Source organism: Perognathus longimembris, chromosome 19 (assembly GCF_023159225.1).
Source record: "Perognathus longimembris pacificus isolate PPM17 chromosome 19, ASM2315922v1, whole genome shotgun sequence".
Taxonomy (NCBI): domain Eukaryota; kingdom Metazoa; phylum Chordata; class Mammalia; order Rodentia; family Heteromyidae; genus Perognathus; species Perognathus longimembris.
The window spans coordinates 12,436,722-12,508,810 of record NC_063179.1 but is presented as its reverse complement, the minus strand read 5'-3'; positions in this window follow the sequence as shown (position 1 = coordinate 12,508,810).

The following is a 72,089-nucleotide window of genomic DNA, read 5'->3' as shown; positions in this document are numbered from 1 at the left end:
CTTAAAGAAGCAGGTGAGAAATAAAGGATAGTTTATGTACATTTCTTGTCATTAACCTAGAAAAAGTACAATAGCAAGAAATATAATTTAAATGACTGAGTAGATTAGTCAACTTTGCCAGATTACACAACTAAACCAGCTTTGATGTTACTAAGGTTCACAACTACTTCGAGTAGTTTATTCACTTAAAAATAATTTAAATACATATAAAATCCACAAAGCAAACCATAAATGCTGCTTCTTTTTTGACTGCTTTTAATCAAACCATTGCTTGGCTTGGTACTTGATACTTTTTTCAATACGATTCTATTTTCTGGTTTTGTTAGTGTGGGTCATGATTCCATGTTAGACAAAGCTTACAGTTCAAAACAAATTTGAACTTCAAGAATCCTGCCCACCGGGCTGGGGATATAGCCTAGTGGCAAGAGTGCCTGCCTCGGATACACGAGGCCCTAGGTTCGATTCCCCAGCACCACATATACAGAAAACGGCCAGAAGCGGCGCTGTGGCTCAAGTGGCAGAGTGCTAGCCTTGAGCGGGAAGAAGCCAGGGACAGTGCTCAGGCCCTGAGTCCAAGGCCCAGGACTGGCCAAAAAAAAAAAAAGAATCCTGCCCACCCTCAAAGAACGTCTTCTTTAAATATCTTTATATATATTTGTATTTATTTGTTTGGTACTGATGATTCAAATCACGGCTAGGGTGCTGTCCCTGAGTTCTTTTGGGTTCAAAGCCTTTCACTCTGCCACTTGAATCAGAGCTCTACTTCTGGCTTCTATAGTTAATTAAAGATAAAACTCTCATCAATTTTTACTGTCCACATTGTCTTTGAGCCTTGATCCTCAGAGCTCAGCTTCCTGAGTAGCTATGATTGTAGGCATGAGTCTCTTGCACCTGCTATTCATATACTTTTATATTGCCAGGGGGATTAACTGAAAATACTCCTATTTTCTTTCTTGTCATTTTTACTTCATTCATGAGTACTGAGAGTCAAATTCAAGGACTCACACTTGCTGGGCAGGTGCTTTAGCACCTGATCCATATTCCATTTGTTCTCTCTCTCTCTCACTCACTTGCTCGCTCTCTTTGAGATAAAGTTTTACATCTTACATAGACATTTCGGTACCACAATTTTTCCATTTGTTCTTTCTGCATAGCTGAAAACAAAGGTGTTTATCACTGTTGAGCTTTTTATTGGCAGAGATAGAGACGTTTTGCCTTCACTGGCTTTGAACAGTAATTCTCTTGATCATAATAAAACAAAGCATACTTTGTCTGCAAAGCCTTTTTATTTGTTTTAACAAACTCTCAGAGACTGGCAAAGGAGTAAAATAATTATGTAAGGAAGGGGGTACTTGCAAGTTTTTTTCTGGAAAATAAGGATTAAAAAAAAAGAGTGTAGATCTTCAATATTTAATGACTCCCATGGACAGTGAAATGAAAGGATAGGTGAGAAAGAAATGGCAAAAAATGGCTAACCTGAAACAGATTATAGAGGTCGGTACAATACCAGAGTTCAAGGCAGATTTAAAGGACTAATTGACCAATGAGCAATACAATAGAGATAACTAATGTATTGACAAACTTATGTATGAGAAGCAGATTTTTTTTAGGTAATAAGATTAATTAGATAGCTAGAACTTGTATGCACTGAAAGTTTTACCTAGCACGCAGTGAGGGATATAAGAAATGCTGAGGGGTGGCAAAGGATTCCTCAGTTGCAACAGGAAAAGAAAGAAGTTTCACATTGAAGAACATATGGACACCTGAACCTTAAATATAAATTGTGAACATGCATGTGAAAAAGATACTTAAAATTGCATATGTGTAAGCAGAACATAAGAATGTTTACCTTGTTTTTCCTTTTCATTTGTTAGACCTGGTTCTCTCTGCATTGTTAAATTGCATGGGACTAGTATGAGCTCTAAGATTGCATACTTGATAGCTTGACCTTGGTCTCAGGCTACTGCTGGAACTACTTATGTTGTTTTTCTGCAGCCCTTCTACCCCCTACACAGAATTTAAAGGCACATTTGATGGGCCTTGATATGTCTGCCTTTTGAGCAGTTTCATGGTGTGAAAGTCCATTGCTCTTAATAGTTTTTCTTCACAGGGTAGTTCTACTTTTCCCCCCCTTCAAATGCATTTACCCCCTAATCTGTTGAATATAGAGAGCAAACGATAATATACCAGCTATAAATATATCCAGACAAGCCAGGCTGCTTGTTTTCAGAAGAAACATGCTATTATTCTATTTCTGCTACCTCTATTAGGAAAGAAAAATGTGATGTAGGTCACTGTTCATTCACAATTAAATTGGCAGGAATGGAAATACCTCAAAATAAACCTGTAGTGTCTATTTTTAAAATCTAACTTAATACAAAAAAATCGGAACCTTTTAAAATAATTGATTTTATTTATATTAATAAACAGATTGATAAGATTTATTTCATCTTAAACCTATCAAAATATTTATAATTTTATCAAGACACATCCCACTGGCTATGCATCTAATCACTAAGGACAGAGAGGAGAAAATTTACAGCAGTGAATTGCCTTAAGTATTTTATAGAATATAATGTAAAATTTTAAACATACTTTGTAGTGAAATATTTATTGACACATTTTGGAAAGGATTCATTTCACCTGCCTTAGCTTTGGAAGTGCCTAATGTTGCATCTTTTCTGAGATGCTTCCTTCAGAGTGAACCAAATCCCTTGAGCATCAACTTAACCTCCTGTCTTTACTTGGTCCCACAATAGTGCTGTTTCTGCTGCTAAGCTATCAAACAGCAGGGAACATACAGGTTGTTATCAATGGAGACGTGTATATACAACCACATGTTCTCCCAGTTTCTGAGGTCATCTTTCTTTACCTCTCAGAGAAAGACCCTCATCTCATTTGAGATGCAAAGGTAGTCCTGCAAGATGAAACTGGACCCTTGGCTTCCTATCTCCCTTTTCCTCTCACAGTTCCCCCTCCCACCCTGTGAATTACCTGTGCCTCAAAAATCACATTCAGATGACCTGAAGTGATCCAAGTGAATCTACAAAGAGTCCAAAAATAAAGAAAACGAGCAAGAGATTTAGGCTTGTCATCCTCTTCACCCAGCATGTGAGTGTATACAATAATTACCTTGAACATTATTGGAATATGCAGGCCCTACTGTGACATACTTAAATATTGATGGAATAGTGAAGTGTCTGCATAGAAAGGAATAGTATTGCAGAGTTTAAAAACAAGTCCAGAAATTTCAACCATGTAAAAGGGATGCCTACAAAGACAGATGAAGTAGCTGTTTATGGAGACATTATTTTGATGTCTTACAGAGAAAATGCAAGAAGAAAAGCGGTTTACAAAATGTTGGAAGCTAGGTGTGAGAACACGAAATCCACTCTGCTTGCTAACAAAGATGCCTTTATGTCCTGTAGTACAAAAGTAAAGGCAGCTTTATTTTCAGCTCAGTGAGCTAAAAATTGTCCTTTAGAAGCAGGAGACCCAAAGATGAAAGAGTGCTCTGCCATGCAGCTGAGTGACGCACGGTTGTGTTCCCGTTGGAGAGTACCTCAACTGCAAACAGGATGTAGATATTTTGAGATACATCCTTGCATACGTTGGTTCTTGCTGTCACCTAGTAGATATGAAAGCTTCTCCAGTTGGGTTATCCTAAGAGATATCATTTCCACACAATTAAAAATCGTTGAAAAAAACTTTTCACCCAAAGGCCAACAAGAGCCACACTCTGTAGCTGCTCTCATCTGTTGTTCTGCCAGCTCACCCCCACAGAAAGTAAACTGCATCGTAGGCCCCCTACTCACATTTGTCCCTCATAAGTTCAGAAAGCAGAACTATACTGAAAGAGTTATGAACATTAGCTTGTCAGTGCTGCTAGAAGGCACAGGGCTACTTAATAGATTGTATATTTTTAGGTTTTATAATGCAGATTTGACCGTGACATTGCCAAAAATACATACAACGTATCTTCAACAATTTCACACTCTAACCTCCCCTTCTATCTTTTACTGCTTTCTTCCTTTCTTCTTCATAAAACATTTCATCAGTATGTCATGCTGTATTCATACATTTATACATAGTACTTCCATCATATTCACCCTCATTCACCCTCTCTGTTGTCTCTCCTAGGTCTCATGTGTACCCCTCTCCAACAAAGATTTCTACACTTTCCTGCATTTTTTTTTCATTTTTAAAACAATATTAATTGTACAAAAGTTACCTCCAAGGTGCATATCTTATAATTTATCAAATTATATTCCTTTACTTCTCCTACCCCTTCAACAAACCTTGATGAATTTCCTGAAATTGTCCTAATGGATAGACACAATGAAATTAAACATTAATCTCCACCATTCTTTTCCTTCTCTATCCATTCCTCCTCATCTCTCAGATAATACCAGAGTTCTAATCACGGTTCATTTATATGTATATCTTTTAGAACAAGTTTCTATGAAGAAGTTAAAAATGATTTTTTTGTTTTATCATGGTTTATTTCACACAAGTAATTTGAAATTATCTAATTTCATTCTCTTGTTATGACTCAGTAATATTCTGTCCAATAAATGTGTGTATGTATATGCATTCTTTGTATTTACATATAAATTTATTTATATATACATGCATATACATAGAAGGGTTGTAAGAGATTCTTATTTTCAATTTTTTTTTAACTCCCTATTGATTTCCTTTGTGGTTGCACTGGTTTACCTTCCTACCAACAGTGTAAGAGAGTTCCTTTTCACCTGAATTCTCCTCAGCATTCCTTGTTTCTTAATGTCTGCCATTCTGGTTGGGATGAGATAGAATCTTAGCATGTTTTTGCTTTGCTTTTCCTTTATGAATGAAAATCCTGAATATTTGTTCATGTATCTTAGCTATTTGTGATTGTTCTTATGATAACTGTATTGTAAGCCACTTGACTATTTGGATTATTTGCTCTATTGACGTTTTGAATTCCTTATGTATTCTAGTTAATAGTCCCTTATCTGCTCCGTAACTGGTGAGGAGAGTCTGGCATTTTTTGTGTTGTCTCTTGTCTCTGAAGGGAACTCTCTTTTACTGTGAAGAAGCATTCTAGTTTGATACACTCTCAATTGTGAATTCTTTTTCTGGATAATTAAGGAACAATTTAGAAAACAATTACTGCTTCTATATATCACAAAATTATCCATCTAATGTCCTATAATCATTTTGAAGTTTTAACCATTAAATAGAGAACTGTGATCTAAGGGGGGAGGGGGGCGATGTGTGTAGAGAAGACTAGATTGTGTAGATGCAGGACTAGTCTGTGTAGATTCAGCACTAGTTTGTGTAGGTGCAGGACTAGTTTCATTCTGCAGCTTTAGCTCAGCAATTTTCCCAGTAACATAGGTGGATTTAGCTGTGTCATTATACTGTTGTGTCATTTATTTTATTCCATTCATCTTTATGGCATGTTTTGTTTTCATTTTCTGAAATTTTTCTTTGGCGACCAGTATAATTTGAAGTCTAATATTGTCATACCTTTAGCTTTACTCCTTTTGTTCCTTGCTATTAGGGTTCTTTACGATTCCATGTGAATATTTTAGGTTTTTTTAAATTTTTTTGAATAATATGATTTGGGGTATATATTGTAAAAAGGAATACTTAAATATATGTATAGAATGTTTATTTTTAGCTTTTTCCCACAAGACATGGATATAAACACTTGGGAAAGAGCCCAGGACATGGTGGTAGTTCATTTCTAGGTTGTTCAAACTTAGAAATAATACTACATAATGTTCAGGTCTGTGGAAATTACCTTAGTTTTCTCTGGGAGATGATTAAAAGCATGACAAGGAGGCCAACAGAAAGTCACCAAGACTGACAGGATATATTATTCAAACAAAAACTAACTCACTAGAGAGAAATATTCCCTTGGAAACCCATCAGACTCTATGGTGAATGTATGGAGAGCAGCACTTGATTCATAAGGAATTTCAGCCCTGGTTTCCCACCTCAGAACTGAGAGTTACAGAAGCAAAGAACTACAGGCCAGACCCATTAATACCCATGGAAATTATGAGCCCTGAGGAACTATGGGCCAAATGGCACTGTGTAAGGCCAAGAAGCAGAGAAGTTCTAATTTGCATAATGCCTAGTGAGATTCAAAGTGAAGCTGAGGATCATTAATCTTGGCAAAGTTGTATGGATATAAAGTTATACAGAATCCCTAAGTGTAATATTTACAACCAGCAAGGGTACTATTTGACTTAAACAACACCAACATGCAAAATAAAGTAGGCAAGAGACAGAAACTCTTTGTTTCAGAAAAGAATGAGATTCTCTGGCTTATTTCCAAGACCTGAGCCAAATTTTTAATGCAGAAACTTTTCCCTAAAAAAGCTTTTTCTAAGATAGTTTCTTATTATAGTGTGGCAAATGTGTACTGTCATCATTTTATTCAAGATTTTTCCTAAAGGCACCCATCAACCACTTATTGAAAAAAAATTAAAGTTTACATAGTTCCTAATTTGGAATTGATATTTGGTGACTTAAGCATCTCCATGGACCACTTCAGAGAAAGGATTTATGGCCCATGTCATAAGTGTAGCTTAGGTCCAGTCATACATGGTAAGATGTCGGAATGAGAACCTGGGAGTCATTTCTAAAGTCTCTGATTGTATAATCCATGTATTATGCTTGGAAGTTGAAAGAAAGACCCACAGCTAGTCCTTGTTGTGTCCTGTACAGGCTATGATAGTCAAAGCTAAATTGAAACATAATAACGGTTTCCAACTCTAGTGAAGAAAATAACTCAGAAATGATCCTCCAAATAAATAATAAAACTTTTTAACAGTATATATGTCCTACAGTAACCACAGGGGTGGGGGATTCTAATCATGTTGCCTTTTTGTATGCAGATTGGAGTATAAGCACTGAATGGTTTGGGAAAGTGAACATAGATTATTGCAGAAGGTAGAGACCACTTATTTGATTTCTATGCCTGCCTGGTGGGGTCTTGTTGCAGAAGAATGTGAGCATATTCTCAGGTGCATAGCATGCTGCCATGACTACATCATTTTCTATCTTTCAATCAGAAAAGTAGGGCAGAAAGAGTGTGCATTCCCATGAGATGCACAGAATTATCCATTTACAGTTTTGTCTCAGAGCTATATAATATCTCTGCCATCTGTCATAACACCATCCAAAGATATCCACATTTCCTGTGTGTCTCATCACATTGTTCTATTGCATAAATGACATCATGCTATTGGATAGAATGGAAACTGGGATGGCTGTACAATGGAGAACTTAGCAATGCAAGTGGTCTACAGAAGGATAGAGTTTAGCTCTCTTAAATTTTGGGACATTGTAAGCTCAGAGAATCTTCTACTGTTACAATGACCAACTGGTTATTGTAATATCTTTTCAGATAATTTTCCAGTGATTTCTCAGAGGTTTTTACTTCTTGTATTCTGAGTCTCTGATATTATTATTATTTTATTTCTAAGAACATTTGCTTTGGAATACAGAAAAAAAAAAGTCCATTGACAGTGGTGGTGGTGGTTAAGTTTCAGCCTCCAGAGAAATCAGCAAGCTTGTTTACTGTTCTGGATCACAAATATAATGACTACCTGGGACCAAGTCCAGTTGTCCTGTAAAAGGTTTGGGCTCAGAATCTGGAGGTGCTCTACCTGCTGGCAAGCTTACTGACTGTAGAGAGTCTGCCTAGGTGTCTGTATACTGTCTTTGTGGAATGACTGCTTTTTTGTGAGCAATGAATAATAGCATTATTTGTATGTGGTCCCAGAGCCTTGTGATTTCCACCAGCAACTGCTCCATTGTGAAAAACTTGTTTATATAGATTGCAAATAGGATTCAATTTCAGACCTGTCCCAAATTCTCAAATGTTTGACTGATGATAGGATATTGGCAGTGATGTTATACTGGGAAATTATAACAATCTTCTGAAGTCAGAAATTAAATGTTGTACTACTGAATTGATGGAGGTTCCCTTGGGTAGTGTTCTTATTAAGTAATAGGTAAGGGGGGGTGGGGGAATAAAATCTGAGTGGCCAAACCTAAGATTAAAAAGTACTGTCCTCTTAGTGATTTTGCTTCTGTTCTCTTCTGGATAAGGAGAATGAATGTTGTAAGGACAATAAAGACACACATTCTATGGGCCACCTAAAACTAAATGAGATTAGATTTACTGAAATCAATTGGTCTCCATAAGGGAAATAAAGATTTTTCCATCATTACCATGTCATACTTTCTTCTGAAATATTTTCTTGTTAATTCAGCACTCAAATGAAAATTGATTAATTTGACTTTCAGAAGCTTGCACCAACTTCTCTTATACAATATATAAATATTTCAGAGACCAAAGAGTAAGTTAGGCTAGATCTGAAATATTGACTTCAACTATATCTTCTGTTGTTTCTAGACCAAAAGAGGTAATCAATCCTATAATTCATTTAGGTAAGCTTCAGAATAGCTGGTAGTTGTATTCAAGTATGTGTACTGTACTTACCACTCAACTCTGCTCATTAATCCAAATGTAATTAGCTATGTATAGTAATTTTCACATATTCTTCATTAATATGCAACAGAAATTTATACAGCGATTCTCTACCAAAGTACATGTGACTAGGATTGCAACTTATCTGAAACCCTCCAATTGCAAAAAACTGTGTCATCAGTAATAATAGTTAAAATTAACAGCTGTATTTGTACCATCCAACTTCAATTAGTATAACTATCACCACAAAGCATACTGCTAACAGGTGTCCAGTAAACACGAGCCATTTATTTTTCTAGGGAATTCAATGATAATCAAGTACACCTTTGATGTGGGAAAGCTCCTAGACTTTATTCCAAAATATTTGGGCTTCTTAAATGAAAAAAATATATATATCTGCTTCTCCAGTGATTTATGTAAATATTCAGAACTGAATGTGCTAAAAACCATTGAGACAAACATATAGGTGGATGGACAGATGGACAGAGTGTATAATTATAATAAATATCTTCTAAAAGTATCTAGAAGACATTTTATTAATTGAGAATAAATAGAGCTGGCCTAAAATTCTATCCAAGTTTGTGGGAATAATTCAATGACATGAATCATTTTCAAGGATAATCGTGAAGAAATAAAAATCCTTTGCTGTGTATCCTTCCTGAGTCTGTCTTATTCTATGTGCAGTTACAAAGGTTTCATAAACCACATTTATTTAGTATCTAGAACATGAAATCGATGGATTGAATATTTGCAAATGAGTATCAGAAGAGGAACATGGCTGCAGAACTTCAGGGGAAATTGATAGGACCAAGGTCTGGACTGAAGGTAGAAAAACTTAAAGTTCAATGGAAACTTAATGGAGCATAACAGACAATTTTTTTTTTCCAAAAAGTGTAGTGTAATTGGTATACTTCATGGGAAGAATGAGAAAGTCAAATAGTTATACAGTTGCATTTTGCTGAAAAAAAATCAAAATTGTGTAATTCAAATGGAGGCTAGAGAGTTAGGAAATGGAATTTCTCCTGACACATCAATTGCTACAGTGTATCATTATTATTTTAGCAGAGCATAGGTCAGTGGTAAGGGGAAATGCATAAAGAAGTGATCTTCCAGTCTTCATATATGGTAAATATTTTCATGAAACTATCACAAATGTTATATTTGTTTTTAGGTCCTTTTCAACAGAAAACTATAAATTGTGTGACTTACTTTAGAGAACTATATTATTTCAGATTATCATGGGTTAGAATACTCAAATTAAGGTGTCAGCAGGTTTTGGTCCCTGTGACAAGAGAAAATGACACTAAGCTATTCTTCCATTCTCTCTACTTGTCTGACATATGCAAATCTTCTGCATATGCCTCTCACTCACTCACATATCTATCCCTGTGTCAAATGTGCCGTTTGTTGAGTAGAATATGGTGGATTCTAGTGACCTCATCTTGATTTAATTTACAGTCATCTATTTCCAAATAACAGCTATTCTGAGGTACCCAGGGCTACATGTTCAACAATATGACTTTTTTGCCAATTTAAACTTTTAGTAGATATTGCTACTTTCAAAACAATGTATATGAATACACATATTTATGTGTGCTTATGCATGCATATATATATATATTCATATATACATATACATATATTCATATGTCAAAGATGTCTGTTGATGAATAGAGGGTTGTGGGCATGGGGGAAATAAAGATATACCAGCTTTGTTAAGAGAATGTCTCAGAAAGAGTGTTAGACTAATGAAGAGGGAAACGAGAAAAAAATGGTTTGAACTAGTTTGTTTACATATATGAAAAAATTAATGAAACTGGGTGAAACTGTTTAACTGAAGAACTGGAGAGAATAAGGAAGAGACATTGACTGGGCGATATTACTCAGGATTGTAGGACTGTCACAATGAATAACCTAACCTTATAAAATTAATATATGTTATTAAAACGGAAATCAGAAAAGAAAGAAAAATACAATTGAAGTATTGAAATACTTAAATGTACACAGTACATTTTAAGATGGTAAATTATTTCACTTCATACTGATCATTTTGTGACATTGTCTTTCATTAGAAATGTTGATTTAATTTGAAACTGAAACTGAATCTCATATTAGACACTATTAAGATATTTGTGTCAGCCTGGAGCTGACGGCTCACACCTATAATCATAGCTACTCAGGAGGCTGAGATCTGAAGATCATAGTTCAAAGCCATTTGGGGCAGGAAAGTTCATAAGACTCTTATCTCCAATTAATCACCAGAAATCTGGAAGGGATACTGTGGCTCAAGAGTCGTAGCCTTGAGTCAAAGAGCTCAGGGACAGTGCCCAGGCCCAGAGTTCAAACCCCATGACTGACAAAAACAAAATAGATTTTTGTCTGTGCATATAGAGAATGATAGAGAACATGCCTAGGGTGAATTTGTAGTAAAGAAAAATATTAAAGACAATATTATCTCAACAAGACTAATAGTCACTATTCTTGAGAGTATTGGAAATCTCTGGCAGACACATTAAATTCTCTCTAATTCCCAATAAATTTAGGTTACAGTCCTTCAACAAAGGACTTTTCTCTAAACTAGCATCCACAAATACTAAAAAAAAGAATAGTTAAATCTATTAATAATCTGTTATATCACGTAAATGTGATGGTTGATGAGCTCTCTGCTACACTGGGATTCCAATAAGAGAGTGACTAGAGTCACACCTCTACCTCAGGAAGACTTAGATTCACATGCTTACAGTGTGCCTTTCTTAGGATACTCCATTTTTCTGCTTTGCTCCCTAATGCCTACTTGTGTCATGCAAGATCAAGATCTTTCAAATAAAAGGTTAAAATCCAAATATGTTAGCCCAATACAATGTTCATTTGTGCAATTTTACTCACAGATCCTCAATAAAGACTCAATGCATTGGTGATGAGGGACAGGAATGAAGAGTTAAAGAGCTCTGGTGGTCAGCATTCCATTGCAGGACAAGGATCGGGTAACATTAAGTTCAGGAGGAATAGTTAAGCTGGTGAATCAAAAGGATTCTACAGTGAAGCTTACTGCCCAAGAGAAGAGAAGCTTGACAGTGACTTGAGATAGTCGCCCGGTAGAGCATAAAAGAAAGAGGAAAATGATCTGAGTTTTATGTTTCTGTATGTGTGTACATAAGATTGATTTTTTTCCCCAAAAATGATTTGTAAAATTCCTTTTGTGTACCATTTCCACATCACTGTGTGTGTGTGTGTGTGTGTGTGTGTGTGTTGGTTTTTTTTTGTTTGTTTTTTGCCAGTCCTGGGTCTTGAACTCAGGGCCTGAACACTGTCCCTGGCTTCTTTTTTGCTGAAGGCTAGCAATCTGCCACTTGAGCCACAGCACTACTTCTGGCCATTTTCTATGTATGTGGTGCTGAGGAATCGAACCCAGGGCTTCATATATTTTAGGCAAGCACTCTTCCCACTAGGCCATATTCCCAGCCCAAAATACATGTCATATTTTCTCACCTTATTTTTGTCATTACAATTATTTAAAATATATATATGTATATATACATACATATATACATATATATGTATGTATATATACATATATACATATATATGTTTACATCACTTGCAAAACTAATTCAATAGTCAAAAACAGCCCAGTATTAAAGGTTCGGGATAAATTATGTAACAAATATGCATAAAGTGGTAATTGCTCACCAGAAATATAATCCTTTCTTAAAAGGATCATATAAAACTAGAATTATATATTAGAATAAATCACAGAAAATGTGTTTTCCTGGGAATATTTATATAGTTTCTTAATATTAAACTGATTATTTAAATGTGTGTTGTATCTATCAAAGTTTAAATTTTGTATTTTATATGAATGATTTCAAACGTTGAAGATAATACCATTTTCCTTGATAAAACTCTCAATATAATCCACTGAATTTTTTTTACATGCCAACTTTATTACAGAACACCTCAAATGGAAGAAGTTATTTTTACTAATGAGCCATCATGAACAATTTTGTAATCTATTCAGTGACAGAGACTGATAATGGAACATTAACATGTATAGCATTGGTAATCTGTCTTTGCAGTCAACTGATTTCAGACATATATGATTGTCTAAGGATAACTCCTGCTGGAAAATATGACTAAACCTTGAGAATTTCAGGACACTTCTTAGACTAACTGGACAGAATTGATTTTCAATCTATTAAAAAATGGATGCGTTATTTAGGAAGCAGAAGGAAATCATCATGTCCTACAGAATGCTAGATAGTACAAGATTAGTGTCCCTGGAATGGTGTACAGGAACTAGGCAGGGGTTAGAGAAAGGTCACACTTAAGAGATAAGAATTCCAGTAAGCCTGATTTACTTGTTTATTGCAAACTTGAAGAAGTAAAAGCCTTAAATGCAATTCAGAATCAAGTTACTGATAAGATCTAGGATTTCTTTCTTCAGAAAATATCCATGCTATAAAAGTGTAAAAACCTTTAGACTCTATAATCTTCCCCTCTTAAGGTGTTAAATGGAGGAAAAGTGACAATTAAGCAAGGATATCAAGAGTAAGGACAGCAGTCATTATGGAATCTAGAAAAGAGAGAGCTGAAAATAGTGATGGCCTCTCCCAGAGTAGAGTTGTTAAAGAAAGTCATTTTCTACTTCCCACAGAAATGGCTAATAAAAAAAATGGCTAATAAAAAAAAAAAAAAAGAATCTCAGAACATGGAGTGAGCAATCTCTTACTTAGAAGATCTAAATATATTTCTCTCATTCCTTTGTTTCCTACATAACCCTCTAACCTCATTGAAATGTTTTGTAAAGAAACTTTAGGAATCTATTCTCAATTACTTAGAGCATTCAACAATGTACCTAGCAAAATTTAAGATTGTGAATGTCATGCCTGAATGTACATATAAAATTATATTATATTTTAATACATTGTATATGCTAGAGTTCTAGTTACCTATAACTATATGTAAAGTATATAGTTCCAAAATATTTCATTTTAATGCATACTTGTATTCACTATCCATTTTGAAGGAATACATTATTTCAATTATTTTGTTTTTGATATTAGTTTTGTGGCTTAAATTTTCTTGGCAAAAAATTCTTATGTACAGAAAAAGATGTTTATTCTGTAGCTGCTTGATGAAATATCCTTCATATTTTGCAAAGTCCATTTTTACTTATAGTATATTTCAAGCATCCTGTTAGGTTTTTTTAAAGTAGGGAGCCAGTAAAGGAGAACGCCACGCGGTATTCAGGCAGGAGAGAAAGTTTATTACCAAACTGCTGGCATGTGGCCAAGGTGATCCATGGCCGAAGAGAAGGGAAAGAGAGAGAAGAGAGAAGAGAGGGTGACCCCCACCTAGTCCTGCTTTATTTATGGCAGGGGCAGGGGGTGTGGCCAGGTGGATTAGGATGTGACCTCAGGGAAAGGGGAGGTAACTGCCTGTAGGTCTGCTGCTTACCCAGGTAACTGGGTGGAGACTTAATGAGGTGGGGGCATCTACATGGAGCCCTCAGGAAGAGGACCTTACATTCCAGCCTTCTAATAGTTATGAAAAAGGGCGAAGACTCTCTCTGGCTGCTTCCTGCTGGCAAGGGGTGTCGGCATTAGGGGTAAAAGGCAGAAATGTGGCCCCTCCTGGAGAAGGCGAGCAGCAGAGTCCCTTGTTGGTAGATGCCAGTCCTTGAATGTAGCCTGGAAGAAGTCTCATGAGGCCGGGGCTGGACAAAAAGATATTAAGGCAAAAAGAAGGGCTTAGGGCACAAAATTAAAAATTGGGTGACTTGGCTAGTTCTTATACTCAGGTATGGACATTAGATGGACAAGCTACTATCTCTTGATCCCCCAGCTCTGATTAATTTTGGAAGTGCAAGTTTAAATTGACTCCATTTAAGATGAGACTTCATCTCCTCTTACTCCTCTCCATAGTTCCTTGTTGTCAGAATAGACATTGTCCTGAAGGTCTAGGTGCTCATTGCTTGATAGCTGGTCCCAGGTGGCATTCACAGGGTTTGAACTCAAGGGTTGGGCACTGTCCCTGAGCACTTCTGCTGGAGGCTAGTGCTCTACCACTTGAGCTATGGTGTCGCTTTCAGAATTTGGCTGGTTCTCTTGAGCCAAGCTTCCAGTCTGGCTCTTTGCTGGTTAGTTGGGAGATGGAGATTTAGAGAGATTTTCTGCCCTGGCTGGCTTCGAACTGCAATCCAAGGAGTCTTTGCCACAAAAGCCCTTTTTATTTCCAATTAAAACAACAAGGAGACCAAGGAGACTAGAGCTTACCTGTACCTTGTCAAGAACTGACCAAATACTTGCCAGAATTCTGCAATGACAAAACTCAGTAGATGTGATGAGTTTTAGCACATATATATAGCTATATGGACATACCAACAAATGACATTTACACATACATACACACATGGAACACACATACACACTGTGCACATAGGTTTTACAGCATGCACAAATGAATTTCAGCAGTAGACTCTTTCGGAATTCCAATAGTAAATGACTTTTTTTTTTTGCCCAATATTTTAGAACCATGTGGTAGGTTAGAAAAACAATTTTGCTAGCAAACAATTTTCAGATTATAAAATGGAGAAACCATATTTTGATATTTTGATCAACTCCAGTGGGATGCCATGTTGAGGGGGATGGCAGGAGGACACAAACACACTAATAGAGAACACGTGGCATGGCATAATGGCGCCTGAGCTGATGCCTGTTAAACCCAATATCCAGCACGTGGTCAATGCTAGAGAAAAAGAACTTTTAGATATCTTTGCTGACAAAGCACTTTGGTGGTCAAGCGTCAGTTTCTGAGGTCTGTGAAAAGAGGCAGCTTTGTGAGTAAGGCACACAAAGATGGTACGACTTGGGAATTTTCTAAAGTAAGCAAGTAAGCAGGAAGATGAGAGAGAGAGGGAGAAAAAGGAAGAGAAAGAGAGGAAAAGAGAAAGAGAGAGAGAGCCTGAATATAAGTGATTTCTAACCATTTACCATTGCAGTGGCAAAAACTGTATCTGTGCGAGTATTTCGAGCAGGGCTCATTGCACTGTCAAGAGGCGTGCTAGCAGTTTCCCGGCTTGGGTGTGACTGTGATGCAAAACCCAAAAAGCACGGGAGGGAGGCACCTGGTGAGTGGATGAGAGCTTACCGGGCAGAAGCGGCAGAAGCGGCGGATGGAGCGGCAGAGAACCCGAGTAGCAGCAGTTTCACTCACCAGGGTAGACAAGTGGTGTGGAGGTGGAGGTGGATGTGGAGGCCAGCAATAGTATTAGTGAAAAGTGCCATGTGGTGACTAGCAGCAGTTTGGTTGGGGGAAAAAGGACGTCAGGACTGGGGATACTCCCAGAAAAAGAAGAAAAATAGATGGGAATTCCGCCTGTCCTGACTCTTAAGCCCCATCCGAGTAACGGCACCATATATGTTAGGTTTTTTAAAAGTAGAGAGCCGGTAAAGGAGAATGCCACGTGGTATTCAGGCAGGAGAGAAAATTTATTACCGAACTGCTGGCCTGTGGCCAAGGTGATCCATGGCCGAAGAGAAGGGAGAGAGAGAGAAGAGAGAAGAGAGGGTGACCCTCACCTAGCCCTGCTTTATTTATGGCAGGGGCAGGGGGTGTGGCCATGGATTAGGATGTGACCTCAGGGAAAGGGGAGGTAACTGCCTGTAGGTCTGCTGGTTACCCAGGTAAGTCTGATGACATTGAATTTATAATGTTTGAATATTTTCTAATTCTCATTTGTCTAATCTTTTTGTGAGGTTTGTTCTTTAACTTGCTCTCATATTTGTGTTCATCTTTCTTTCTCTTCTGAGTTTTTGATCCCCTTCAGAACATTCTATAATCATGGCTTAGAGGCTATTAATTCTATTAATGTATGCTTGTGTTGGAAATTTCTTTTATCCTTTGACCCTGAAATAAAAACTCTGCTGGTACAGTGAGTTGTGGTTTTAGCCTTTGAGGACTTAAAATACATCATTTAATGCACTCCAAGTCTTGTTGAAATGGATAATTCTTCATTTTATGTGAAGGCTTCATAATAAACATCAATCTCTGATAATATGCCTGGGGATCTTATGTCTTTTGTTTTGTACTTCCACTAGTTCTTGAATGTGGGTGAAAGTACTGTTCTTCAGGTTTTTGTGATGAAAGGCTGGTGTTCTACCACTTAAGCCACATTTCCAATTCTGGCTTTGGCTTGTGAATTAGATATAAGACTCATACATTATTTTGCCCAGATTGGCTTTTGTTACAGGGTTTGAGGGAGGGGATTCCACGTCCCTCCAAGAGTCCACCACTCAGAGACAGTCTTAAGCAAAAAGATGGATTTATTGGGGAAGCAAAAAGTGAACTGACCAGCCAGGGACCCAGGACAGACTAGGGAGCTGAAACTGCCACCCCAAACTGTCTTGGAGCTTGTTTTATCAAGGTAAAAGCTTTAACACAGATGTAGGAGTTTGATGAATGAGGTTGAGCAAGTAACAAACAACTTAAGCCAACCATTTACAGAAGCAGAATTTTGAGGTCAGTTTGACCTAATATTTAACTTCATTTTAACAATTGTTACCATGTTTCCTTAATCAAGGTGGAGTGAGCTCTACTTTCCCCAACATGTCCTACCATGTTTCCCTAGTCAAGATGGACTCAGCTCAACTTCCTACAACAGCTTTGAACCATGTTCCTCCTCCTCCTGCTACTTAACTAGCGCTGCAGGCATGAGCCACATGTGTCTAGCAGCATTTTTTTTTTTTTTTTTTTTTTTTTGCCAGTCCTGGGCCTTGGACTCAGGGCCTGAGCACTGTCCCTGGCTTCTTCCCGCTCAAGGCTAGCACTCTGCCACTTGAGCCACAGCGCCGCTTCTGGCCGTTTTCTCTATATGTGGTGCTGGGGAATAGAACCTAGGGCCTCGTGTATCCGAGGCAGGCACTCTTGCCACTAGGCTATATCCCCAGCCCTCTAGCAGCATTTTTTAAACAACCATTTTCCATCCATTGGTGATTGAGTTTTTGGATGTGATGAATCATCTGTTGCATTTGCTGCAACTTAGGAAATAATTTAAGTAGGAAAAGGAGTGACTGAAAGTGATAGGAATTTCAAAAACAATGTGAAATTTAAACTCCAGCCTCTCTGACTTAAGTGTGCAACTACATTATATGTTGCTTGAAATGGTGCACATTTTCACCATAATGCCATGAAGCTTTCCAAAGACAGAAACTTCAAATAAACACTTCATATCCTACGTTGCCCTTGCCATATGCAGAGAGCAAATGTTTCCAAAGCACCAAATGTGCTGTCAGAAAGTCTCACTGATGTTTTGATTGGATTGCTCTATTATCTGCACATGTCTGCCAAAAGAAAGCACCTGCACAATAAAGAGTGCACAGAAGCTGCCAGAAAGGCACAGAGGAAAGGAAGGAAAGGGCAGGCTGACAAGTTACCTGACATGCTCAGATCTGCTGATCTGAGGATCATTATGAGAGAAGAGGCTCCACATTTCATGCCACACAGTAGCTAGCTTCTGTGCACAAGAAAGTCCCTTAAGTACTGGGGATTCCTGAGACGTCTTACCACTCATAGGAAGCATGAACCATTTAGGATTTCTTCAACAAATCCTTTAGTAGATATCAGAATGAACATATTAGAATGTATCTTGCAAAAGCATAGTGGCAAGGTATTTTTTTTTCTTCACACTTTCACCATTTAGTTCTAAGATTTCTTGAGAAATTTACGGAGTTTTAGTGTAAATTAATCTATGGATATTTGATTACTTTTTTAGTAGACAAAGAGTAATATAACCTTGATGTTGAAAAGATATACTTGGTGATATATTTGATCACTGTTATTGAATGCCCCAGCTACTTAATTATAATTGTTCATTTGTTTATTTGTTTTGCAGGTCTTGGGGCTTTCCTTCAGGGCCTGGACTCTGGCATTGAGCTTTGTTGCCCAAGGATATGGAACTACCACTTGATTCACAGCTCCATTTTCAGCTTGTTGGCTTTTAAGTGGGGCATAACATTCTTACAGAGATTCCTAGATTGCCTAGCTTCAAACTGTGATCTTCACATCTCAGCTTTTGTATAAATAGAAATACAGGCATGAACTATCATCTCCTACCCAAATAACATTTTTTAAGAAAAACACAGAAAAAAGTGCATTTGTGTAAATTTTAAGCAAAATGATCCTATGTAAACTAACTCAGCTTCACTACTATTATTTTCTAGTTTTACTGGATTTTTCTTCTACAAGGATGAAACTTAAAGTTAGGAATTAATTAAATTATCACTAAAGTATAAATTATAACAGTAAAATTAAATCACACATACATGATTTTTTAAGTCCTATTAACTGTAAGTTTACTCCTATTGCTTTTATTCATTATAAGTAACTACAGAAGTGGTGGAAATGTTGATTTCTCCTTTCAAATGTAAAATTTAAATTGTTTTACTCTAATGTATAAATACAATTAAAAAAAACAAATTCCAGAGTGATATCGATTAGCTTGTTATACAAGCTGATTGGTTTAGAAAGAGTTCAAAAGTTTAAAAAACTTGTCCTTTCATATGGTCCTCATAAGTGAATTAAAACACAAAATTTTCTATATCCCTGGCATTACTTTTACTGGCTAGCCAACCTACTATGAAATGATTACACAAATATTTTGATACCTTTTCCAAGATTGCAACAAAATAACTGAAGAAAGATATTCCTTCTGACTCTCTAACTCAATTATATCATAAAAATTCATTGTGTACTTCAAAAATAAATTAACTCAAGATGTTACTCAACACCCCATCTGCCGTATTGCCTTAAATGCATTCCATGGAGCCCAGATAACTTTAAATGATTTTCCATCAAAAGCCAAAGGCTGTTTTTTTAATGTTTGACTTTATTTCTCAAACGACCTCATAATCTTTTTGATGATTTTCTTTTCTTTTCCTTCTCCCTTTCTCTTCCAGAATGAAAAGGAAATATGCTGCAAAATGTGCTTGCCTGCTGTCTTTTATGTAAATTACTTGTGATTGCAGTTGGGAAGTTTTAGAGGACATGGAGCTCACACTATATTTTCCCCAATACAAGAAGACCCTTTGAGAAGGACCAGTGAACAACAAAATAAGTGATTCCCTTTATTATTTTCTTACATTTTTCATCATTTACAGGCATTCATCATTTCATGTACAAGATACATTTTTCAAAATATTTCAAATGCATTGCTGAAAGTTCTGACTTCTGAGTAAAGAAAAAACAAAGATTATGGAAACTCATAAATGCAATACTTTAAATAAAGTGCATCTTCTACCATACAGTATTTGGAACTCTGTTTTTCTATTTAACAGATGAAACTATCTTACTACTCAGGCAGTTTAAATAACTACAAGTTTTCTATTGAACCCTGAATTAGAATATATCCTTTTGCTTTACCTAAAGGACAGGGCCTGGAAGAAGGCATGTGGAAGCCATATGTATTAATGACATCCAGAGTGTGTAATAAATTAAGTCTGTTTAAGTCATTTGCACCGTACATACACGCACAGACACAGACACAGTCACAGACACACACACACACACACACACACACACATCAGTGTTTGTTCATTTAAATGATGACAATGGTATATTTCTAAAAGGGATCTTTATAGGAACAGTTTCCTATACATTAAGTACTAATACTATGTATACATGTATATTGACTTATTTTAATTAAGGGACAAGCTAAGGCCTTACTACTGCAATAAAATAAATTGAGAGAAACAAAAAGGAACAAAAGACTAAAAGTCAAAACTAAAGAGAACACAGGTGTTCTTAAATTATATCGTTAAATTTCAGAGAAGAGGTAATCCATGCTGAAATTGTTATCATTTATGTATTTCTTGTTAATTTTTCTTTTCCCATCTAAAATGTTAGTGCCTAAAGAGCTGCATAATAATTAGTATATGTGTAGGATAGTCATAGCAGATTATCGAAATTGCTCAATAACTGTATACATATTGTAATGTGGAGGCCAGGGGCCCTAGCAGGTCTGGGCTGAGGCTCTGGCCACCATTCTGTTTTTCACAGTCTCAGTTTCAGCTCCAGGGTCTGGGCCATGATCTTTGCAGGTCAGATCCCTTTTTTTTGTAAAAAAAATTTTTTTTATCAAACTGATGTACAGAGAGGTTACAATTTCATACGTTAGGCTTTGGATACATTTATTGTACTGTTTGTTACCTCCTCCTTCATTCCCTTCCTCCCCCTTTCCCTTCCACCCCCCCATAAGTTGTTCAGTTCATTTACACCAAACAGTTTTGCAAGTATTGCTTTTGTAGTTGTTTATCTTTTTTTACACTGTGTCTCTCGATTTTGGTATTCCCTTTCAATATCCTAGTACGAATACCAGTATACATGGTTTCCAATATACTCAGATGAGATACAGAGATAATGTAGGTACAACTACAGGAAGGGGATACAAGAAGATCATCAATAATAGAAGCTACAGTTACACATAGCACGTTGAAAGTAGTTACAACAGTGATATAACAATCATTTTCATAACATTGAGTTCATGTCACTTAGCATCATCTTAAGTGATCATAAGGTTATAGCTATTGGGATCTTGTGATCCTCTGCTGTGACTTGCCTAAACCTGTGCTAATTATTCCCTATGAGGGAGACCATAGACTCCATGTTTCTTTGAGTCTGGCTCACTTCATTAGTATAATTTTTTCCAAGTCCTTCCATTTCTTACAAATGAGGCAATGTCATTCTTTCTGATAGAGGCATAAAATCCCATTTTGTATATATACCACATTTTTCTGATCCATTCGTCTACTGAGGAGCATCTGGGTGGGTTTCTTATTCTAGCTGTGACAAATTGTGCTGAGATGAACATTGTTGTGCTGGTGGTTTTAGTGTGTTCTTGTTTGTGGTCTTTTGGGTAGATGCCTAAAAGTGGGGCTGCTGGGTCATAGGGGAGTTCTATGTTTAGCCTTCTGAGGAATCTCCATACTGCTTGCCAGAGTGGCTGAACCAGTTTATTTTCCCACCATCAAGGAAGTAGGGTTCCTTTTGGCCACATCCCCTACAACAATTGTTATAGTTAGTTTTCTTGATATAGGTCATTCTTACTGGGGTGAGATGGAATCTCAATATTGTTTTGATTTGCATTTCCTTTATGGCCAGTGATGTAGAGCACTTTTTTTTTTTTTTTTTTTTTTTTTTTTTTTTTTTTTGGCCAGTCCTGGGGCTTGGACTCAGGGCCTGAGCACTGTCCCTGGCATCTTCTTGCTCAAGGCTAGCACTCTGCCACTTGAGCCACAGCGCCACTTCTGGCTATTTTCTGTATATGTGGTGCTGGGGAATCGAACCCAGGGCCTCATGTATACGAGGCAAGCACTCTAGCCACTAGGCCATATCCCCAGCCCCGTGTAGAGCACTTTTTCATATGCCTCTTGTCCATTCTCATTTCCTCATCAGAGAAGTCTCTTTTTAAGTCTTTAGCCCACTTGATGAGGGGGCTATTGGTTTTTTGCGGTTTTTTTTTGGAGGAATGTAATTTTTTAGTTCTGCATATATTTTAGATATGAGGCCTTTGTCCATTGTATGGCCTGTAAAAATCTTTCCCAATCTGTGGGCTTTCTGTTTATCTTGCGAGCTACGTCCTTTGCCCTGCAGAACCTCTGCAGTTTGATGCAGTCCCATTTGTTCAACATTTCTTTGATTTGTAGCCTTTCTGGGTCTTTGTTAAGGAAGTTCCATCCTCTGCCAAGGAGCCCAAGTGTTTCTTTTAATCCATCCTTTAGTGTTTTCAGGGTTTGTGTTTGGATTTTGAGGTCTTTGATCCACTTGGAATTGATTTTGGTTCAGGGTGATATATAAGGATCTAGTTTTAGTTTGTTGCATGTGTTGAACCAGTTTTGCCAGCACCATTTGTTAAATAGGCTAGCTTTTTTCCAGACTAGTTTTTTAGCTCCTTTATCAAAGATTAAGTAGGCGTAGTGTGGGATCATTTCTGGGTCTTCAATTCTGTTCCATTGGTCTTCCAGCCTGTTCTGGTGCCAATTCCATGCTGTTTTTATTACTATAGCTTTATAATACAGCTTGAAGTTGGGTATTGTAATTCCTCCAGCACTGTTCTTTATGCTTAGGATTGTTTTTGCTATTCTGGGTCCTTTATAGTTCCATATGAATTTCTCTATTTCGTTGTTTCCTCTATTTCATTAAAAAATGGTGTTGGGCTATTAATGGGCATTGCATTGAATTTGTACATAGCCTTTGGCAATATTGCCATTTTGATTATATTAATCCTCCCAATCCAGGAGCATGGAGGTTTTTCCATTTCCTTAGTTCCACCTTAATTTCGTTTTTCTTGTTTTTAAAATTCTCATCATAGAGGTCTTTCACTTCTTTGGCTAAGGTTATTCCTAGGTATTTTATGTTTTTTGAGGCTATTGAAAAAGGAGTTGCTTTCCTGATTTCAGCCTAGGCATCCAGGTCATTAGCATATAGAAATGTCATTGCTTTTTGAGGGTTTATTTTATATCCTGCAACTTTGCTAAAGTTTTGGATCAGCTGTAGTAGCTTGGGGGTAGAGTCAGTGGGGTTCTTTAGGTATCTGATCATGTCTTCTCTGAAGAGAGAAAGTTTATCTTCATCTTTTCCTATTTGGATCCGCTTTATATTTTCTTGTTGCCTAATTGCTCTGGCTAGAAATTCTAATACTATTTTGAAAAGGAGGAGAGAGAGTTGACATCTCTGCCTTGTTCCTGATTTTAAAGGGAATGGCTTTAGGTTTTCACCATTTATATTTATACTTGCTTTTGGTTTTTCATGAACTGCCTTGATTATATGCAGGAATGTTCCCTGGAATCCCAGTTTTTCCAGGGCTTTTAGCATAAATGGGTGCTGGATTTTATCAAACCCTTTTTCCACATGCAGTGATATAACCATGTGATTCTTTACCTTGCTCTGGTTGATGTGTTGGATTACACTAATTGATTTGCACATATTGAAACAACTTTACATCCCTGGGATGAATCCAGTTTGATAATGGTGTATGATTTTTTTTTGATGACCTTTTGAAGTCGATTGACCAGAATTTTGTTGAGAATTTTGCGTCTATGTTCATCAGGGAGATCGATCTATAGTTCTCTTTCCGTGATGAGTCCCTGTCAGCTTTTGGGATGAGGGTTATGTCTGGTGGTGAACGTTCTCTTTCAATTTCATTGAAGAGTTTTTTGATGACCTTTTGAAGTCGATTGACCAGAATTTTGTTGAGAATTTTGCGTCTATGTTCATCAGGGTAATCGATCTATAGTTCTCTTTCCGTGATGATTCCCTGCCAGGTTTTGGGATGATGGTTAGTCTGGTAGTGAACGTTCTCTTTCAATTTCATTGAAGAGTTTGAAAAATATTGGTGTGAGTTCTGTTTTGAAGACCTTGGAGAATTCTGCCATGAATCCGTCTGGACCTGGGCTTTTCTTGGATGGGAGATCACTTATTGCCCTTTCTATTTCAATGCTGGATATGGGTATGGTTAGAAGGTTTAAATCTTCATGGTTCAGTTTGGGGATATGAATTTTTTTCTAGGAAATAATCCATTTATTCCAAGTTCTCAAATTTGTTGGCATAAAGGTTTGCAAAATAGTCCCTTATTGTGTTCTGAATTTTAGTTATTTCTGTGGTGATGTTAACTGTTTCATCTCTTATCTTCATTATTTGAGTGTGCTGCCTTCATTTTTTGTCAGGTTTGCTAGGGATCTGTCTATCTTGTTGGTTTTTTCAAAGAACCAACTCTTTGTGTTGTTGATTCTTTCGATGTTTATTTTTTTGGTTTCCAATTGATTTAATTCTGATTTGATTTTAATTATTTGTTTCTGTCTATTGACTTGGTGTTTGGCTTGTTGTTCTCTTTAAAGGAAATTAAGGTGCTTCCTTAAATTATTGAGTTGCTGTTTCTCCAGTTTGTTGGTGTAGGCAATCAGAGATATAAATTTTCCTCTGAGTACTGCCTTTGCTGTGTCCCAAAGGAGCTGGTACTTTGTGTCCTCATCTTGGTTGAATTCCATAAACATTTGAATTTCTGTTTTAATTTCAATGACCCACTGATGGTTTAGCAGTGTGTTGTTTAGTCTCCATGAATTGTATGGTTTTCTGTGGTGGGTGTTTGAGTTGAGCTCTAATTTTATTCCATTGTGGTCTGAGAGAATGCAGGGAATGGTTTTGATACTTCTGAATTTGTACAGATTTTCTTTGTGCCCTACGATGTGATCTATTTTCAGGAATGTTCCATTTGCCGCAGAGAAGAATGTGTATTCTGTTGTTGCAAGGTGGAATATTCTGTAGACGTCGGTTAAGTCTAGTTGGTCTATGCAGTTGTTTATTTCTGTGGTTTCTTTGTTCAATTTTTGGCATGTTGATCTTTCCAGAGGTTATAGTGGAGTGTTAAAGTCCCCCACTATCAATGTGTTTGGGACTATGAGTGTTTTTAGAGTCAGTAGTGTTTGTCTGATGATGTTAGGTGCCCCTGTATTTGGTGTGTAGATATTTAGGATGGTTATATCCTCCTGTAGGAGAGATCCCTTTATTAGTATGTAGTAATATTCTTTGTCTCTTCTTACCATTTTTTTTTTTTTTTTTTGCCAGTCCTGGGCTTTGGACTCAGGGCCTGAGCACTGTCCCTGGCTTCTTCCCGTTCAAGGCTAGCACTCTGCCACTTGAGCCATAGCGCCACTTCTGGCCGTTTTTTCTGTATATGTGGTGCTGGGGAATCAAACCTAGGGCCTCGTGTATCCGAGGCAGGCACTCTTGCCACTAGGCTATATCCCTAGCCCTCTTACCATTTTTAATTTGCAGTCAATTTCATCTAATACTAGGCTGGCAACACCAACCTGCTTTGGGGGCCATTTGCTTGATAGATTTGATTCCAGCCTTTCACTTTTAGAAGATGTATACTTTTCCTGGATAGATGTGTCTCTTGGAGGCAGCAGAAAGGTGGATCTTGACTTTTGATCCAACTTATGACCCTATGTCGTTTGAGTGGCGAATTAAGTCCATTAATGTTGAGAGTTAAGATTGAAAGATGATCGTTTGTTCCTTTCATTATATCTATCTTGTTAAAAGCTGTGTCTTCCCATTTCTTGATCTAATATTCTGGTTTTCTATTTAGTGTTCATTTCTCTGTCTCAATTGAAATCTTGATTATTTTTCCCGTATTGTACATCTTTGAGGATTTTCTGTAAAGCTGGTTTGGTGGCGATATATTGTTTCAGTTTTTCCTTACTGTGGAAGACTTTTATTTGACCTTCAGCTATGAAGGAGAGTTGAGCTGGGTACACTATTCTTGGTTGGTAGTTATTTTTGTTTAGGGTTTGGTATACCTCATTCCAGGCTCTCCTTGCTTTCATGGTCTCTGCCGAGAAGTCTGGGGTGATTCTGATTGCTTTTCCTTTATATGTGATTGTTTTATTTGCCCTAACAGATTTGAGTATTTTTTCCTTGCACTCTACTGAACCTGTTTTGATGACAATGTGTCTGTGGGATGTCCTATTCTGGTCTGGTCGGTTTGGGGTTCTAAATGCTTCTTGTATCTGTATCGGCCTATCCTTCAGGATATTTGGGAAGTTCTTGGCTAATATTCTGTTAAATAGGTTGCCTATTCCATTAACCTCTTTCTCCAAGTTTTCCTCAATATCTATTATCCTTAAATTGGGCTTCCTAATTGTGTCTTGGAGATCCTGGAGTGATCTGTTTTGTCGATTGGACTGGATTTTATTGATATTTGATCTTTCTCCGTAGATTCTAGGGAATCTTCAGCTCCTGAGATTTGATCCTCTGCTTTAGTTAGTCGGGACTGTAGGCAAGCTACTTGATTTTGAATCTCCTTTCCTTCTGACTGGTCATTCCTGATGATTTCCATGTCATCTCTTAGGTCCTGTATGGACTTCTTTACTTCATTAACTTCATTAATTTGGTTTTTAGTGCTGTCTCTCAAATCTTTTAGCTGCATAGCTATCTTTTCATTTGACTCTTGAATTTCATTTATCTTTCTATTTCTTGAGGCCATGAAATCGTCTATTACTTTATGGAAGTAGTTATGGAAGGACTGAGATATTGATTCAAACTTTTCATTCATCATGTTTATCAGTAGACTTTGTAGAGCATTTTGAGGGTTCTCTTCTATCTCTTTTATTGACTGCTCTGCTTCCTGCTTGTTTTGAGTGGAAGATAAGACTCCATTATTTGCCATCTTTCTTGTTTTTCTTGTGTCCATTTGGTTTGGGAATGCCAATCTACAAGCACCTGTGAACACCGTTTAAGACCCACAGCAGACCTTACCAAGCACTGTTGTGTAAATCTTAGAAGTTCACAATTATATACAGATAACTTGTATACCTGTGTATAAAATTAGATTTGGTGTTCCTAATGAATACAATTTTGATATACCAAACAATCCTGAGCCCTGTATTCAGTAGTTACTTATTTACTGTTACAACGCAATGAGCAATTCTTGTTCTTATATTAAGTTCCTTTTGGACTGCCTTTCTCTATGAACCCCTTTGATTCACTCGGATTAAGCAAGGATACCCTCTATCCAATAACCAGGAGTCAATGGAATCTGTAGGTCCTGGAAGTAAGTCAGGAGGGTAGGTTAGAGGTAGTAAAGAGAGTAGAGTAAAGGGTATGGGGGGTGGGGTGATGTGTTTGGTTTAGTTTCAGTGACGTGGAAATGTGGAGAAGAGTTTAATCTGTCGAAAGAAGGTTAAAATGATAGACAATGGAGTGTTAACAGAAAAGAGAGGGGGTGTTATTCATAGGAAAGTAATTTTTAAAGAAAGAGAATGCAAAGAGAGAAATAAAGAAAAAATGCTGGAAGTCAGATGCACAAACCAGAGAGAAATTGTAAAAAAAATAAATAAAAAGGACAAAACCAGAAAAATAAACAATCAAAAAAAAAAAACTTGATAAAACAAACAGGTAAAAATGGAAAAAAAAATGACGTTTCAGAAGTGAAACAAATTAAAAAAAAAAAAAAAAGCTTACAAAAATGTTTGAGAAAAAAATTGGAGTCTTCCTTGTTTTGGGTGGGCTTTCTACACTCTCTGGTTTCCTTGCTATGGTCTGCAGTCTATTTTGTCGCTTGACTGATTTGACTTGTTTTCAGTTTGCAGGGGGTGGATCTGCTGTGACCCCCCCCCCCCATTAGTGAAATCCTGGAGCTCTGTGGTTCACACAGCTTGCAGATAAGACTTGGGCGTCCTCTGTAGATGGGGATGTGAACAGTCTTGGGAACCGTGGCTCCTCTCATCTGCTTTGGGGCCACTGCCTTTAACACCTGGCTTTGAATAGGCTGTGGACTTGGCAGGGCGGGGCGCCTCTGGCCTGGTTCACCCAGCTGAGAGTCGCTTGCCTGGGGTAGGTTCCTCCTTCCTGGGCCAGGTGGAGCCTGGGCCTGGGTGGAGCTGGGTATGGAATGCAGCTCCGTTTTGGGCTGGGAATTGGGCTTCCTCTGTGACAGGACCTTTTATCTGTCTCGGGAACTGTTTGTTCTCCTGTCTGGTTGTTCCGTGCCCCCGGTAGCTGCTTACTGCTTTCAGTTTTAATTTAGAAATTCCAGCAGGCTGGGAGGTGCACCTCTGGCTGAGTTCACTCGAGTGTGTGAGCCGCAGCCCAGGACAAGCGTCCCACCTGGGCAGGGGTCATTGTCCTGTGTGGAGCTGGCTCTCACTGGTTGATCCCTCTTGTCCTTTTCAAAGGTGGCCACTTTATCTTTGCTTTCCTCAGGCCCGCTTTAGTTCCAGTCTGGTCTGACCCTATTCCAGTGTCAAAGATGGTGATTTGCTCTGGTGGTGAGGGAAGGGCTACCTTCCAGAAGCTGTTCTGTGGGCATGAGTAAGAATGTCTTTCTTGGGGTACTCACGCTAAATCTGCAATTTCATCCCATCCGTGCTCAGCCTGCTATCTGCGTCTGTCTGCCACCATCTGGAGGATTTCTCCCTGGTCACCACTGGTGTGGTTTAGGTGCATGGAGTGCAGGGCACTGTGCCAGCACCGGCACTGGTGTGGTGGCGGGTCGCTGCCTGGAACTCAAATCTGTGTTTTCAGACCAGCAAAGTCGATTTTTCCATCCTGGTCAGAATCCCTGTACCGTTACAACTTACTCTGGCTGTCTTTCTAGGAGTAAAAGTTTCTATGGGGTGGGAAAACTGCGATGTTGGAGGGAGCTCAGCTAGGGCTCTGCTGCTCCTCCACCGTCTTCCCGAGAGTCCTCCCTCAGTTTGCTTTTAACTTCCCTAGTAAAGGCATAGTTTTAACTTGAGACTGTCTGTAAGTGGTGAACTCTTGGCGGGATGGGAGATCCCCCCACCTCCAGCCACCGCATAACACATACAATCACATAAGATAATGTTAAGTGAAATGAACTCCAAGTTTTGGAAAAAAGTGCTTTATCATTGTTGTTATTTTTGACATACTTTGTGAAATCATGCCTTTTTCTTTTGTTGTCCTTCCTATGGCTTTACCATTAAGGTCACTGTAATTTACTTTGTTAGACTAGGGACCATATACACGTTTGTCAGAGAAGTGGAACACCAAAATGGAGAGACAAAAGGTAAAAGATGAACCAATGCTACAGGAAAACTTGCAAGACAATATGATGTAAACCAGATGTTCAACTCGGAAGGGGAGGGAATTGGGAGGATGGAATGTGGGAGACAATGAAGAAGAGGTAACAAGTTCGATAAGAAATATACTTACTGCTTTACATATGAAAATGTACATCACTTTGATAAGGAAATAAGGAAGGAAGGAAGGAAGGGAGGGAGAGAGGGAGGGAGGGAAGGAGGGAGGGAAGGAGGGAGGAAGGAAGGAAGAACTTCAAACACAACAGAAAATAGACTTTATTTTAAAATATCATCTATTTTAGAATATTCATCACTAGACACATTAAATAATAAACAAATGAGACTTTCACTAGAATCTTGGTGATCTCTTAATGGAATGTCTTTTTATTAGCTATCAGTAAAGCAACTGATACTGGGACACACCCTTGGTTGTTAGGGGAGTAGACATTATATTTGCTGTCCATAACAATTTTCTCTAAAGAGACTTCTGCTATATTTGACACTTATAATTATTTTTGTCAAGTTATACCTGTATGCATACATTTGTGATGAGTTATTAGCATTAATAAATGAAGAAGACAATGTGGAGTTTACAACTCAAACATGCTACACTCAATGAATTTAGGAGGCCAAACATTACAGGATACAAATCGGTGCTTTACACCAATTCAGAATTACAAGCCACGTTCACAAAGCCACTTTTGCACTTAGCCTGTGACAAGATGACATTATTGAGAGGTTTTCCTTAGTGAGCAAGCTTATCCCAAGGCCACTGAGGCCTAGAATAAAGAGAATGCATGGTGGGTGCCATGGAGTTGTTGGCTCCAGACATTAGCCTTACTTCAGAGAACTAGCTACCTTGATTACCTAACTTCACCTAGAGATTGAAAATAAACACTGAAGAACTCGGCAAGAGACTTTCAACTTTTATCTTTGATTGTCATTGCACATAGATCACAGACACATTAAATATTTACCAACTTTTCAACAGGCTGATTTTGTTCCTAGAACAAATGCAGAAATCTCTCTTTCTCTGTTAAGAGAGCAACTTCTGTCACTAGAATCAACTATAGAACTTAGAGAGGTGAGGATTTGTGTGGGAGACTTGTTTCATCAATGAAAACTATAGGGGAACTTTTATATTTAGTTTTTGTTTATTTGGCACCAAGGAATAGAACCTAGTGCCTCATGCATACAAGGCAAGAACTCTGCCACCATGCCACATTCCCATCCCAATAGGGGACCTTTTGAAAGTTAAGTAACCTTACTACAAAAGAGATTAGCCATAGCTGGCCTGCCAAAATATAAAATCAATTTGTCATGAACTACTTAATCATCTCAAACTTGTTCCAGGTTACTTAACTATATACTACTGTATTACACACCAAGAAATTGTACATAGTCATCATGGCTTGCAAATCCTCAATCATAGGAGCTTCATCAAGTTTTGATAGATGACAGATGATAGATGATTGATAGATAGAAAGATACATAGATGATAATGATAAATGATATACAGACATAAATATGGGTAGAGATATAATGAATATAAAAATGAGAATGATTGAATTAATATTCATCATTAACAACTGTTATACCCAGTAATAACATTTATCTCCAATTCAACAAGAATGTTCCATGAAAGCCTGGACCATGTGACAGACACAAACCAATGGAAAAAAAAGCAGACAAACAGCAATACACTCACTCCAATGTACATATTTCTTATGCTAAGAAGATTGCTTCCTTTGAAAATATAATTGAGGTTAATTCCTAACACAATTTGAGCAAGTGAATAATATACACTAGTAAGGGAACAGTAAAAATAGGTAAATAAAGAAAATTTCTGAGAGAAGCAAGTGCAGGAAAAAAAAAAGAAACAGAAATGATTGTAATGTGGACATACAGGTATATGGGTGGGACACTGACAATGTTGACTTCAGCACTTGGACTGAGTTGTTACAGTGTCACAGTGGTTGTTCTTAAACATCAACTCTGAGTCAGATGCTGTTATCTTTTACTCAATATTTTCTTAAGAACTCTTTCCCCAACCCCACTTTTGGGCATTTATCCTAAGGATCACAAACAAGACCATACTAAATCTACCAGCAAAACCATGTTCATTGCAGTACTATTTACCAAAGCTAAAATATGGAACCAACCCAAATGCTCCTCAGAACATGAAGGGATCAAGAAATTGTGGAATATATACATAATGAAATGTTATGCTTTCATCAGAAAGAAAGACATTTTCCCATTGCAAAGGAAATTGAAAAATCTAGAAAAAAATCACACTATGTGAACTGAGCCAGACCCAAAGAAACATAGACATTATGGTTTCCCTCATGGGTGATAATTAATACATGTCTAGGATAGTCCTACCATATAATCACAATTGCTCAATAACTATGTACATGTGATCATATAAGATGATTCTAAGTGAAATGAACTCCTATTTATGGAAAGAATTGGTTTATCATTGTTGTTACTATTTTTAATCAACTATGTGAAATTATTTTTTCTCGTTTTATCTTCCCTATGGTTTAGCCCCTCTTGCCACCGTGTTTGATTTGAGTACCCTCTGTATTGTATATATGTTTCTCTGAATGAGGGAAGGAAGGAGAACATCAACATGGTGAGAAAAGGGGTAGAAGCTGAACCAATTAAACAGCAATATTTACAAGACAATATGTTGTAAACCAAATGAACAATTCTGTTTTGTTTCCCCCTGGCCCGGGGGCGGGGGGGACTGTGGAGGAGGGAAGATGGGAGAAAAATGAGGGTGGAGGTAAAAAGTATGTCAAGAAATGTACTCATTACATCACAGATGTAACTGTAACCACACTGTGCATCACCTTGACAATAAAAAAAAGTAAGAAAGAACCCCTTCCCTTCTATAACTGTAACATATTCTTCACCAGTTGGTCTTCCTCCAGTGCTATAAACTATCATCTATTATCAATGGCCCAAACCATCCTTTAAAATCAGGAAGGACAGAACATTTCTTCCTTTTCCCCAAAGGCTTCTATGAACTTCCAGTTAAAAAAAGTACCTTGTAAGTTTCCAATGTATGGATCATGAACACTAAAATATTGACTTTTACTTTCTACTTACTGAGATTCAAAAATAAAGATTTCTATGTCAGGAAGGCATTCATCAGAATATTGACACTTGGACGTCCACTTTGCCTAAAAGGACTTTATTTACCAATGCTCATAAACGTTCTCTTTTATGTCCCTGACTCTCATCTCAAGTATGTCATCTTGTCATTCTATTTGATTCTATTTATCTTTGCCTAATATCCTTGATTAAACTTTATTAAACTTAAGTTGTACAAAGGAGTCTCATTGTGATCTTACTATGTATGCTGATAATGTATTTGATCTATTAATTAACTCCTCTAGTAATTTTTGTTACCGTTCCTACTCCAGTTCAAAAAATGATGCTAATAGGTTTTATTGTTCTGGTTTCCTCTGTGAATATAAAATACTTGAATCATACTACCCTCTACCTCATCGTCCACTTTCTCTTTTGCCATTCCTAACTCAATATTCTCTATTTTAATGTTGTTTATAGGTCCTAGATTTTGTATATTTGAAAAGCTATGATATTTGTCAGTATGAATCAAGATTATTTCCCTTATGTATGCTTGTTCTTTCAGATAGAAAATTTTCATTCTTATTATGACAGAACAAGACTTCACTTTGTACATGTGTCCCGAATTGTACTTCTTTTTATTGATACAAACGCAAACAAACCTTGGCTGTTGTGAATATTACTACTTCCAACACCTGTGCACCTTAGTTTTTTATATGCTATTTTCTCTTTCTTCCAATATATGATCATATTATTGCCATCTATTTGCATACTTCCTTTTATAAGGTCAGGGAATTCAAACACCATCCCAATGTTAAGGCATATAGCAGGGCATTGGACTGAGTCAAAAAAAGTTTTGGAGGACAAATGAAAAAAATCTTATAATATATAGGTATAATTATAATTTAAAGCATACAGACTATATATTATTTTTAAAAGGAATTGCCACTAGGCTATACAAACCAGAATTTGGACTCAAACATGGCTAATATTCAAGATTATGTGTGTCCTCATATATTACCCCGCTTCAATTGGTTATCAATAAAAGGAGGTATCCACTCACAGCTGTGGCCTACAGAAAATGACCTGAGAAGTGAGTTTACACTAGGTCTCAATGCAAACACTATAATGGAGAACAAGAAAGCTGATCACCTATGGAAGAAGAAGGTTTTGTCAGTAAAAGCCTCTTGATTTGTGTTTTTATATATCTACAATACGTGCAAACAAGTATCAATTTATCCATGTTACCTGTTTTCAGTTGTTCTATACTGAGTTTAGGGTTTCACCTTTGCTAAACGCATACAGCCACTATGCCATGTTCAAGTCCTAGCACATGCTGCTGTGAAGAGTTTATTTTGAGATAAAAATCCCATTAATGGGACAATGTCATTCTTTCTGAAGGAAACATATAATTCATATATATATATATATATTTTTTTTTTTTCATGATTCATTCATCCACTGAGGGACAACGGGGTTTATTCCATATCTTGGCAATGGCAAATTGTGCTGTAATAAACATGGTTGTGAACCAATGCAACAGTGATAATCACAAGATACTATGTTGGAAATAAACTTTAAAATGAGTGGAAGTAGAGATAGGGAGAAGGAAACCAGAAGAAAACATGAGGGATAACAATATTGGACAAGAATTGTACTCATTACTTATGTAACTGTTAACCCTCTGTACATCACCTTTAAAATAATAAATAAATATAAATAAATAAATGAATAAAATTACTAAATTTCTGCCAAGGATACCTTCAAATTTTGAAGGCCCTAGTTTATCCCCTGCGTAGTTGGGAGGACCAGTTTGCGATTACAGTTTGACATTTATGAATCTCTAAGGAACAAATGGTAGCAGCTACTGTAGATATGCTTCAGCAAACCAAACATTCATAAACTAAAAATTACATAATATAAATTTTATTCTGAAAATTCAAAACGTATTTGCAATAATTACAAATACCCAGTTAATTACAGGTGTCAATTTGATTCTTGTTTTTAAAAGAAAACATTTATAATTATTGGGAACAAATGTATTTTTTGTGTCCTTTGATATTTATCCTACAAAATATAGATGCTCCACAAATATTTGATGATTACACATATAACTACTGGTGTTTTGAAGAGAAGACACTCACAGACTTTGGTGAATGGGCTTGCTTCAGACCAAAATCCTCATATCTCAGCTTCCTGAGTAGCTAGAATTACAGGCATGCACCCTAAGAACTGAGCTGGATTTAGAAATATTATTGGTAGTAGTAGTATTGTAATTATTCAAAGACACATGTTTTATGTGGGATAACATGAACATAATAGAGGCAATCCAACTTACTTTGAGAGTAAGTTATTACAAAATAATGAAATCATCTTCTTTCCAATTGAGAATAAGTTAATTCCCTTTATGTCTTTTCAAATGGGAGTTATGAAATTTTATTTTGAGACAGGAATAAACAGCTCAGAAACTATGCATATATGTATGTATGTATACACACACACACACACACACACATATAATGAAAGAGTCAAAATCAAATGAACTTGGAAATAATTTACTGGATTGTATTTTAGGCACCCGCTTCTTTAAAACAAAAAAAAAATTTGATGTTGTTAGCTTCTAATTTACTGTACATACATAATTGGGAGATACCTCATTAAAGTAAATCCAGCCCACCTTCTCCATTTTATAATGTTCCTGAAACCCTTCCAGGTCTTGACTCTTTGAAATGGGAAATGCAGGTGAAATGAACAGTTGAACCTGATTTTCCTTTGCTAATCATGCAAAATGTGTATTTGCTTTAGAATGAATCAAAAGTAAAAGTTGGTTGTCTGACATTTTATTTGCTTAAAATAGTTAAGTGAAAATGCAAATTGTCATCTTTTAAATTAGCAGTCAAGGGATTCATTGGACACTACTGAATGTGACATTGATTCTTTTTCTGTTCAAGGAAGAGTAAATCAGAGTCCTGTGAAGCCGAGTGTCCTTCTGTCTGTGACTGTGCTCTAGAATCTCTGATTAAATGGGGACTTGGGGACTCCTCTGCTTTTCTGTTCATGCAAGAATGAGTGAACTTGTGGTAGGAATGAAGACAAAAGAGTTTCTATTTTATTTCTAGTTTCTTTAGATTATTCAATTTGGTTTTACTTCAGTGAGAATATTATCATTTTAATATACTTGAACTTCAATTTAATAAAAGTATGATAAAATGTGGTCATATAAGGTATGTTTTAGGTAAAGTTGCCATTTAAGAGATGTAATTCAAAGTAAGATTCATAATGTTCTTGTGCTCTAAGGTAAGTTTAATAATGGAAAAAGGAACAAAATCACTACTTGAGTTATTTTGAATTTTTATCTCTGGTCTCTCTGTCACAGATGTGAAGGTATTTACTTTTGTCTAAATAAATTTTGTTGAGAATAATTTAAACATATGCATCTCTTATCCAGAGAAATAACTAATTTTCCTGTCAATATATTTCATTAATTTTCAATCATAAGCCATTGGCAGTAGTACTCAGCCTGGACCAACCTTCAGTTTTTATCTGACACTGTTTTGAACTTTCAAATTTTAGAAATCATATATTACTGATGTAAAATTCAGTTACTTCCTCATCAATTTTGTGTGCCAGTTCTGGGGCTTTAATTCAGGGCCAGAGCATGGCCGCTGGCTTCTTTTTACTCAAGGCTAGCACTCTACCACTTGAGCCACAGTGTAACTTCTCACTTTGGCTGTTTATGTGGTGCTGAGCAATTGAATCTGGGGCTTCATGCATGCTAGGAAAGCACTGCACTGGTAAGCCACATTTCCAGCCATCAATTTTATACATTTAACATCTTTCAACAATGTTATCCAAGATAAAAAACTTATTTGATTAAGATAAAGTTAAAGTAAATGTAAAAATAACCTTTATACAAGAATAAATGATGAGCATCTCCCAAAGGCTTTGCTCAACTTACTAAGGAGAACAAAAGATATGTTAAAACAAAGGGTAAAGACCTGTGAACAGTTCCCAGAAACTTGTGAAGAATTTGATCAGTGGATATTAAATGCAAGCTATGTAAGAACAAGATGTTCTGGGGAGATGTTTCCCAGTAGTATAACTACAAAGTTCAATAATTTATTATCCGTTATAAAAAAGACAAGAAATAAATTCAAATATTATCACACACAAAGAAATGATGATGATGCTTGAAGAGATAAATATGCTTAACCAGATACCGAAATATCACATGAGCAGGGGGTTAGTGTATCACATCTGTCATCCTAGCAGTTTAGGAGTCAGGGATCAGAGGATGATAGTTCAAAGACTACTTAAGCAGAAAAGTCAGTGAGACACATACATCCAATTAATCGGCAAAAAAGTTGAAAATGAAGTTATAACTGAAGTGAAATAATACCAGACTTGAGCAAAGAGCATAATGTGAGTGAAATATTGGACTTATAGCTCCAATAATGGTGGACACAGAGAAAACAATCTCGTGACCCTCTTTCTCTCTCTCTCTCTCTCTCTCTCTCTGTGATATGTATGTGTGTGTGAGTGTGTTTATGCATCAACCGATAATTAAATTAAAGAGAATGAATGAGTTTTAAATAGTAGATGTCTTTTCATAGAATAATTTGTTTTATGGAAAGGGTAAATAATAGTTACTCTCTTACCTAATGAAATCACAAAAATGTCAAGTTAAAATTAAATATGTTGCAGAAATTCTCATGTTGAATATTGAAATGATTTTTCACCATTTTTGTTTATATTTGCTTGATTTTTTTTACCTCATCTTCTCCTGACATTTTTCATGATTTTTATTGTATTAAAGGACAGAATAAGGCAATTCTAAATTCTGTTACATTTTCCAGCCCATGATTACTGTCTAGGAAGTGTCTTCCCTGAGACAGAACAAGGAGAGACCCCAAGCACTATCTGTTTTCTAGTGAAAGTCGCATGACATTCGGAGAAAACTCTATTTTAATAGAATCTGTCTACCTATCATCTACCATCCATCTGTAAGTGTAGCAAAATGTGGTCAGATTCTAAGCATAAAGTATAATTTAAAATGGATTCTAATTTTCTGGGGAAAGCAACCAATATCTAAATACCTGACCTCAGATGTATTCTGATTTCACAATAACAAAACTTCAAAAAGCTTTTGGCATTTGGAAATATTAAAATAATATTTTTTTTTTCTAAATGGCAAGGAGAGAAGCTTTGCCCTATAGAATGGCTTCCATTCCAAATTATGACTGAAAGAGCTCACAGTGTTAGTAGCAAACACATTTGTCTCTATTTTATTTAAAATAAAAGATAAAGTGAAAAAGTGAAAAGCAAGTTTTCTAGTTTTCTTTTCTGTTCGAGATTCTTTTCTTGCAATTACCACTAATTTTAATTTCCAAAAGTACAGCATTCTTAGCAATTCTTTTTTTTTTTTCCCCCAGTCCAGGGGCTTGGGTCTCAGGGCCTGAGCACTGTCCCTGCCTTCTCTTAGCTCAAGGCTAGCACTCTACCTCTTGAGCCACAACACCACATCCAGCATTTTCTGTTTATCTGGTGTTGGAGACTTAAACCCAGGGCTTCAAGCATGCTAGTCAAGCACATTACCACTGAGACACATTCCAAGCTCCTAAAAGAAATGTTTAGCAGTGAGCCTTTTCTAATAAAATGTACATGAAAATATTTGTTTACATTAATTAATTTGTGATTAATATCTTCAGTCCAATAAACATGTTTATCAGAGTAGTACTATGTACTTCCACAATGCCAAAGAATTTCTTATAAATTAATGTTCTAGCACTTCTCCTGGTGTTTATAAAATAATACAGCTGAAAAATTATAGTATAATATCTAATGGAATATTGCCTAAGTTATAAAAATAAACCAAAATCCATTTTGTCATTAGATTTCATGCTTAATCAATTGTAAAAGTGTTCTTCAAGGAATTCTGTATAAATGTGGGAAATCCAACCCGGTTCACCAGGTTGGATTTTTATGAGTAGTTTACTGCAAATGTAGAAACAACTTATACACATAAAAAATTAAATATTATGGGCTGGGGATATGGCCTAGTGGCAAGAGTGCTTGCCTCGTATACATGAGGCCCTGGGTTCAATTCCCCAGCACCACATATACAGAAAACGGCCAGAAGTGGCACTGTGGCTCAAGTGGCAGAGTGCTAGCCTTGAGCAAAAAGAAGCCAGGACAGTGCTCAGGCCTTGAGGCCAAGCCCCAGGACTGGCTAAAAATAAATAAATAAATAAATAAATATTATTTAAATAAAACAATAGCATGTTTCAGCATGGAAACATGTTTATAATTTTCTTAATAAATGTTTTCTATAGCATGGGTTATAAATGGATTTCTAGGAGTTTACACCATTTTTTATCTTCTTGGATTAAAAACACTTTTAAATGCTTGATTAGTTTGAAGAGCTATATGAAATCTCCATTTTTTAAAGATAGCCAGAGTCCTTGGAAATTTCCTAGTTCTCTTAGTTATCCAGTCCAAGAAAAAAAACAGTGGCATTCTTTCTTTATAACAAAGACTTACTAAATGTGTATCTTTCAAAGTCAGCAAAGTAAGGAAGTGCAGTGCACTAATATCAAGATCATTTCGATATTCTTAAAATATTATATTTTTTCAATGACTGAGAGATGAAGATGTCATATTAAATTGAGATTCAATTTTATAATAAATGAAAAATGTAAAAATATTTTAACAAATGTAATGTGAAATATTATACATGTGACATAAGGATTGCCAATAGTTTATGCTGAAAATTCTTAAACTGAAATGTCTTTTTAAGTATTTTATTATGTGTTATATAAAAAGTCTCAAGAGTTACATCACCCTAAACATCATTTTTGGAATGTATTGACCATCCATATATTCATATAGTGATATATATATGAATATATATATTCATATATATATATATCCATGTAGTGATACTATAAAATGAAAATATGTAATTGGACAAATGGAACTCATCTTTTCTCTCTTCCTTCCTTCTTCTCACCATGCTTAGTATAGAACTTAAATAGATTTTCAATAATAGCACAATTTCTAGTTTTCAAAGCCTCCTATGAATGTGTGTGTGTGTATATGTGTGTGTGTGTGTGTGTGTGTTGCATGCCAGTGTTGGGGGTTGAACTCAGGGACTGGGCATTGTCCTAGGTATTTTTCAAGACTAGCACTCTACCACATAAGCGACAGTTCAAATTTTAGATGTTTTGGTGGTTACTTGGAGATAAGAGTTTCACTTGGAAAGATTTGGGGGAAAAATATATTAAGTAAAACAGCCAGACCTAAAGTAACAGAGGCTCTGTGGTTTCCCTCATTGGTAACAGTTAGTACATGTGTAGGATAGTCTTACCAGAGGATCATACTAGCTCAATAGCTATCTATGTTCATATGACCATGTGCTTAATGAAAATGATGCTAATCAAAACAAAATCCAAAATGTGGAAAAACAGAGTTTTGTTTATGTTTGTTTTCTTGCTTGCTTTTTAAAAATATTCTTTTTTTTCTTTTTTTTCAAATTTTTATTATCAAACTGATGTACAGAGAGGTTACAGTTTCATACGGTAGGCATTGGATACATTTCTTGTACTGTTTGACGGTATTCCTTTTTTCTTTTATTCTTCTTCTTTGATTTATCTCTGTTGTTACTGTTTTTTATTTTGGTACCTTGTGTATTTTATATAGATTTATCTAATTTGGGGAAGGGAAGTAGAATAACAAAATGGTGAGATAAAGGACAAAGGGTAAACCAATGCAACAGCAATACTCACAAGACACTTTGTTGGAGATGAACTTTACAACTTGGAGGAGGGTAGTTGGGAGGAGGGAAAGTGAAAGAAAAACAAGGGAGGTAATAGCAATGTTCAGCAAGAAATGTACACTTTACCTTACATATGTAACTCTAACCCCTTCCTTTGTACCTCAACTATACAATAAAATAAAATGTATATATGTATATATGTATGTATGTATAAATATGTATATATATGTGTATATATATATATATATATATATATATATATATATATAAATCTCATAGACTTTCTTGACTAGTCTGGCTTTAAGCCACTAACCTCAGATCTCAGTCTCTGAGTAGCTAGGATTTTAGGCCTGAGCTGAAAAATTATGGCTATTTATAAAACTTCTGGAAATAAGTGAACATCATCAGTATACTCATATTTATCTGTCTTCCAAGAAGATAACTGAATATTTACTCAGTTACTCAATTTCTGGAAAGTTTATCAATAGGAAAATATTCAGTCAGGTGAAGAAAGGAAAGTAAACTCTATATATTTTATTAATTAAACATTATAATAAATGACAAATAAGCAAATGCATGACCTGTTGTAATAAATAATGAAAGCACCAAAGATGAAGTAAATATTGGTAATGTAGTTTATTGTTTCAATACATATTTATTAAATTATACTATGGGGATTTTTATCTTACATGCAATTATAATTAAAACATCTGTAAACAATCCAAAGAGGTATCATGAATGAATAACTTTCTTGCTTGGTTTTGTTGTGTTTATTTTAAAAATGAAGGTATTCATTAGGGATAGCAGTATTATATCTTGCTCAAATTAATTAATATGCATTCCCAAGATTCAAAGTAAGTGCCAAATGTGAACCAGAATACCTACAAAACAAATAGCTCTTCAGTCCATGGCATTGTACATTTTCTCATGTGTAATTAGGAAAACATGTCCAGCAGGTTAGAATCTCTCATAATGCCTTAAATTTTGCATATCAAGTAAGTGAAAGATTAAAACATCACCACTTGTTTCTAATGAGACAAACATATGGTGAGTTCACATACTACTGTACAATGATATTTTTAGATCTACTGTTCTCATTTCAAGTTTCATATATTGTGGTAGTATTTTTTGTATGAAGATTGTATTTGCTTGAAGGCTCTTCCCTCAACTCTTCTGAAAATAACATATATTCATTTTATAATGATTTAAAAAAGGAAAGAGAAGGAGAAAATGGAAAGAAAGAAGAGAGTAAGAAAGAGAAGAAGAAAGGATGAATTGAGAAAATGGAGAATAGCTAATACAATTTATTATCTTGAGAAGCAAGCTGATAATAATCACATTTCTCAATGTGTAAGTTTTAAACTCGTTTACCTTGGTTATACTTCATATGAAATGTATCAAAATATCTTGGTATAAAGCAAAATAATCAAAACAACACTGCACATATGAACTATTATAGTCATGTCTACAAATGGCAGAATGTCAGTGTATAGAGTGGAAGGAAGCCCTGGAACAGCTGTTTCCATAATGTGGCAGAACAACTGTTTTCATAAGTAGGGGAGATAAGAACAGAATAAACAAAAACAATACATGAGTTAACAAATAATATTTCATCTCTATCCTGGTAGGGATAAAGCAGAGGGGATTCCTTATGGCAGAGCATTGGGTTGATTGACCCCTTTCTAATATGCTAGTCTCCCATGTGCAGGGAAAACTTATTGCATTTGATTTCCCCTGCTTGTAGACAGTTTCCCTTTGATCGTAACATGCTTAGCATGAGTGAATACATTTTGATTTCTTCTTTATGTGTTAATACAAGAGTTCTGACCAAAACAAAGGCCTTTCCTCATTTTTTATGAATATCTAAGAAAGGCCTATTGAACTTAGTATGGTTTTTAGAATAATCCAGAATGAATAAAATAATATTATGACATTAAAAAGAATATTTTAATTTAGATCAAGGAAAAAATACCAAGAAAATTCTTTTTTTTGTTGTTTTTTTGGTTAAGCTACTCTTTTGTACCATATTTCTTTTATGATTTTTTATTTTTATTTTTAGTTGTACAAAGGAGCTGCCATTTAACTATACAATTTATGAATTCAATACACTTTGATCAATGTCATCCTTTTCAGAAATAAATTTTCTTTTAAAAAGTCAAATCCTCCATTAAATGCATAGTCATCATTTGAATGTTTGCCTCCAATATACAATACTTCATAAAAACATTTTAAACTTTTAAACTTTATCATATTAGTCAGATCAAACTTTATTTCTTAAAATCCCAGTGCAATCAGAATTAAGCAAATATACTTGACTTTGAAATTATATCACCAACTCTGTTATACAGAAGATTATATATTAACATCAAAACATTACATAAATCATCATATCATATTTAGTCCTACAGAATTAAAATATATGCATGACAGACATTAATTTTTACATAAAGCTTTTTTTCACAATTGTTAAATAAGGATTATTTAAATATTTCAGGTAACAGGATTCTTCTATAAGTGTATATAAGCCAAAGTATCAGAAAAACATGTAAACAAAACAAGGATTTCATTCTGTATTTAAATTTGTGGGAAAAAAAAGAAAAAAAGCTTGCTGAAAACGTACAAAACTAATATTTATATCATATGAACTTTTAAAAAAACTTCAAATATTCTTAAAATAGACATAATAACTGGCATTTATTTCTCTTTTTCTACCCACAAATCTTGGTGTATATTTATATGAAATCTTGCTCCCATTACATAAGAAAATAGTTTTGCCATACGTTTATTATCTGGTTACTCCATCTACATGTTTTTGTTGTTGTTGTTGTTTTTCTTTTTTGATTCAGTTGGTAAATCGATAGGTTTATTACCTGCGGATAATTTTTTCTGACTCTAGAAAAGTCATAGACAAGAAGATTTCTCAGGCTGGGCCTTCCTATGGCTGAGTAAATACTACCTCCAGTCTCTCTACTGCAGGCAATAGGAGGAGGATGATTGGGGAAAAACGTGGTGAACTTTGACCCCACAGTAGAAAACCCAGTTGCTAACCAAAGAAATACACCTTATTGATGCATATTGAAGTAATTTTGTTTAGTTTTGTGATGTTTCCACAGAAAATTTTTCTATACTAGAGAGCTTTCATTTAATGCTGTGTTATTATTTAATAGATTAGATTGTAAATTAACGTTTTTATGACAATAATAATGATCATGGAGGCTGGGAATATGGCCTAGTGGCAAGAATGCTTGCCTCCTGTACATGAAGCCCTGGGTTCGATTCCCCAGCACCACACTATAGAAAATGGCCAGAAGTGGCGCTGTGGCTCAAGTGGCAGAATGCTAGCCTTGAGCAAAAAGAAGCCAGAGACAGTGCTCAGGCCCTGAGTCCAAGCCCAGGACTGGCAAAAAAATAAAATAAAATAAAATAAAAATAATAATGATCATGGAAAGCAGATATACTTTTAATGGAACTAACATCTACAAATGCATCAAGTTCCCACAGCAATCATTTATTTAGTAAGGATGAAAACTATATAAAAATAACTTTAAATACCTGCTAATGAACCGGATTGTCATTTCTTAACTCGAGCAATTTTTTACAGGCCAAACAGATGGACAAGCTATTTAAGTACATCCCTGCAGCACAGATACTAAATTGGTTATGGACTCATGACAGTTTTTATTGTATAAGGAAAAAGAGTTTTATTATACTAAGTTCTAACTTATTAAAAGTAGAATTCCACTTGTTGTGAGTAAAATTTTTTTTTAAGATTACTTAGTTGTATAAGGTGGGTTTCACTGTGCCATTTCCATTCATTCAAAGTACTGTTATCATGCTCATCTGTTCCATCAACCTTCTCATAACTTTTTCACCTTTCCTAAAACAATTTAATAATGTTTACTTGTTCTATATCATAAAAATGTGATCTTACACTTCCCACTATCACACCCCAGAGAGTCTGATTTATTTTCCTATTGTATATTTATTTCAATTTTTAGTGTACATAAATTGTTCAAAGAGGTGTCTGTTATGGTCTCTCCCCTCCCCGCACCCAAACACACACATTTATGCCCTCTATTGGTTTATTTTTATTCTGCCTCTCTCTATACGATATTGTTCCATACCTCTCAGTGGGTTTCCTTTTGCCATCCATCTTCCTATATCGGTACCATGTTTTTTTTTTTTCAGTCTTGCTTAACCTCCATCATTGTTTTCCTCTTTTTCTTCCGCTTTTTTCACCAAAACAGTCCAGAGTTACAATCACAATCCATTTATGTGTTTTTGTACACTTACGTGTTTCTCTGTACATATGTGTATCTTTTAGATGGGCCATAATTTTATTGCTAATTATGGATGAATAATATTCTATGGTTCATATGTACCATACTTTCTTTATTCATTTTTTAGTTGTTGTGTGACATATTCTCTGAATTCATAGTTCGGCAATTATAAATGAAATTTCAATATATATGGTGTGCTGTTATCTCAATTGTACTCCTTTGCATATATGTTGAACTGTGGTACAACAAGCTCATTAAGCTTTTGGCTTTTTATACACTTCCATGATTCCCATCAACACTGTATGAAGATTTCTTTCCCATTCATCCTCACCAGGAATTATTTCCTTCATAATGGTCATTTTGAATGAAGTTAGATAAACTCTTACTGTAGTTTTAATTTTTATTTCCTTTATCATTAATGTACTCTATGAACAGAAAAAGTTTAAATCCAATGAAATAAAAATTTTAAATGTCTCAATAATAATATGGAGAAAATTACTTGGATATGTTGAAAATATAAAAACATGAAATTATCTTGCTGTACTGTGTCTCTTTTTTATGACATCTCAACTTTTGTATTGAGACAGTATAGCTCAGAAAAGATTTCCTACATTTTTTTTCAAATATTCTTTCCTCTATAAAATGTTGTAGATTGTCATCTATGCATCAGCCATGGATATTGTACACAGATTTAAAATAACCACTCAAATGTATTTAGTGGATTTAAACAAAATTACTTAAATCTTAAATTGTATAAACCAAGCCTTTATTAGCCTGATAGAAAGCATTGCTAACAACTTGGTAGAATCTGTGAAACATATGATAATATTTCACTGAGTGCCACAATTAAAACATCAACATTTAGTCCAGTGCCAGTGATTCATACCTATAACTATTGCTACTCAGGAGATTGAGATCTGAAGATTGTGGTTCAAAATCAGCCTTTAAAGGAATGTTGCTGAGATGGTGAGTAGTTTGTCTCCAGTAAACCACCAAAGAGCCAGAAATAAAGCTATGACTCAACAAGAAGAGCCATGGCTTTGAGAAAAAAAAATTGGGATAATGACCAGGCCCTGAGTTCAAACCCCAAACACAATCTCTCTCTCTCTCTCTCTCTCTCTCTCTCTCTCTCTCTCTCACCAAAATTAAGATAGCTTGTGAATTTTCTTCATGAAAAACAATTTTGTGTCAATTAAATTACTCTTTGTGCTGTGAGATAGTGCTTACAAACTTAATTGATTCTACTTATAGTTGAAAAAAAGGAGGTGTCAATATTGATAATATAAAGTAGTTCTTTCTTGAACAACAGAGTTTGGCACAATCAACAAACAACCCTCTGTAGAACCCCAAAACCAAAAAACAACCAACATTTTAGCTATTGTGAACATCTACTAAGAAAACCCTTCTTTGTTCCTACTATTTGATGCTTAGACTGCAATTTAATTAATCTAATCCAAGTGTAATCATTTGTCTTTTACTATCAGTTGGATTAATTTAGAGATTTATAAGCATATTCTCGTTATCACAAATGAAGGGAACCATGGAGCCTATTTTGGAAGAAGGGGTCTGACATATTTGGCCCAATATATATTTTTTCCCAAGAGTTTCCATTTCCTTATGAATGAGACAGTGGCATTCTTTCTGATGGAAGCATAGAATTAATGTGTGTGTGTGTGTGTGTGTGTGTGTGTGTGTGTGTGTGTGTGTGTGTACATATCAGATTTTCTTGATCCATTCATTCACTGAGGGGCATGTTGGTTGATTCTGTATATCATCTACTATTAGTGCTAGCTAGTTTGTGGTCATTTGGGTAAATGCCCAAGAGTGGGATTCAGCAATCATCAGGAAGTTCTGTTTATTCTTTTGAGCAACATCCATAGTATGTTCTAGATTGGTTGAACAAGTTTACATTCCCACCAAGAGTGTACCAGTTTCCCCTTTTGGTGCCATCCCCACCCACATGTGCTATTAGTTTTCTTAATTATGGTTATTTTAGATTGGGTGATTTGCATATGACCATATACAATGATTCTTATCTAAATTAACTTTAAGAAATGGAAACAAGATTTTTTTTAGTTTCACTGTTTGTGTGAATTTTTTTCTTTTTCCCTTTAGATTATTGCCTGTTGTCATTGGTTTTCATTTTTGTACCCTTTGTCTTCTATATGTTTTTCTGATTTGAGGAAGGGAAGGTAGATCACAGAAATGGTGGAACAAAGGGTGAACCAATTCAACAGTGATACTAGCCACTATGCTGCAAATGAAATATATAATTTGGAGTAGGGGAGGATGCATGGTGGGGGAATAAGAGAAAATGAGGGAGTGGGTGACACTGTTCCAAAAGAGGTACTGAATACCTTGCTTCTTTAACTGTTACCCCTCTCTATATCACCTTTACAATAATGTTTAAGTTAAAGAAATTATAACAGCAAGAGGGACCCTAGAGAGCTCAACATTCTAAAATACTTTTGAATTAGTAAACTTACTTTTGTTTTCTGTGTGAGTGTGAGTATGAGTGTGTGTGTGTGTGTGTGTGTGTGTGTGTGCCAAATCCTGGGTCTTGAACTCAGGGCCTGGGTGCTGTTCTTGAGCTTCCTTTGCTCCAGTCTAGCACTCTACCACTTGAGACACAGCTCAAATTCTTGCTCTTTCTGAGTTTATTGGAGATCAGAGTCTCACAAACTTTGCTGCTAAGGGAAGGGTTTGAACCACGATCCTCTGATCACATCTCTCTGAATAACTAGGATTACAGGCAAGAACCAGAAGCTCCAGTCTTATTAAATTTATTTATATAGGCACATGTTTAATATTATTAGAATGTAACTCAATAGGATTTAGCATATGGGTAAACCAATTTTAAATATGAGAACTTTAATATGAGTGTAGTAATGATAGTTGTGCGTACTGAAGGAAAATATTACTATGATTCTATTTATAGTACCATGTGTTTGCACATATGTATATGATTACTTATGTTGTGCTGAGAAAGATCCCCAAACTGGCAGAGTAATCAAAATTATTGTGGAGAGCAAGTGAAGTAAGAGCTGCAGAACTTCTTATAAACCTGTTTTGCATAAAATTATGGTAAAATTTTGCATCACTGGTCATTTTTTATGTATTTTTTTGAAAAATAAATGCTCTATGCTCTATGGTGTGGAATATTAAGGTGTTCAAAGACCAAATACTTCATAGGAAATTATTTTTCCTTTTAGTACTTTAAATAAATTGCCTTAGATTTTGGCTCAAGAAGAAACCTAACGTAAAGAGTTTTTGGAAGTGTGTTTGTTCATGTCAGCAAAGTCTATAGGGGGCAATAATGAACATTTGAGAAATTTTAGCAGCTCATTTAACAAAATTCAATATTTTGGGCTTGCTTGAAATGGAAGATAAATTGCCCTTTATTTCTAGAATAGAATCACAGGGTTTCAGGTCAATAAGATAAAAATACTCATCATGATTCATATATATATATATAGATAGATATAGATATATACATATCATACTAAATTACTAAAAACATATCAAATAAATAAATGTTAAAAATCAACACTCTGAAGCACATATTGATAAAGATACATGACAGGCTTGAATGAGGCTGTTTGAAATAATGGGTCTGAGGAGTTATGGTATTGATTAAAATATGGTAATTTGAGAGTGGTTAAGGAAGTAATAAAAGTAGCAATGAATTTTTAAAATTTCTCTTTTGTGGTCTTATACACATAGCTGTGAAATTCAATTCACTGTTTCTACATCCACTTTGGCTTTCTCAAAATCATCATAAAGGTTCCCATGTTGTCTGCCATCATTAAACCTGAATATTAGTTACAGAACCATGCAGAAGAAAAATTGCTCTCAGCCTCTAGAATCCACTGGCAATTCTACCCATTTTTATGATGTATCTTTCTTAACAAATAATTGAACTACATTATATTTCATTTAGCTGTTATATTTCAGATTTATATAAGGTACTATACTCAAGGTATTTACTAATCTATATTCATCTAATATACTCAAACATTCTGCATGCAAGAGGGGGTGGGGCCAAGTGGAGAAGTATAAATTCATAAATGAGGGAGAAGGGAAGAATACATTCAAGTGTTCATTGTAGGCAAAACAAAATGAAGAAAGGGAAGGGAGGAGGTAGGACAATGGAGAGTGAGGATTTTTGAAGAAGGTGACACTGTTCAGGATGCAGGAAAAATTCGGGCTGGGGATATAGCCTAGTGGCAAGAGTGCCTGCCTCGGATACACGAGGCCCTAGGTCCCTAGGTTCGATTCCCCAGCACCACATATACAGAAAACGGCCAGAAGCGCGCTGTGGCTCAAGTGGCAGAGTATGCTAGCCTTGAGCGGGAAGAAGCCAGGGACAGTGCTCAGGCCCTGAGTCCAAGGCCCAGGACTGGCCAAAAAAAAAAAAAAAAAAAAAGATAATGGAAAAATTCAAAAAGCAAGTTTAATGATACCATCAAATGTAAAACCAGTAACATTGCCTAAACACAAACTTCAAGCTGAATTTGACTCATTCTAAATTTGTACAATAAGAATGAGTTTATTAAAAAAATTCCAAAAGCTATATAATTTACCTGAACATTAAAATATTAAACAGCATGTTTTAATCTATTTATTTTGAAATAAAATAATACTAACATGTATCATATTTATATTGTCCTGTTTATCCATAACTGGCTAAGTGTTATGAACACCTATCTAGTAAATAGTATTATAGCAAGTAATTTAGAATTATATATATATATATATATATATATATATATATATTTTTTTTTTGGCCAGTCCTGGGCCTTGGACTCAGGGCCTGAGCACTGTCCCTGGCTTCTTTTTGCTCAAGGCTAGCACTCTGCCACTTGAGCCACAGCGCCCCTTCTGGCCATTTTCTGTATATGTGGTGCTGGGGAATCGAACCCAGGGCCTCATGTATATGAGGCAGGCACTCTTGCCACTAGGCCATATCCCCAGCCCTAGAATTATATTTTTAATAAGTTGATTTATTGTCAAAGTGATGTACAGAAGGGTTATAGTTTCCTATGTAAGGCAGTGAGTACATTTCTTATCAAATCTTGTTACTTTCTGCTCAATTTCCTCCCTCCCGCTCCCCCAAGTAGTACAGTTGGTTTATAGCATATGACTTTTTATGCTATAACATAAACTTGCCTATGGGATCTGAAATAATCTTAGATTCTCATTTTTGGTCTTTAAGTACTAAATTCAAATTAAATAAAAACAAAGACATGCAGGTGTTCTTGAGTGACTTTCTACATATATTATTATATATTTAAACATAGTGAACCATGATTATATTTTTATTCAAAAATATATTGAAAAATTCTGTCTGTCTTTGTGTGTGTGTGTGTGTGTGTTTTGTGTGTGTGTGTGTGTTGATGGAGAATTAACTCCACCTCATGTACATACCAAATAAATGCTCTATATTGTTTCATCCCTTGCCCAATTTGATTTTCCTCAGAGAAAATTTAAAGGCATCAGTAAACCTAGAGAATAAAGCTAATATATTTTAGAGATAAAATGATGTGAATATCAATAAACTAATATTTATGTAAAAAAATCATTTGGGAATCTTGTTCAATAGCTTCATGTAAGTTAGGGTCAATGTTAATGTTAGGGTAATACAGAATAAAAGATTCCGAAAGCCCTTCATTAAATATAACTCTGTGGTGCCATGAAAGCATGACCATAAAAAAGAGTATGTAGTCCACAGTAAACAGAGCAAGACTGAAAGAAGAAAAAAAATTACCTCTTACAGTATTTTAAGTCCAAATTTCATTACCATTTAGATTTAAAAACTAAATGTATCTCAAGTATGTAGTACTCATGGAAGAGAGATAGATTCAGAGACAGAGACAGAGACAGAGAGACAGAGAAAGAGATAAAGAGATTGACAAGCTAGAGAGAAATACTGTAAGAGCAATTACACAAACCCATTGGAACAATAATTTTATGTGATTAACAACTGTTTCATTCCCTATATCCTGACAAAATCATTTTGTACAAATTCTGTGACGAAAATATGCAACCAAATAGCATAGGGATTCTGACAAACCCATTTAAGTATTTTGAAGTAAATTGTATCAATAATGCAGAAATACAAGTTTAGAGTTTATATATTTTACATATTATTACATTCACAGAATATTATTAAGGTGCATCATTCACCTAAAAAATGAAACTATGCAAGATTCACTTGAAAATGATGATGCTTCTGGAAAAAAAAGAAGAAATTACTGATGATGTTTCTACATAGGAGGACATGTAAAATGAAGTACAGAATCTATTAAAAAAGAGAATATCCTGGGATAGAGAACAAAACAAAGTTTAAAATGCTTTGAAATGTTTCAATGCTTTATAATCATTCATGTATAACTTACAGTTTGGAAAAATTGAATACTTTTAAGGTAACCAGGTAAGATTATAGAACACAAGATAATGAGACTGAGAATATTATCCGTGCCTAGAATTTTCATCAGCAGTACAGAAATAACTTTTGCAGAAGCAAATAACGGACTTATTGCTTACCATAGCCCTTGGCTGTATGATTTTACAATATCCAGAACACCATCAAAGCATGAAATTCACTACTTGCTTGAGTTCTGAATTCCTCTAAATACGATTTATTTCCACAAGTGACTAATTTTTCATATCTTCGGCTTCCCAACTCATGACCAAGCTATTAGCATTTAAGAAACCAACAATATAATACTATTATAGTTTTCATTAGGTTAAAACCATTCATTAGTTTGAAAAATCCAGACAAAATGATGATTTTTATTACAATTAATATTAAGTGATGGATGCAGTTTCTCATCACTGAAAGTCTACACGAATTATTTTACTTAGGCAAAGGCATAAGTGAAGAGTGAAGAGCAGTACATAAAAAGTCAGATTCAAAGTCGTGGTTTGAAAAGGAGAGCATACTTTAGAAATGTTACTGGAATATGAAACACAGTTGAAAAAGATCCGCAAAGCCTTTGAAATACTTTCCTGATATGACCTCATCAATGTCAACCAGAAACCCATGTCTCCAATTTATGAAGCTTTGTTGACAATTATATTGACATTGTTTCAAAGTTTGTTCTTTTTCAATTAAAAAAAAACAAGAAAACTTGATATTAAGTGGAAATATAGGTGTGTGTTCCAGTATACATACATTAAATACATACTATATATAGTAATATATTTTCTCTATATACACATATATAAATATGAAAATATGAATATATATATATATATACATATATACTTCTCAGGCTTGAACTCAGGGCCTGGTACCTGTCCCTTAGCTTTATTCACACAAAGCTGATACATTAATATTTGAGCCATGGAGTTCATAGAACATTTTTGTAACATATGATTATGCATATATGCATCTGTACATACGATATTGTGTATATCATATTGCATACCTCATATATTAAAAAGATCATCATCATTATACAAAAGCCATAACTGTTTTTTGTACTCCAAAAATTATACTCCTATAAATATTGAAGAATATTTTCAGTTTAGGATCATGAAGAAAGGACTGTATGTTCCCATAACTGGATTTGTAGCTAGATAGAACAGTTAATTTTTCCTTGACAAGAGGACTGGCATACACTTCCACAAAGAAATGATAGGAATCTATATAATATTTGATAGAGTCAACTGGTTTGTGCCTATTGGTTATCCTAGAAGCATTTATGTTCTTTCAAAATAATAACAGTTACTATGAATCAGTTATGAATAACAACTGTTGTGCTTGATGGATTCATTCATCCCATTGTTAATGTAGTAAGCTAAGGATGAGTAATAATAGTTATTTTATTCCTGGTATTAATTTAAACCAAGAATCCTAAAAGGCCCACTGTTACATAATCTCCAGATGGCTAGTCAATTCATTTACAGCTGAACAATTATAGAATCAATAAGAAAAAAAAAAGAGGAATTTTACCACATATATTCTTTTTTTATTTCTTTGGATCAAATGTAATTCAAAGAAGGTTCCTTTTCTTTATATCTTAAAGAGTTAACTGTTAGGTGATTTATAAGGAACTAAAATTAACACCACATCATTTTAATACACAGATTGATGGGATAAGGGAAAAGTCAATGTCAATTATTCTGTGAAGAAATGTATGGGAACTAAAGGTCATATAAAATTTATCTTAAATTGTGAAAAGCAATGTCCAGGTCATATGATCTCTTCATGGTGGCTAGACTGTCAGTCTGCATGTTGCTGACTCAGTGAAGTCTCCTCCCTACAATTTATATACTGAAGCCTTCATGACAGTTATTTAAACACAGGACCCCTTAAAGATGTCATGATTAAGGAAGCTACAGAGAAGCTCCTGAATCCACAGGCATTTGCCGGTTTCTAAACCTACACAGGACTTCTATCTGCCACTATGTCTCTATGTCTGTCTGTTTTTTTCTCCCTCTCTGTCTCTGTCACTCTCTGTATATCTCTGTTTTATATCTGTCTCTGTCTCTCTCTCTTTTCTTGCATCTCATTCTTTCACTCTCCATTTATCTATCCAAGATTACAGTTAATCGAGCTTTGGAGGATACACTCAAAGATGACAGTTTGCAAGGCAGGAGAAGTGTCTTCACTAAGAATTCAATGAAACTTTTAACCCCTTTCTCTTGTACCTTCCCAATTCATAAAACAGTGGAAAATAACTCCAAACTCTCCACACAGAGTAAATTATTTTATTATGACAGCAAGAAACACACACACATACATCATCATCATCATCATCATCATCATCATCATCATCATCATCAGTCATCATCATCATCTCTATGTTTTCATGTTTCCCAAGTGGAATGTAACTATCAGGGTCAGAGAATGTGTGTTGATTCAGCCTTCTGTGATGATATTTTGTAGACACCTAAAAGTAATATTTTTATATAGACACCTAAAAAAGTAATGTTGTTATGTAGGAGGGAAGCATGTCTCAAATGGTAATGTCTGCCACCCAGAAAGAAGCAAGCTCTAAGTTCAAATTCCAGTGCTGCGATTAAAATGTATAATTTACATTATGTACTACATGTAGTATACGTGGTATTTAATTTTGAAGTCATACTTAAATAATTATTCCATGTCCATTAATCAAAACATAAGAGTACAGTACATTCTTCATAATTTCTCAGTATTTTTCTTGGAGGACTCACCTGAGTAGTTTCTGATGCTTTTCTAGGAAGTAGAAAAAAGCAAAGAAACATTGGCTGTTGTAGTTGAAAAATAAGTGATGGTTAACTCAGGTTGGTTTATTTAGCTGTCAGAATGCAGAATTTTCTGAGGAAGGAGAGTTAAAATTGAAGAGTCCAAAAATATAAGTAATACTTAATGTGTACTTTAGTTTCAGTTCTTAAAAATGTAGTATCTTAAGTTTCAAATCTAGCTCATGAGATTAAGTTACTGATTTTTTAATGAGAAATTGAATTCAAAATTTTAAACAGCTCAGCATACGTCACAAAACTTGTGAAACACAGAAAACATTCTAATACAACAAACCATATCAAGAGTCTGTAATTATAACCACAGTCATCAACTATGTCTACACATTTTCATTAAAATTTCATTTCTTTAAAGATTTATAAAACTACCTATCCATGACAATGTGGTAGGGTTGAAGATGAACATGTTTAATTAAAACTATCTAAAGTAGGAAAGTATCTCTAACTTATTTATAGCACCTCCTAATAACCAAAGTATTTAATTGATTACTGTGGCCTTAATATTTCCCTCAGCTTTAACAAACTTAGCATAGCTTCATTTCTGGCTATGGCTGTCCAGACTCCTTTCCTCAGGTGATTTTGTTTGGGAGATTTCTAACTGAAAATATTCCAGTCTTCTTGCATGTTTACGTCACAGGAATAATTATGTATAGAACCTAGAGTTACACATATAAAATATAAGCATCAAGATGGCCAGACATCGAGTCTCGGATTCTGTAGGAAGTGAGTATGTAAATATCCATAATGACTCCTCAGAAATACAGAAGACCTTATACCACATCAATCCCCTTCGCAACCCCACACAATTCTCTAACATTTGGCTATTAGCTAACTCTAAAATGCCAGGGTTATTTTCAGAGAAGTGAGTAAAATGGATCTTCCATTTTGCCATTGTCTTGAATATAGTTATCTTTGTCCATGTAAATGAAAACACAACACAACAATAAACAGTGACAAACAGTAAAGGGGTAACAGAAGACTTTACTTGGGAACCATTGCAAAGGGTGACTATCTTTCAGTGGCTTGGGTTGTGGATAAAGCAAGGTCAAGTAAAGCCTGATAAGCCAGGAATTGGCTTTGGCGACAGGGTGGGCATGACTGCCAGAAGATGGAATACTACTGAAAAACCATAACCAATAGGAAGAATACTTGCTAGCATACCAACAGGATTCGTGCTGCAGGTGTGCCAGATTAACTCTACATTACCTGAGTGATTGAGGAAGGAGAAGACTTTGACTAAATAGCCGCACATGATCGATCATACACGAGGGTAGCAGATTCTCATATACTCTTACAGAAACCTGACTAAATTCTTGTCCAAGAAAAAATGCTTAAATACTTTTAACTTGACTAGAACAATCTTTCCTCAACACAGAATTTTCCCAGAATACTGCCAAAAATGCTAGTCATGTAGTATTTTGAAAATTCTTGTTCAGGCTTCCAAAGAACAGTTCAAAATAGATTATTGCTGTTATCTGTTTACAAATTATCAGAAAAGAGTTTCAAATCATGGATAAAACAGGTATTACTGCTTACAAATTATTTGTTTCATTTATTTATTTGTCATTCCAAGACACAGGCAACATAGAGTCATGTTTATTTAACTCAGAGATTCCCACTTGAATGCTGGACCATACCTCCATTGTATTTCATGATGGTAAGACATACATTTTCAATCCAATTTTGTATAAGAAATTGTGGATATTGGAAAGGAGTGTAAGTTACTGTCACTAATAGCACCATGCAAAATGTTCACAATACATTGCATCAATTGAAGGAGTCTTCCTCTTTTGTATGTCAAAATAAGTGACCAGTTTACTGAAGGCATAAAACTAATCACATCATAAGACCGGGAACTCTTTTTTAATTTATTTACAAGAAACATGAATATCTTTCTAAACTATTAGAGCCACAAAAAACTTTACCCCTTTTTATTTCTTTTAATCATGAAGCATAAAAATATAAGCCAGATTCTTTTTAGAAATTATCATTTCTTATCATAAAATGGTATGTTTAGAAATAGCATTTATCTTTTTTTCTACAGTGTACACTTCATTCATGATACTCCAGTGATTTTGAAGATAAATTCATAATATTAGTGAGTTTTCGATGACATACCAGGGGGAAATTATAAGTTTAATACCTGGAATAGCTTGAGTTTCCTCTAAAAATGTGAGTACAAAAAACATTTAAATGGATATTTTTAACCAACATCAGGTGGTATCTAATCATAGAAAAGTCTAAAATAAAATTTGTGTTTTCTACAAAATAAATATTATTGTTGTATATCAGAGCATATTATACATTTTCTTTATAATTTTCTTCCTTATTGAATCTAAAATACAGAACATATATTAAGATAGGTAATTTTACATTTTTTTTCATGTTTTCTGAGTACTTGATATGAACAAGATGATTAGAAAGAGAAAAGCATGACATTTGAAATTTTACCAATACGTTATTATGCTAAATGTTTATCTATTTTCGAATAGAAGCAGGCTGTGGCATGCTCACTTGCATATTGAGTGTGCTGCTTATAAATTCTGGAAATTTGCATATGAAGCACACTGATTTTACTTTCTAGAAATGGCCACAGTATTTACTGACTTATTGCTACTTTCTCTTCACTGATTTCACATTACATTATTCCATGGCACAATCAAATTTTCTTTCTTGAATACCAATGATGAGGTGCAGTAAACATTGCCCACAAATATAGCAGGTTAGCATTTAAGCAAACCATAGTCCTCACTTGTCCTCTGTTGAACCAGGCCATAGGCTTAGGAAGGATTCTTTGACCTTTCCTTGAAGAAGAGCTATGCCGGCATCACATGATTCATGCCCCAAAACTTTTGCTTGAGTTATTTTTTTACGTAAATTCTCACATTTTTCCATAGTGTATTAGACTAGGTTGATCCTCCTATTTAAATTTATAATGCTGTTGGGATGAGAAGCACAATCCAACTTTCAACTTTAGAATACTAATGTCAAAAATTTCAATTCAAGCCACCAAGACTAAGGAGGCAGAAATGAGAAGGATCCCAGTTCAAGACCAGCCCAGATAACACGTTAGAGAGATTCCTCTTTCATACCAGCCAGGTGAAGTCTGGAAGGAGAAGAACATTCTAGACTGATCTTGGCCAAATTTTAAGACTACAGTAAAACATACCATTGAAAAAGGGTGAGAGGCATGGCTCAATGAGGAAACATCTTCCTAGCATTCATGAGACCTTGAGTTTAGACCTTTGTAATAGGAAAAAAGTGGAAAAAAAAAGTTTTTAAAGGCAATAAAAAATTTAAAGATGCAAATAAACCTATTCAAATATAAAAATATAAACATGTACAATCATTTGAGATCATTTCCTCAGAGCATGGAATTGTTTATGTAACAGAGCAATGTACTATGAGATAACAAGTATTACTCCATTTCACAAACAGTCACCAAACTAAATTTCTCCAAGTCAATACTTTAGATGTAATAATCAAAATACAGTCCCTCATTACCAAGATCAATATCTCACAACTTCATTCATTCTGAAATTTGTCAAGACCAGTATCTATAGGAAATATTGAAAGCAAAAATTAAACTATTCTTCACTTACATTTCTCACATTCTCACAAGATACAAACATTAAATTTCTTCCCTATTCTAGAAGAAGATGATTAAAATCATTATTCTGAAATTCCTTTAATAAAATAGAAAGATATTTTAATACTGCTGTAGAAAACAGATAGTGGTCTATTCTTTTAACTTGTCAATACCTTATCATTAATTTTAGTACAATAGATATCCTTAAAGAATAACAGTTATTATTTGACATTAAAATTATCTAATTATAATTAGTCATTTTAAGCATTTTATTCCTTACTTTTATGTCCACTTTCTATTAAAAAAAAACATATTATATATCCAGTTTTCCAAACCAAAAGTAAGCCCTATCACACTCTGTAATCTCAGCTGACAAAAATCAATACAAGTCGTATAGTTTTGCTACAGAACTCCATAAACCCCAAATCTTTATCTCTAGTTTTCAAGTATGTAGGGAATTTGTTCTAGAGCATTTGATTTGTTCACCAATCTTCTGTAAAAACACACAATTCTTCAGAATGCTCTTTCTCTCCACTCCAGGCCTTCATAACAGAGCAACCTTATATGCACTTGTCCTACAAAGAAACCTGACAGAATGGAATGTATATGAATATGAGTTCTTACAATCCTCTGATGATGATAAATCTGATCAAGAGAAATATACAAATTATAATAACACAGCTCTGGAAAAAGTCCCTTGGCAGTAAGGAATTCTGAAGGATAAGCTTCATTAGCTGCATATAAATCTAATGTGCCTCAACTTAAATTTGAAGATGATAAATTCAGTCATTTCTATTCTGAAGTCTCATAAGGCAGAATATTGTGCCTTAGCATGGAAATTGAGTAAGATGATTTGCCTCACCCAACTACATTATTATCACCTATATGACTGTTTTCTCATCACACACATAGTTAAACTTAGTTGTTTAATATCTAATTACAGACATACGGTTAGAGATTTTAATTTATTGTATTAGTATTTTGTGTGTTTACGCCAAATCTATAGAAGGCATATTTTACATATGATACTAGACATTTGATAGTAATTGATGGTATTTGATACTTAAAGAACTTTCTTAAGTCATCTTATCTTATGTTCATCTCTAATAAACCAGAAAAAATAAAAACAGTGCCAGAAGAGTTGGAGAGTGATCCATGAGCCAAGACATAAAGTAAGATCATGAGACTCTTAGGGATGTTAAATAAATACAACTATTGAATGTTTAATTTCTGTTCTCATTCATCTGTAATGTGCATATAAACACTTTCTTTCTCCTAGAGAGAAGATACTCTCTTCTGAAGACAGTTATCTTCATAAACCTTTGGAATATCAGAAGGAGAATATATATTTATTGTTGCAATCTTTTGAAGGTCTACATTTTACTTATCATGCAACTAACATGTCATTTTGATGCTGACATTGTATTGATTAATCTTGAAGAGCTCTTTGAAATATGCCAAAAGTGTAGTGAGAGCATTTGAAAAAAATATTCCTGTGTAAAAACTATATTTCTTCATTGGGGTATTAATACATGAGTCTTCCATTTTCATATTATACATTAACTTTCCCAATTTTGTAAGGTATTATCTTAGTTTTGATTTTAGAATAGAGATATGAATACTTCTGTAAATCTATATTGATATAATGGATATAAATACTTAATTTGAACATAATATAAAAGGAACATGTCAGAGCTTTCATTATATTATGTCTTTAGTAATAAAATTGTATTCATTTCTCCATTTCGAAGTTAATATTTCTGATAAAATGTGAATTTTCATTCTCTTCAGATGCTATGTTTTGTTTCTTGTAGGAAAAATAGTAAGGGAAATATGTTAACTAAAATACACACTTTATTTAGGTAATTGTTTTTAATACATTTTATTTTATTTTTTATTGTCAAGGTGATATACAGAGGGATTGCAGTTATATGCATAAGGTATTGAGCACATTTCTTGTCAAACTTGGTAGTTGTTTTTTAACATTCACTTTAACAATAAAATAATTTATCATTTTTATTATGCTTACCACCCCGTGTGTGTGTGTGTGTGTGTGTATGTGTGTGTGCCCACACATGTGCGCATGTGTGCCTGTCCTGGGCCTTGAATTCACGGACTGAGCATTGTCACTGAGCACTTTTTGCTCAGGCCTAGAACTCTACCACTTCAGTGCCAGCTCCTTTGGTGGTTAATTGGAGATGTCTCATAGAATTTATTTGTCTTGGCTGGCTTTGAATTATGGTTCTCATATCTCAGCGTCCTTAGTAGTTAGGATTATGTACATAAGCCACTTATCCTTATGCATTCAAATATTTTGTATATTTTTTATGATTGTATTAGTTGTTTTACATGGCTATTCATGATAATGTGCTAGGTGTTCTTCATACTTCTACATACTGAAAAAAAACATTGTGTGTGTGTGTGAAATTTCCTATTTAAGGAAAAAATAATTAATTAAAAATTTGGTATACAATATCAATTATTGCAGGCAAATCAATAAAATGTCTATTGTGCAGACCAATCCTCTGAGTGGATATTTGAAAAGGGATGCAGGTTTTTTTTCTTGCTAAATAAGAGATTCCACAAGAATATCAGTTTATTTCACAGTGTCTGTGGGATGGGAAGCTATATATGGATTTGCTAATTTCTCTGCTCAGAGCTGTAATCAAGGTGCTAACGAGGAAGTAATCCTTTCTGAAAGTTCTCTTCTCCTCCAAGTTCCTGTGGCTTTTGGCAGAACTCAGTCTTTAGCAAACAGAATGAGTCCCATAGTTCCTAGATGTAGTATGTTCTTTCCTTAAGCAGCCTGTGTCTTAATACACTGATTCTTTAAAACCTTCAACGGTGGATGTGAGTAATTAGCATCCTTGGGCTGGGGATATGGCCTAGTGGCAAGAGTGCTTGCCTTGTATACATGAGGCCGTGGGTTCAATTCCCCAGCACCACATATATAGAAAATGGCCAGAAGTGGCACTGTGGCTCAAGAGGCAGAGTGCTAGCCTTGAGCAAAAAGAAGTCAGGGACAGTGCTCAGGCCTTGAGTCCAAGCCCCAGGACTGGCAAAAAAAAAAAAAAAAAAAAAAATAGCATCCAAACTTTCAGGGACCTTGGAGTCAGGAAAAGGCCCATACAAATTGTGGGTGTTTTCTGCTCCTCTCTGTCTCCCAAGATAAGGAAGTCACTAATCTTATGATCGATCCCCTTGCTCAATTTTGGTGTCGGTAACTTCAAAGAGATTGCTACCTTGCATCTTCCACATATCCCCTGTTTGATGATCAATAAAAACCCTGTTAACCAGGCCTTGGCTGTCGGTTGCTGGTGAGTGGTACAATAACCTTGGCACCCCAAGATGGGTACAAAGTTCTGGTCTCCATTAATGCCTTGCTGCTGGTCCCCGCGGGATTATTTTATTTAGTATAGCTCTGTTCTAAACATTGCATAGCATAGTGTCTCCCTCTTTGGTTCTAGACTTTATTAATCACTTTTGTTGTATTTTTATTCAAGCTCCAGTTGTTACAGGACAGGGTTACATGTTAACATGTCCATTTATGTTTGCATCCTTTTACTCTTTCTTCCCCATTCAATTTGCTCCTTTCTCCGAGATGCAGTTCATATTTCCGTCATCCCTTGTCACATTTATACATTTAGTATTTTGGCTACATTTATCCTGTGTTGCCTTTTTTTATTCAAACAACTCCTTCCCACTAGTTTGTTTTCCCATTCAAATTTTGATTCATCTTGATATGCACTCTCATAACCTGTCTGCCAATACTTTTGTTTGTGGCATAGACTGCAATATTGAGGTCAACTTATAGTAAAATAAATAATATTTATTTATATGAAATTCACATTTCACTAGATTTCCTGCATTTCCTCTATGAAATCTTACAACTGCACAGTTTAACATCCTAAGTGAAGCTTTGTAGTACAGAGAATTCAGTTTAAAGGGATACAAAATCCATGGCATTACTAAATTCTTGCGTTTTTTTCTTTGTTTCCTCATTTGTCATTCTCAACTACCTATTATCATTTTTGGCCAAACAATCAGAAAATAATACATTTGAAAATGTTTACTTCATATTACAATTGCTAATGGTTCTGAAACACTGGCAACTAGAAAAATCATTTATGTGAGTCTTTCTTCTATCTTGGTATTATTCGTATATATCAAAAATGTGTTGCAAGGTTTGTGGGAAACTAGTTATATGTGATATCTATGTGTACAGAGTAAATCAGTCTACCTAAGAGAATTAATTCTTGACAATATACATATTTACAATATACGGCAGTAAAAACATCAGGGAAATAGAAATAGAACAAAGATGCGTTCAAAGAAAGACAACAGATTTTAGCCTGTTTGTCTGAAAACACATTGAGCAATCCATTTAATACTTTAGTTCTCCTAACACAATATAAATCTTATATTTTTTTTAAAGTCTATTCCAATTTGTGTTTATTTTTGTTTCATTTTGCTTTTTTTTCCTGCATTCCAAGCAAGGCAAGTGCACTATCTCTTATTTTGCTCCTTTTCAAGGCCTAGAAAACTTTGAATTATTTTTCAACTCCTTAAATTGTAGGGGTTTTTCCTCATTTTCTTCTATATTTTACCCAATATTTTTTATAAAGAATATGCTTATGAAATTACTCATGTGGGCTTTAAAATAATGTAAAATTTGCTTTAATCCTGCAAGGTCATTTTACATTTTTGTATGTACTTATGTAAATATGAGCTTTCTATAAAAATTTAAATGATGAATTTTCTATGTATTTGTTTTCATGGCTTTCTAAACTGCAAAACATCATGGAAGTTTTGTTTTAAAATATCACATTTGTATTTTTTTTTTTTTTTGGCCAGTCCTGGGCCTTGGACTCAGGGCCTGAGAACTGTCCCTGGCTTCTTCCCGCTCAAGGCTAGCACTCTGCCACTTGAGCCACAGCGCTGCTTCTGGCCGTTTTCTGTATATGTGGTGCTGGGGAATCGAACCTAGGGCCTCGTGTATATGAGGCAGGCACTCTTGCCACTAGGCTATATCCCCAGCCCAAAATATCACATTTGTTATTCAATAAATCTAATATATTGAAAAAACAATTTTGCAAAATCAGATGAGGATACTAGCAGGATTGGAGTTGTCTCTTAATGTCTGTGTCTTCTATCATGGAAGTAAGCCATTGCTCAAATTCCTCCTTCAACAATTTTACCTCTGAAAGCATCTCCTGACATTCTTTTGTTCTATTGAAATGGGATTGGAAATCTTGGAATTAAAGCTCACGCATGCCATCACTGAAGTAGTAATTTCCATGTGAATATTTGGCACTACATATCCATCAGTGTAGGCAATTAATTTAGTGGCATTGTTAATAAGTCCACTTCTTGGTCTCTCTGCAGACACTGCCAGGCAAAGGCTCTAATTAACGCCAGTCAAGCTGATGATTTGGGTTATGAACATTTTGAGAACAAAATTGCACTGATGCACAAATTTATACTATTGGATTTCAAAAAATACCTAGTGAATGGCAACTTGATTTCAATATTCAACTGACCATAACTTGCTTGGGTCACATGATTTTTTCAAAAGTATTTGCCATTTAGACGATTTGAACCCTTCATATTTTCAAGATGTTTAAATAATTCTATGATTGCATAATGTTCACAGTTTGAGAGAATTTGCTTTGCAATCGTATTTCTTTTCAAAATAATATCAGTTTAGCCATTCCAATTTTGGTTTTACAGGTGTATGATATAATCAAACAGGAAGAATTAGATTCTTGGTGATACACCAAGAGACTGTAATAAGGCAATGTTACTAAACCTTGTAATATAATTTGGCAGCTCTTTATCCTATTACCCGTTTGTCATTAGATTGTTCATAATAGTTTATAGAACTCTAATATGCTATGACTCTTTATAAATATCACAGAGGGAAATGATCACATGAGGTAACTAAAAGCACAGTATCTAAGTAAGAGTTGAAGTAAAATTCAAATACTTATTTATGGGTATAATTTTGAATTAGTTTTTCTGTTATGAACAACTTATTAAAATAAGAATGTTTATAAGTTAAAGTCACATTTGTATAGGTGTATACATATGTATATGTGTACATCATATCAACGCAATCATATATATACTGTATATGTAAATGCATAATATATGTATATAAATGTCATATTGTGTATATATAAAATATTTCCTGTTATTTCCATATAAAATTTATTGTATAACATAAGGCCAATAACAAAATACTAGAAATTAAAAATAGATATAATAATGGTATGTAGAGATAGTGCAATAGAAAACACAAAGAGCAATAAAAAAAAGTCTATGAAATATAATGTGAGTAAACAGAATAAAATTTTGTCCCTACTTCAGGAACAAATCAATAAAAAGTTTAATTTAGAGATTTTTTTTCAAATATGTAGGGGCTGGGAATGTGGCTTAGCAATAGAGTGCTTTCCTAGCATGCATGAAGCAATGGGTTCAATTACTCAGCACCAAATAAACAGAAAATAAACAGAAGTAGCTCTGTGGTTCAAATGGCAGAATGCTAGACTTGAGCAAAAAGAAGCCAGGGACAGTATCAGGCCTTGAGTCCCAAGCCCCAGGACAGGCCAAAAATAAAATAAAAAGAGGCTTAAATATGTAATAACATGGAATAAAATAGATGCATATCTTATATGAACGAAGAATCTTAATAAAAATGTCCATGTCTTCCCAAATGAAATTAAAATATTATCTACCCAGTGATTTATACATTATTCTACATATACACTTAATAAGTGAAGACCTATATAATTGCATGAATTTAGCTTTGCAAAATATTTTGAAATCTTGTATACTTGTAAATTATTTTTGTATTTATCTATATGTATCTAATGTTCTTGTGAAAGTTGACAGGTGACATCCAGATGAACATATAATTCCTAGAGTAAAAAAAAAAAAAAAAAAAAAGCCAAAACTTTCCAGAAGAATGAATCTGGAAACTTCATGTGAATCTTTACTTCTACTTCAGTTCAGTAATTAAAAGAGATTCAAATAGAATCAAATTGAGATCCAAATTGACCAGTAAAGATTTCCAGGTAGAGAGTCATCTGAAATATAAGAGAAATGAGGTTGCACTGGCTAGCCACAGTATGTGCTGGATAGATTTCAATTATGATGCAACTTTTTTATTTTAATACTTTACAGTATTCCTATGACCTGTACCCAATATCGTGCACAAAAATCAATTATTTGTAGATTATAGATATATTTTGATGTGTTCTGTCAACATATTGCATGAGCACCGGGTCCTTGATCATGTAATATGTTCTAATTTTACTGAAATCACAAGCATTTTTTTAAAATAGATTTCTCCACAGAAGGAATGTCATTCCATTGTTCCAATTGCGTCTACACAAAGCCTTAAGTTCACAGCTATGTAAATTTTATATACATCAAATTGTTTTGTTCCTCATTTCAAATTTCATATTTTCACTGCTACTACCTGTCAAATCCATCCTTTCTGGATTAGCACAGTGACTTTCTATGCTGATTTTCCTTTTCATCCCCATTCTTTATTAGTTAAACTCTCTCTTTAGCATCCATCCTCATAAAAATGAGTGTTACAAAATATTGTATGCAATACCACACTTATTTAAAGATCAATCATGATTTTTCACCCATTAATCAAAATAATTTCAATACTTGTCCTCCATACAGTCATCACATTGCTCATTATATTCTCCTGTTTACATGTTTTATCCACACAAACGTCTATGGGGACCAGAAAAAAACTAGCATTCTATGATTTCAAGTCACTGTGGACTCTCTTTGGAATGTTGTTTCTCTAATTGTCTCCACGACTCATTCCTTAGCTTACTTCTTGGCTTCATTAGATCTCATCATATCACTGTGACCTTCTCCCACAAATTTAAAATTGTAAACAATCCCAGAAGACCTTATTTATACTGCCTACAATATTTTCCCCAATAGACTCGTTATGCTATAGTATTATTTGTAGTATTTACTTTCTGATACTGATAGATCTCAGCTTTTCTGGAAGCATATTTTCTTTTATTATTTATTCAGATAAATTAAGAATGTGTTTGATATAAAATAGAAATACTGTCACCTAATATTGAAGTGTGGGTACAATTTTACTGCTTAAATGAAAATGAATTTGCACCTATGGGATTCAATATTTTCCTAACTTGTATTGATATATATATATATATATATATATATATATATATATATATATATATATATATATCAGTGTTTGAACCATAGCTGCCAAACAAGCTCAGAGACATGCAGAAGTTTACCCCAGTTTCCAATTGTGTTGCAGACTGTTAAATGTGCAGAAAAAAAAAAAGATATTTCTTCTGTATGACAAAAGCTGGGAGACAGACATATAATGTAATTTAACAGAATATAAAGAAATAATGCCATTAGTTTCCCTTTCCTGTTAGTAAAGGAAGAGACTATGCTAATGATTTACACCTTGATCTCTGAGTTCATATTTTATCCAAAATTAGATATTTTTTGTTAAAAGGGTCTATTATCTTAATAAAGTTTATAACAGCATTCTTTTCTCTCATACCGCTTAATGTTAACAACACATAATAAGCTAGTCTGATAGAAGTGAACCATAGACTTGTAATTTATTTGTAAAATTAAGTGCATGGTGTCTATAGGGAAAAGAAAAGGCTCAATAGAATATATACAGTTCCTTCAAAATTTCATCAGTTTTTCTTTTTCTAAAACACTTAAAATGAGTATGGAGAAAATATGTTACAGTATGGAGGGAGGACAAAGGTATACCTGACATTTAATAGATACATTTATTTCTCCTAGGTTTTACTAACTTTTGTTAAGAATCTTTGAATGTAACATTATGGGATATCAAATAACAAAAGACATGATATACTTAAAATTTGCAAAGAGAAGTTTTAGCACTCAATCACCAGTGAAAGACATTGTAATATTGTAATTGCTTTAGTCTTATAAACACTGTATTTATTTTCCTTCTTTTTTTCTGCTTCTTCTTGAAAATATGTCAGTGTCTTTCAAAGATATTTATCAATTAGGAAATTTCAAATGTGTTAAGACTTCCTCTTCCTATTTCTGTCCTAATCAATCTTATTCCCTTCCCATTACATGAACTGACTATACTAGTTAGTAAAAGTTAGCAAATCTGACTGCATAATTGTTTAAAGCTTACTTTTTAAATTATTTAAAACTGTATTACTGTGTCCAAAGAACATGTTCCCTAAATATACCCAAAATGAAGACATTATTTAAATTTCTTGATTCTGTAACATAGGCCATTTAAATATAATTCCCCCTATGTTGTTGATCTATACTTTCTTCTGAAAGTCTTCTGTATTCAGGTTCAAACAACTGAAGTGATACTTGTTTTATTTGGTTTTGTTTAGGATTTGGACGAAAATGTCATGAAATATTGATGGTATCTGAATAAGCTCTACTGATATATTCACTGTAAATGTTCCTCAATGCCTTTCCTGTCTGTTGGCTCTTGTCCTTCTCATCACCATAGTCACTTTGTTTAATAAAGCCAGAAATATGTCTTTCCTATGTCATGAAAAATGGTAACCTATAAATAGGTTCATGTTGTCATATGATATTATTAAAATAAATGCTATCTCTATAGGTAATATTTTTAACTTCACAGAGTAATTAAAAATAGTTCATGGGGCAATGAATACAAACAGAGTTGATCACATTTAATTGGCAACTAAAAATGAGCTGCTCCTCCAGTATTTCTGAAATTGCTGAGTTTATCAGTTTTTAACTTCATGACCCAGTTTATATGAATCATTGAAATGTAACCTGAGGGCAGGTTGTCAATATGTTTTCTATTCGTAAGTTAGTGAGCATCTGTATCTGCACAGTTGTTTCAATTACACTGGTGTTAATACGTGCCTAGGCCACATTCACTACTTCTGTCAGAGAGTGTGACGCAAGTTACATTGAAATCCTTGTAAGGAAAATCACTATGAAGTTGACCTTGCAGACAGACAAAGCATGACAGACATTTAAGGTCATTCAATAGGTTTAATAAAATTTGCTATGTAGGACTTGTTATTTCAACTTACTTCAAAAAACTTTTTTTCTGCTAAATATGATATGTTCTGGTTCATTGACAATGGCATATTCAATGTATTTAATTAAATTGAAAATAAATAATCATGAAAATTGTGGAGTATTAGTTAAGGATTACCAGCAAATTTTATACTTTTAATAGATTTTTGGGGGAGAGGAATTAGAAGCTAGCTCTATGTAAAATATTTATTCACATTTAATATTTCTCTTAAAATTTGGTTCTGTTTTAGCAAAGTTACCACTAATTTCTTCCCTCCTTAAATAATCATTGCATTATCTCACGATCGTTCTTAATCCATCCATAAAAACTATCATGCTGAAGGAGTATTTGCTAATTTTTATGGACTTCCCTTCCAATATTTTCCAAAATGTGAATATTAGTTTGTGAACTTAGATAAAATGCCTACATTTGAACCATTTCAAAAGTTGGTTCTTCCTCTGCTTACATACATACACTCCCTATGTTTGTTTTCAGCAAAATCTGTAAACTTCTAGAAAGTTTTCTGCATGTTTAACTACCAACCATTACTATAATTTAAGTATTGATGACATGCACACTGATTCTTTAGATATAGCTAACTGAGGTAAAAAAGATGTGTTTACATCTAATAGAAAACAAAATAAGAAGGATGAGTGTTCTGCTCTACAATCACACATGAATCATAATTTATAGAATTTGAATTATGAAAATTAGAACATGTATGCTATCAAGCCATAAATAATTCAAAATGTAAGGAATTTAAAATAATCCAAATATGTTCAACTTATAAGCGCAATAAATAATTGCCAATTTCAAACTTGAAACACAAAAAGAAAAGAAAAGAAATAAAACACGGTAAAACGCATTTATGACCCACTCTTTGAGAATGCAAGCAAAAATCTGTCCTCTATTCTTTGAACTAATTATGTGAACATCCCATTATGCAAGTTTGTTAGGCACAGAATGTTTGACAATCTTGCTAGCTAGAATGAGGAATCAGGCAATAACCACCCCCACCTTTTTTTTTTTTGTCAATGAACCTAAATTAGTTTCGGAGCAGGTGATGAATAGACATAAAGAGGAAGTCCTTCTCTATCAACAACCCTCTCTAGTCAGTCAAACATAATGAGAAATCATGCAAGTACGGCAATTAAGCCAAGTGAGTGGTTTTCATGCTTAATGACTGGTTTTATTTCTAACTGACGCCAGGACATAGTTATTGCTGCAGTGTATGCTCTGGACAACTTCTGACAGAAATGTTGTGTCCTATGCTTTCCCAGCAAAATTCTTGCAATGTCTTTGGTATTTGTTAGATGCAAAGATTACAGTTTTGTTTGCATTTTAAATGAAATATAGGATATTTCGCACCAAATATAAGAGGAATATTTCTTTTGCATTATTGATGTGAAATACATTTTTTTTTTTTTTTTTGGCCAGTCCTGGGCCTTGGACTCAGGGCCTGAGCACTGTCCCTGGCTTCTTTTTGCTCAAGGCTAGCACTCTGCCACTTGAGCCACAGCGCCGCTTCTGGCCGTTTTCTGTATATGTGGTGCTGGGGAATCGAACCTAGGGCCTCGTGTATCCGAGGCAGGCACTCTTGCCACTAGGCCATATCCCCAGCCCTGAAATACATTTTTTAACAAATATAAATGAATTCAAGAGCAGCAGCACTTTGGTAATTCTTTAAGAATGTCCGTATATAGAATCTCACTACCTGCTTAGCATCATTTATGCTTTAGATCTGGAAAATCACTCAGAAGTGCTGTGTTTAATGTATAGTGTCAAGCCAGTGGCTCATTGGAAGGTGGTGTATACTTTAGGAAATGGAGCTAGCAGGACTACACAATCTAATGTAATACACCATTGAAGGCTATTTTTACAACCCTGTCCTTTCACATTCCCCTTCTAATCTTTTCCCTCCTGCCCTCTCTCCTTGCCTCCCTCTCTCCCTCCCTCCATTTCTTCCTTCCTTCGTTCCTTGCTTAGTTGCTTCCTTCTTCCCTTCCTACCTCTTTGTCTTCTTATCATTATCATCACTGTCACCATATTCTTTGGTCCCTCTCTCATTTCCTCTCTCCCTCTGTCCATCATGACAATAATAACTTTGCTGGACTATCTTCTGCTGCATAACATTCTGCTTTTCCATTGTTCTAGACACATGAAGCTAGCTTTCCAATGGATGAAATCTCTAAAATTCTCATTAAAAATAACTTTCGGCCTACAATATTTTCCTCAATTATTTATTTCCACAGTGATGAAAAGTAGATAAAGCAGGTTTAGATTAAAATATTAACATTCTTTTCATTATAAGAAATGCTAATATCTCGCTATCTAAAATATGCAAATGAAAGTTTATGTTTCTTTAAGGAAGGTGGAACATCTCTTAAAATAGACTGTTACAATCAATGCTAACTTTTGAGATTTTCTTGTTTTCCTGTTGATGTCGTTGTTCAGCCGGAAGCTGTAAACATCTAATATTCTGGACATGTATGTGAAAATGGAACTAAATTGAGGGAATAGATAAGGTTGGGAGAGATGGGGAGAAGGTCAAAAGGGGTGACATTGATCAAGATGCATTTTACTTATAAATTCTAGATGTGTTTAATATAAATCCCACTTTACAAGTAATTACAAATATTTAAGCCTAAAATAATATTTAAAAATCAGCTAACAATAGTAATGTGCAGAAGAAAAATCATAGGTTGAAAGCTAAATGGAAAAGTACAATCTGAGAAAAATATCAGAGTATTATATTTAAATTTATAATAAATCCATTGAAAGCAATTCCTCATTGCAAGTCATGTTGCTTACACAGGAACAGTCAGGGTCCCTTACTTAACAGGTATTGCATATGCTTCTAAACAAGCATAACTAAATCACCTCCAAAAATTATGATTGTTTTTGTTTGTTTTTTTTTTCCAGTCCTGGGCCTTCATTGTGATGAATGAGAGACATGTAAAAATTAAAGCTACAGCAAATATTTCATATTCTTTAACTGCACCATGAAATTTGGATTCAAAACAAGTGAAAGTAGAAAAAGTCAGTTTGTAGATAATTTCACTAGACTGAAAGTGACTAAAACATCAAAAAGAGAGAGAAAATAATGTCATCAGACATGTTAGTTAAATTTATGAGTAAACATCCATCAAAGCTAATTGTTTCTAATTAACATGAATACATGGATTCATGATTTTTCTAAAAACATTGAATTTCAGCAATGAATAACTTGGGGTTTCAATTCAATGGGATAATTTTGAATAAATTCATTAGAAATTATTAGAACTTTGTAGAAAGATCTTAAACACTGAATATCTGCCTCTCAAGTAAAATTATTGTACTAGTTCTACCTAGGTAGTTCATATGGTTTCAATGCAAACATGTTCTTCAAAGTCCACACTGGAAATCTCTAATGCAACAACACTAAGCCTATGAATGCAATATGGTGTTATATAAAAGTTTTCATCAAGGAGAGTTTTCTTTACAGCCCTGATTTCCTCTATACTGCATGGGACAATGTGGCTTTAGCTGATGGAATAGTGAGGTGCCATCTCAAGCAAACTTTTACACTTTGAAAAAAAGAACAGAATATACTAATGCCTTGATCCTAGATGCATTTGCTTCTACCTGTCTCAGGAAAGAAAAAGACGTGTTTGTGTGTGTGTGTGTGCGCGCACACCTGTGGGTGTTGTCTGTATGTATTTATGTGTATTTAATTTAACCAGTCTTGTGTTTATTTGTTTCAATAGCACAAAAGGGTTAAGATCTGGAGTTTTAGAGGAATCAAATAAATTATGAACTGATAAAGGAGCTTACATTAATAAAATGAGTGGTGTTTTACAAGTCTGAGAAATCCAAAATCTAGGTGTTACACAAAGGAGAAGAGTCTTACTTGAACTATCAAATCCCTTCTTCAATAAAGACAGGTATTATTTAAAGAAACCTGACATCTATACCAATATAATACAAATTCATGTTCAACTAAGATGACGTAGATATCAACAACACAGAAAGCTCCATAGATGAAAACCTTTCATAGATAAAAAACTTTGGTACAGAATTAGGATACATGTGAAATATTAGAAAATAAACAAGAACAAAGAAATCAGAAACTATAGTGGTTCACAACAAAATGGTTTGCTGGTCCCCAGAGGCTCATACCTCTAATCCTAGTTTCTCAGGATGCAGAGATTTAGAGATTTTGCTTTGGTAGTCAGCCTAAGCAGGAAAGTCTGTGAGAATCTTATGGTCAATTAACCACTAAAAAGGCAGAAGTGGAGCTGTGTCAAGAGTGGTAGAGTGCTTACTTGAGCAAAAAAAGCTCAGTGACAGCACCCAAGCCCAGAGTTCAAGCCCCAGGAATAGAACCAAAACAAAAACAAAACCAGTTGCTATGAATTAGTTAAACTAAACCGGGGGCCATATTGAGATAAATAAACAGTAAGGTACAATTTACATGGAAGTAGATTTTAATTTCTCCATTGTAATTGGCACCTCAAATGTGTGGGCTAGTGAGCCATTTAGAGGTTAAGTGTGTCTTTTCTGACTTGACCAGGACTTCTGCTATTAATATCACATGATGCTATGTCATTAAATGTTGAACTTACAGTTCAGATCTGCTGGAGAATTTTTTTCTTTGACGAAGGCTGATTTATATAAAGTCAAGTTTAAATATATAGCCAATCATATTTTAATAGTGGAATAAAGATTTACCTCAAAACACTGCAGTAAAAATACACTTATTTGTTAAATTATGAAACACAGAAAAAAGTCTAAGATTCTTACTTTGTATCTTTGAGTTACATCTGGTACAAATGCCCTGATAATCTTCTCACATCTGTGAATTTCTCTTTAATCAGAAGAGAAAGTGACTGGCATGATTTTTTTTTATTTTTTTTTACTTTCCCATTCCTCATTTTTCATTCAAGAAGG